The sequence below is a fragment of the Rhinatrema bivittatum genome, chromosome 16 (genome assembly GCF_901001135.1).
Source record: "Rhinatrema bivittatum chromosome 16, aRhiBiv1.1, whole genome shotgun sequence".
In the NCBI taxonomy this organism is placed as follows: domain Eukaryota; kingdom Metazoa; phylum Chordata; class Amphibia; order Gymnophiona; family Rhinatrematidae; genus Rhinatrema; species Rhinatrema bivittatum.
This window is the reverse complement of record NC_042630.1, coordinates 9,803,193-9,863,910: the sequence shown is the minus strand read 5'-3', so window position 1 is coordinate 9,863,910 and position 60,718 is coordinate 9,803,193. Positions and strand designations below refer to the sequence as shown.

The window sequence follows — 60,718 nt, the reverse complement described above, 5'->3', positions numbered from 1 at the left end:
GACTAGAGCCGACATCGCTAAAGGAAGTGCCGTGCTGGAGCTGCCAGTGGGAGGTGGCGCCGTGCTGGAGCTGCCAGTAGGCAAGCAGGAGGTGGGGAGTGCAGGACCCAAGGATTGCCTAGAGCGCCAAATATCTTTGCACCGGCCTTGCTCGAGAGAAAGCAGATGCCCATCTCTGCTACTTAAATAGGTGGGTGACCTATAAGAGGATCGACATTTTCCAGGTAATGCCTGATCTGGATGAGGACTTCTGCTCTGGAGTCCATGGAAAAGAGAAAAACATGGCAGGATGTAGTTTCAGTGCCGCGGATGATATTTTAACAACTTAGCTTGAAGCTCGCCGCTTATTTCGATGGCGGGGCATGATTGGAGAGGAAGGCATGGGTTGTGGTGGGTTTTTTTTGTAGGATGTTCATGTTTGCCTTTATATAAATGTATGTCTGTAACGCACCTAGAACAGGGGATAGTTGTGGGATATACGTTTTTAAAATCAATCCAGAAATTTATTTCACGAACATAGGGGACCGGGCAGGCCCAATTTCACTAGAGATCTTACAGAGTTTGAGAGAATAAAAATTGGTTCTCCCAAAGGTATAGTTTCTAAATTGTTTGGAAAATTAAAAGAGGAATCGGAAGAGTCTTCTCGGACCCAGGAAAAAAGATATTAGGGGAAGAGTTTTCCAAAGGGACTGGGCCTTTGTTCATAGCAGATGGTCTAAATCAGTGGTCCCCAACCCTGTCCTGGGGGCCCACCAGCCAGTCGGGTTTTCAAGATATCCACAATGAATATGCATGAGAGAAAATTTGCATGCACTGCTTCAATAACATGCAAATTTTCTCTCGCATATTCATTGTGGATATCCTGAATTCCTGACTAGCTGGTGGGCCCCCAGGACAGGGTTGGGGACCACTGGTCTAAATGTAACTGAGCGAGACCTCTGTAAGTATCTGTAATGCTGGTATCGTTAATCCTTTTGTTAAAGTCATCTCCAAAATCATGTTCATATTTATTTATTTAACAGCTTTTATATACCGGTATTAGTATGGACATCATACCGGTTCACAATTGAACAGCAGGACTGAAATTACATGATAACAAGGGGGAGTAACTGGGAGGGGGAAAAACTAGAGAAGGAGAGGTTAAAACAACAAGAAGTAACTCTGTAGAAAATAAGGATACAGTGTCTTGGAAAGGCCGAACCTGGAGGCGCAGGGAGTTCAGCTACTATTCAGGGTAGGCACGTTTAAGGGTTAATAGTTGGTGTGATCTTGCCGTATCACAAAAATGTGCTGCTCAGAATGGATGAACTTACCCCAGATAAGGGCTCCTCCTTCATTGCATGGCACTAAGCCGTGGCCAGGGGAACCGTGGGCAGAGTGGCCTAACGTCTTCTGGGAAGTTTATTCCTGGGAAAAGTTGCCCTCATAGATAGAGGTTCGAGTGATGTTCCATTGTAATGCTCTTCTTACTTTTGCTCTGTTATATATTTGTATGTGTTGCCTAATTGTTTTGTAATTAAGGTATAGACTTAACATCAATAAGGGTTAATTTAGAAAGGGGAATCCTGTGTCCATAGACAGCAGGAATAAGTGGTGCAGTTTGCCCAGAGAATCAGCTGAAATATTCGATTCAGAACTGGGGGCCCGAGGAGACTCCTGGTGGCTTGGACGCTCACCGGCAGCAGGGAGCCTCCAGCGTCCTGTTTTTTTTTTGTTTTAGAATGAGGAAGCGAATCTGCTTTATCATTTAATCAGTCAGGTATCCATTACTTTTGGACTTTAGGGAAAAGCAGGATATCAGATGCTCGTAAACAAATAAAACCGTGGAATTCCCTACTGATATGGCTGCAGTCGACCTTTCCAGGAAAAGTGAAGACCCGGTTGTGCTTTTAGCCTGGCACTTTGTGGATTTTATTACCATAACGACGTGTTCTCTTGGGATTGCTGTGATAATGGAAATGACTGGCAATTTCTCGATTTTTGCCAGCTTTTTGTTATTGCTGCACACCGCGGGCAACCAAAATGTGCTCCAATGAAGGTGTGAGACGGAGTGGCAAAGATTGATCTATTTATTTGAAATTCTTTCATTCTGCCTATATCAGCCCATCTGTACCAGGCGAGTTACCAATGAACACGCACAAACAAAATGGACCAATATTAAAAACATACGTGACGTACAATACCCTTAAAATCCCCAAACTCTCTACACAGTAACTCGAGCTCCAAACCCTTCACTTTAAGCCAAAAGACTCCTGAAACAAATAGCCTTCCACCCCCGTGCCAGATCGTCTTGTCAACTGTTCGTTCACAGATCACGAGAGGCTTTATCTGCGTTCTTGCTCCGTACGTACTTCTGATCCAAGCAATGGCCTCAAAGTCAAAACACGTCCTTATTCCAGCAGTAAGTCAATCGGCTATTTCTAGCTCCTGTAGCACAGCGAATGACTACGTTTTCAGTTTCATGCTGAGAGGTTGCAAGGTTAACCTTCGGAACGTAATACATGAATACAGATATGATAGAGAGATAGGAGGGAGATTGCAAGTCAATAGATAAGAAGTAGGTAGGAATAAGGAAGTGGGTGCATTCTATAAATTGCATATGTTTAGTCTTGAGGTTTTGCAAGGTTGGTACACAGCCCCGAGCTCTTAAAGTGCGGAGATTTGCAAGACATTCTAAGGATTTATAAGACGGATGTTTTAAACTCTCAAAGCCACAGGTGTTGGTTGGCCTGCAGAAAGAAAAACCAAAAAAACCCCAAGGGGTTGCATAAGGAAAGCTGATGGGATGTGCACGGAGGACTTGAAGAGGAGCAGGTCTGCCTCATGCGGGCTGTTAAAAAGAAAAGAAAAGCAGAAGAGTGAAAACGGCCTCCCCCTTTCCATCTACCGTCACCTTCCAGGAGCTCTGGGCCTGAACAAAAATGGTGCAACTTACGCAAATGTTGCAAATCTCTTCGGGCTTTCCCCCACATTTGTCTATTTTCGGTATTTTGCAAGATGTGTCAAAAGTGCTAAGAGGCTGGCTTCGGTCTGTCCTGTGTGATGCTGCTGGAAAATCTGCACAGATCGTGTCCAAGCCAGGAGGGGGACAGCGGAAAGTCCGGCGTGGTCCTGTACAGCACTGGAACCCGAGGAGGGTCGGGCCATTTTCAATATCTTTGGAACATGTTTATATTTATTATACGTGATCTGGAAAGGGGTACGAGTGAGGTGATCAAATTTGCGGAAGACAAAATTATGCAGAGTGGTTATGTTTATTTAAACTATTTTTATATACCGTTTTTTTTTTTTTTTACTGGGAGGTAGCCAAAACGGTTTACAAGGTGAACATACATGTTAAAAAGAAGATAAAATACTAAATACAGACAAAGGTATGTAATACAAGAAAATAAATGAAAAGGTTTGAGTTAAATTAAAATCATAAGAACAGGTAACATCGAAGGAGAAAAGAGATTCCAAGTGGATTGTCAAAAACAGACGTGTAGCAGGAATACTGAAGGAGGACTCCGGCCTACTGAGCCTGTCTGGAATGGTGCTGGGTGCCAAGTCGTTATTCCTTACTGGGGAATGCTTTTCCGAAGAGAAGTTTTCAAGTTCTTTTTGAATTCTTTCTTACCGGAGGAGTTTCTATGATTGGGATCGAATTCCAGAGCAGGGGATCCAGCTACCGAAAAAGCTCTCCATGTCTAAACGTGCCGCCTCGATGGTGGGTACTTCTAGAAGGTTTTTATTGGCGGAGTGGAGGCTTCTAACCAGTTTATAAATATGTAGCTGTGAGCTAAGCCATGAGCTGGTGTCGTCATTCAATAGATTATAAATCAACGTAAGTATTTTGTATTTTATTCTAGCGTCTGTTGGTAGCCAGTGCAGGGAGAAGAGAATTGGGGAGATATGATCTCAAGCAGACTGTAATAAGCTGCGGCAGGACCTATTGAAGGAAAACTGAGCATTCAAATGGCAGATGAAATTTAATATGGACAAGTGCAAGGTGATGCATATAGGGAAAAATAACCCTTGCTTTCAGTTACACGATGTTGGGTTCCATATTAGGAGCTACCACCCAAGAAAGAGATCTAGGCATCATAGTGGATAACACATTGAAATCGATCAAAAAAGCTAAAGGAATGTTAGGAATTATTAGGAAGAGAATGGTGAATAAAAAAAACGTAAAGATTTCAAATAAATAAATTAAAAAAATGTCATAACGCCTCTGTATCACTCCATGGTGAGACTGCACCTACTGTGTGCAGTTCTGCTCGCTGCATCTCAAAAAGGATATAGTTGCACTAGGGAAGGTTGCCATTTTGGTTGCCCTACAGAGAAGGGCAACCAAAATGATAAAGGGCATGGAATGGCTCCCCTATGAGGAAAGGCTGAAGAGGTTAGGGCTGTTCAGCTTGGAGAAGAGACGGCTGAGGAGGGATGTGATAGGAGTCTTTAAGATCACAAGAGGTCTTGAACTGGGTTATGTAAGTTGGTTATTTACTCAGATAAAAAAAGGACCAGGGGGCACTCCATGAAGTAAGCAAATTGCACATTTAAAACAAATCAGAGAAATTGCTTTTTCACTCAATGCATAATTAAGCTCTGGATTTCATTGCCAGAGGATATGGTTAGTGCAGTTATTGTAACTGGGTTTAAAAACGGTTTGGATAAGTTCCCAGCGGAGAAGTCCATAAGCTGCTATTAATTAATAAGCAATAGTAGCTTGTGATTTATCTAATGTTTGGGTACTTGCCAGGTACTTGTGACTTGGATTGGTCACTCTTGGAAACAGGATGCTGGGTTTGAAGGACCTTTGGTCTGACCCAGTAGGGCATGTCTCGTGTTCTTATGGGTAATGGCTGACAAGCACTAGGGAATCCAGGCCTGTGCCAGGTTTTCACTTCCTTGGCTTCTTGTCAAATTACAACCCATGGTTCGTTACTCTGGTGCAGGCATGGACTGCCAGCAATCTGCACCCAAAGGCAATCAGGGCCATTGAACCCTAACCACCCACCCGAGGGCAGGGGAGAGTGCTGAGGGCCCTCGGGCACTGCCCTATTGTTGGAATAGTCCGACTGCCCCCCCTGCTCTGATGTGCAAATGTATCCCGTTCAGCCAGCCCTTGCACCGTATCGAGAGACGGGTTCTGGATGGGAAGTGTTAAAAAAAAAAAAAAAGGATCTTTAGATTTAAATATTAAAGGCTTCCGTATCGTTTACGCTTATTGCCCCCAAAACAGTGGCAAGTGCTGGGTGCTGATTGTCCTGGGTCGGCCAGGGATGGGATGGGAGCCCCTCCCCCCCAGTTGTCACTCAGTGCATGCAATGAGTGCCCCCTTGACTGTGACCCAGGGAGGGGGAAATGTGTGTGGAGTTTCGCACCCCCCAATCGTTTAGAAAAGGCTCTTTGCAACCTGAACTTCTTCCTAGTGGCTGGGCTCCTTTCGGTTTAGAGGGTCAGTGGTCGTAGCCCTCCTACTGGTTTAATTGACATCAGTTGTTTCCTCCTCGCTTTTGACCGAACCTATTTCCCTGTTCTGTATTTTAGAAACACTCAGAGGACTGCTCGCTAGGCTGGTGCATTTTCTGGCTTCATGGTTCTTGCTTGGACGAGATCTCCCAGGGGTTACTTCTCTGTAACTGGCTGTTAAATTCGCTGCTCCTCATTTTGTGGCTTTTCTGCGTCCGTGCATTTTTTTTCTTACAGCTGGATTGTATTACTTTGTTGGATTTTGCCACGGGCTGCTTTGGAAAGGCGGGCTACGGCGCCAAGAAATAATTAAAGAAAGAAAGACGCACAAGTGGAAAGCCGTTCACGCAGTGGAGTAGAGCCTGGCCTGTAACTCTGGAGCCGGTTTTCAATCCAAACTGTAATTGTCAAATTTCCTGAAACCTTCCATTTTGTCTTGCCCATGCATTTTCCACTGGATTGTAAGGTCCGTGGGACAGGGGCTGGCTCCTGGGTGTACAGCGCTGCAGGAGTGATCAGTGATTGTGGTGAAAGAGATAAACCTGGATGTAGCCCGACTCCCAGGTGTCCCTAGTTCTGCGGCCTAAATCTCAGCTTCTGACTGGGCTTTCGCAGCCTCTTCAAATCTTAAAGTTGGCGCATGGACCAGGGCCAGGCCTCGGTCATTGGCTGTTGTGCTCGGCGGACCGCAGGTTCATCCCACTGCACGCCACGCTTACCTCAAGCCCGGGTCCGCTCCGAAAGACTCCCCACGGCGCAATCGATCCTTCCAGCCGAGACACGGCCGCCCGCCACGGGGCAGCTAGGCTGACACTGCCGCAGGTCCTGCTTCAGAAGCCTCCCCAGGCGCGTGCGGACCCAACTTGCCAGGATTTAAAGGGCCCATGGCGGGAAATCCACCACGGCGCCCTCTGATGACATCATGGAGCCTCCTGTCTAAAGAGCCTGGCTGGACACCCCTCCAATGCCTCGGCAATTGGTCAACTGCATCGGAGAAGTGCTTTGTCTCTGCATTCCTGGTTCCTGCTTCCGCTGTGTGGCCTGTTCGCGGTTCCTGGGTGTCTGGTTTGTCTCCTGAGTTCCCGTCTTCGTGGTCAGACTTCCCTTCATCTGTCTTCAGCGTCTTGTCTTGCTCCTGTGGTTCTTCGTCCTCCCTCTTCCTCTTTGTTCCTCATCGGATTGGACTTCTGGCCTGACCGTGGATTGGACCTCGATGTTGCTCGACCTCCGCCTGCCTCTGACCACTGCCCGAACTACGACACTGAGTGAACTCCGCCCGCCACTGACCACAACCTGAATCTGTCCCGACCGCTGCTTGTACAGAGTCTACTTCTTCACCGTGCTGGCCTGCAACACCTTTTGCGCGACGGATCTTCACCTCACAGATGCCCGCGCCTAAATCCAGTTGGGCCCCAGCACCCGAGGGCTCAACCTAAGGGGAATGAGGGCTGGTACTGATGAAGCTCCAGTTGGGCATCTGCTCCAGCCAACACCACCTGCCAATGGTGGGGGACCTGCAGGACCCCTCCCTGTGGATTGCGCCAACTTCACCTCGGCCCAAGGGTCCACTTCAGCAACACCGCCCCCCCCCCCCCCAAAGGGTGCTGAACCCTAAGACGTGGCTGCTCAGGCCTTCAGGCGAATTGAGTTTTAATCGCTCTAATCTGGGTTTTGGTACATACCGGAGACCGGCCAGTGGTGGCACCTCAGCAAGGCACTCCCACACCCCTCCACCATCTCCTACCTGCACAGCAGTAGAGGGCAGCTGGGGGACAGTCACAGGGTCTCCTGCAGAGATTTCTCTGGCAGTCTGTACTGTACCTGTTCTGTGATGGGGAAGCGCCTACGTGTCCAAAGCTTACACTGCTGCTGCCTGTGGTTTCTGATTGAAGTTAAAATGTAAATGAAAGCTAACTTGTCTTGAGCAAGACAGAAATCAGTAACGAATGCGGGCAGCGGTGTACACTGAGCTGTGAAGAAGGAACTGCCTGCATTGTGTCATCGTGGGACTGGGGTAGTAAGCACGTCGTTGCGCAGAGAGCTGGGGGCTGCCACCGCCGCAGGTGCCCCAGACCCCGAGGGCAGTCCGTGGAGAGAATTCATTCAGGGAGGGTTACGCGAGCGAAGCAGGATGGCTACGAAGACGACAGCAAGCGCCCAGGATGAGAGCAGGTAGGGACAATCCCCCTTCTCTTTCACAAACCCCCAAACCATCGAACAACCGTGACAGGTGTGTGACCTTCATGCAATACGTGCAAACCGGTATGTAGGAAGTCGAAGCGATAAAAAAAACCAAGGGTGCCTGTTACACAATATTTAAATCAGTGCATTAATACAAAACCTCCGGCATTTATTCATTAAATCCTCGGTATGATCAGAGGCATCTTGTTTTGATTTTTTTTCTTTTGGATGTTTTCTTACAGTGACTCTGCCAGGGTCACAAAGAGTCAGTAACTGAGCCAGGGATTAGAGCTGAGGCACAAGTTGAGCAGATAAGCTTTCAAAATCTGTTTTTGATGGATATGAAATATCTATCCTGTCACATGCTAAGAGTCTGGGTTTTATTCTAGACTCTAAGGTTGTGTATGCAACCTTTACACAAGATCCTCAATTTAACAATCTTAAACCTTTGCTCGAGCCCACAGATTTTCTGGGATAGGCTTTAGTTTTTCGTGGACTGGATTATTGCAACTCTTTGTGTCTGGAGTTGCCTCAAGCTGCTGTCCGAGTCCTCCAAGTTGCACAGCTGGGCGCACTCTGACGGGTACAAGAATCAGGACCCCCTGTCACCCCATGCGCTGCGTCAGTTACGCTGGCTTCCTGTCCATGCCAGAGTGCAATAAAAGGCGTCGCCCATTATTCACGCATTCCTGGATAACGTAGACTATGCATGGATGTATGCTCTCCTGAAGATATACAATCCACAGCGCACCCTGCGCGCCTCTCAGGCCTGAATGCTATTTGTTCCAACTATTAAATAAGCGCATTTATCGGAAACTCGCTAAAGGGCTTTTTTTTTGTGTCCGCTGCAAACCTATGCAATGGTCTTCCTGATCATCTGTGTGCAATTTCATGTTCTAAATCATTTAAGAAAACGAAGACTTTCCCCATTTCATTTAGCTCAGTCCATATTACTTGAACACCTGGTTATGTTAACTGAGTTATGTACGTTTTAATGTTTTTATTATGGATATTTGTTAACTGAGTTATTATGTACGTTTTAATGTTTTTATGATGGATATTTGTTAACTGAGTTATTATGTACGTTTTAATGTTTTTATGATGGATATTTGTTAACTGAGTTATTTATGTTTTGTTTTTATTATGGATGTTTGTAATGCAAACTGCTTTGAACTTTGTCTTTTGCGCTATATTAATTTGTTAAATAGAAAAGTAAATAAAGTGACTCTCTCAGGATCACCCTCACGGAGTTGGGGGCAGAGCCGGGGATTAGTACTGAGGCACAGGTGGATAAAGGGATTCCTCCCAGAGTCCCACGCAGAGAGTCAGTGCCATTGCCATGTGTATGGGAGAGGGGATCTCAGTGCTGGAACAGCAGAGAGGGCCGCGGGACAACGGGCGAAGTGTTTTGGGATGGCGGGAAAGAGCCTGGTGGGCCTTGTGTGTTTCTCCCTCTCTTTGTCAGATTCAAGGACTTTTCCAGGCCCGACGATTTAACACACAAAGTGTCAGAAGGAAATAATTGGGAGGAAAGAAGAGAAATCAACAACTGGTTTAGAAATCGGAAGGAAACCAAAGTCGCTGTGTAGTCCGGGAAATTGTCTCACAGTCTATAGCCAGGATTGGGAAATGGCCTCGTAATCTACAACCAGGAAACCACCGCGGAGGGAGCTTAAGCCGATAGCGTGTAAAAAAAAAACCAAAACGTGCACACACTCACAGAGCAAGGGCGGCAGCTGTGGCTTGCTCAGAGACATCTGCGGGAATTTTCCAACATTTGGGAGGCTCCCTGCAGCATCTGCTTAGTGAAACTTGTTATCATGCTATGACAGCGATTACAACTGAGCCCCTGTGGCCTACTGTAAACTAACAAAATCTTGGTTCCTAACCTTTTCAAGCCTAAGGCACACCTCCATTAACACATGTGTGGCACAGCAGGCTCCAGGGGGGGCAAGCAGTGTGGACAGGGGAGAGTCATTTTTGAAACCCAGGGAGGGAGTGGAGTCGCACATGAGCTCAGCACAGTGCATCAGTCCCCTCTCTCTATACAAGTGCAGGGGAAGGGAGAGGTGGGTGCCCTGTGTTAGCTAACTTGGGTGCCCCATGTGGCTGCTGCCAGAGCTCCTCCACTGCTGCTGCTGCTGCGCCCAGCACTGGGTGGTGAGTCACATCCAGTGCTCAGCGCCCGCTCTCCTCGCCTGGGAATGAGAAGCTGGAAAGGACTCGGCAGAAGGCGGGGCGGGGCTGGGGGAGGAAGAGGTGCTGCGTGCACTGCGTGTGCCGTGCAAAGCGGCCCAGCTCTCCCCACATTCCTGCAGCAGCTCGGGCTCATGCACGCACAGGCTCCCCTCAGGGGGCTGCCGACGTCTGGAAATAAAATATAATGCAAGCCAGGCCCCTGGAAGGGCTGTGAGAGGCAGCCCCCGGTGGAGCAGCATGCACCCCCCCCAGGACACCAGGGGAGATAGTGGAGGGTGCACGCTCCGGTCTGGCGGTCTCCATCAAGGAGAGGCTGCTGTGTAAAGCTGGAAAGTGCCAGCTGCGCTCGCTTACCTTTAGCCCACTGCAGGTGGAGGCGCCCTTATTCTATTTATTTGCGTGGAAGGTTTCCCACTGATTACGCAGCGCTGCCCCTCGCCTCGGAGGGAGCCAGAAGGCCGCAATGAAAGGAGAGAACTGGCTCCGGCCGAGAATCTGCCCTGGCTTGCAGAACCGGAGATTACAATTTAACTACAAAATATCATTCCTTGGCGATTGTTTTCCTTCCATTCCCCTCACTCCCCATTTCCGGGGCTCGGTGAGGCCTTGCCCTTTACCCCCGACCCCCCCCCCCCCCGATCAGAAAGATCCTTGGGATCCCTTGCCCCTCTCCTCGGTGGGGTGCATGCTGGCAGCAGGGCGGTCGCTGGAGCCCTCGGGGCCCATTGGCTGAGGCCCGGCAGGCGTGTGGCCCGCTGCCTTCCCAATTGGATGAGGATTCTCCAATCCCCTCACCCTGAGCAGGGGGCCCGCGTGAATACAGGGGAACAAACACCTCCATTCATAATAAGATCCGTGGGTTGGCGCCTCTGACCGCCAGGTCACCCATCTGGAACCTTTTGGAACCTGCTGCCTTTGCTGCATTGGGGGGAAAGTGGAAGGTGGAGGCTGCCACTGCCACACACACCCGCATCCGGTAAAAATGTTTTGTTTTTTTTAAAGAAAAATAACCACTGGGTGTTAGCATTGCAAACCCCCCCCCCCCACGCAGAGACACACAGTGGCGGAACAGAGAACAGGGAAATATGTTCATCAGCCCAAGAAAGTGGAGGAAGGCAAGAAAAGTTTACAGCCAGGATAAGGCGTGATAGCGTTGGCAGCTGGGATGCATTCTTGGCAACGTAGAGGGGGGATAACTGGGCCGGTTGGATGTTTTTTGTTTTTTTTTTGTGCTGACATCTACTATGTTGCTGTTTCGGTGCAATGTCTGCACGGGGCTCTGATACATTATTATAATATTCATATATATATTTGTTACTAATTCAATACATAAATGTAGGTGCATGCAGACCGTGTTGCACACTTTACCTGCACTGCACCACGAAGCTCCTCCCACCCCGGCGCCGCAAACCTTCTCTCCCCTGACGTAAGGTGGGGGTGTCACCGCCCCGCTTTTCCCTTTAGCCAATCAGCGGCCGGAATCGGGAGCCTCGCCTTCCCCGCTCCCCTTCCCGTCTTTCGCGCAGTGACGTCACGGAGGCCAAGCCGCGCCCCCTCACTGTTAGTTGGGTTTGTTGTTTTGGCTACTGTTTCCCCCTTTTATCCTAACCCCCCTCCCAGGCCCCGCCCCCCCGCTTTACCTACAGAACGCCCTGATGGTCGCAGCATCAGTTTCCCTGCAGCTGGAGTGGCGGCGCGAGCGGCTTAGCGCGTGCTCTGAGCATCCGCGCGCGGGCAAACGACCGGCAAGCACTCTAATAGGCACTTATTATTATTATTTAACTTGTTTTTTCGGTTCTTGAGAATTCGGGGAGGGTTTTTTTTGCTTATTTATTTATCAATTACTGTTATTATTTATTTATTATTATTATTTTGTAGTAACCTGTCGCCCCACCCTGGTCACGTGATTCTCGCACGCGAAAAAATTCCCCGGTGTTTGGCGCGAGACGCGCCCTGGGCTCGTGACACCCTAACAAGAAGCGGGGCAGTTTATTTTGTTTTTTTTTTTTAATTGGTTTGCCGCCTCTTAGCCTTAAAAAAAATACAGTACATTGAACTTTCTTTCCCCTCGTCATGTCCAAGCATTCGAAGACCCCCCAGAAGGAGCAGCAGGAGAAGGAGCAAAAAAGGACGGGGTGAGCGCCGCGGCATTCTGGGACTTGTAGTTCTGATCGGGGAGCCTGGCGGGAGGGGTGGAGTAATGTGTGTTCCCCCATCCCCAACTATCCCTGGGAGGGGGAAGGAAGGTGCCACAGAGAAAAGGAAAGGGAAGGAGGAAATGGTTCCCTCCATCCCATCCCAGGGTCATGGTGATGCATCGGTCCCTATACCAGATCAGTGTTTCCCAATCCTGTCCTGGAGGCCGCCTAGCTAGTCGGGTTTTCAGAATTTCCCCAATGAATATGCATGAGATAGATTTGCATAACTTAGGTCTCCAATGCAAGCAAATTTATTGCATGCATATTTATTGTGGATATCCTGAAAACCCAACTGGTTACCTGTGCCTTCAGGAGAGGGCTGGGAAACGCTGTACCAGAGGCTGGATCTGCTGCAAGGACACCAATAAGCAAGATAGCATGCACTAGTGGAGAGTCCTGTAGCACTTCCTTCTTGGCTTTGAAGTGAGGAAGTCTGCTCCTTGCTGGGATGTTTGATTTATCTGGCTGTGACCTCTCAGAGCTGTTCCCTTCCTCTTTTTTTCCAGTGGCAAGAAATAACTTAACCTTGTATGGATCTGCCTCCAAATAGGGACATGGATGCTTTGTAAGCTCTGATGCTTTTTATTGGTCCTGAGACATGTCCATGCAATGTATTACCATATATAATTCAAAAATCATACAACTAAAATCAACACATCTCTTATTCATAAAACCATGGATAAGTGCAAGGTGATGCATATAGGGAAAAATAACCCATGCTGTAGTTACATGATGTTAGGTTCCATATTAGGAGCTACCACCCAGGAAAGAGATCTAGGGGTCATAGTGGATAACACATTGAAATCGTCGGTACAGTGTGCTGCTGCAGTCAAAAAAGCAAACAGAATGTTGGGAATTATTAGAAAGGGAATGGTGAATAAAACGGAAAATGTCATAATACCTCTGTATCGCTCCATGGTGAGACCGCACCTTGAATACTGTGTACAATTCTGGTCGCCGCATCTCAAAAAAGATATAATTGCGATGGAGAAGGTACAGAGAAGGGCAACCAAAATGATAAGGGGAATGGAACAGCTTCCCTATGAGGAAAGGCTGAAGAGGTTAGGACTTTTCAGCTTGGAGAAGAGACGACTGAGGGGGGATATGATAGATGTCTTTAAAATCATGAGAGGTCTAGAATGGGTAAATGTGAATGGTTACTTTCTCTCTCGGATAATAGGACTAGGGGGCACTCCATGAAGTTAGCAAGTAGCACATTTAAAACTAATCAGAGAAAATTCTTTTTCACTCAACGCACAATTAAGGTCTGGAATTTGTTGCCAGAGGATGTGGTTGGTGCAGTTAGTATAGCTGGGTTTAAAAAAAGGTTTGAAGTCCATTACCTGCTATTAATCAAGTTGACTTAAAGAATGGCCTCTGCTATTACTGGCATCAGTAGCATGGCATCTTCTTAGTGTTTGGGTACTTGCCAGGTACCTGTAGCCTGGATTGGCCACTGTTGGAAACAGGATGCTGGGCTTGATGGACCCTTGGTCTGACCCAGAATGGCAGGTTCTTATGTTCATATCAAATACACTCCATATATCCACACCTTTGTACACACACACATGTATTAATACCATTAACTTCAATAACCAAACTACATTTCCTATTAATTCTGCATGTAAGTTATCTTAACGCTATAAAATATTAACCACCTCTAAATATTTCCTAATTCACACAAATGTTACAGTTGTAAGTTATAATGAACATATATTTTAGGCCCTCATAAAAGATCTTAAAAATCTCTATTTTTTAAACACCACATTTATTTATTTATTTTTTAAAGCATTATGTATTTATGTTTCTATGAAGGTGGCCTGTGCCATGGGAGTCAATAATTGATTTAAAGATGTCTGCTGTTGTACAAAGTTCTCTGTCTTTGGAGAGATAATCCCTTACTGTCTGTTATCCTCTGTAGCTCATGTATGGTTCATGATTCATTTGCACCATAGAGTATAGCAGTGAGTGGCATTTTCTGATGGCCATTGACTCATATAAGTGACTCATTCAGAGGTAGACTAGACGGGATGTTTTCTCTGCTGATTTTTCTCTGCCATCCTGTTTTCCAACTGTGAGATTCGTGCCATCTGTGGTGAAGTTTGTCTTCTGTGCTGTAGTCACCAGGTTAGTCTATTATTCCGGTTACTCCTCAGACTCTCCCTTTTTAACAACAGGCTTTCATTTTGGGATTCTCAGGGGATGCGTGTGTCTGTGCGAGCGTGCGTGTGTGTGTGTGTGGAATTGCTAGAAACAAGCAGAAATGTTGGTAGCTCGTCAGAAGCAAATTAAATAGAACACTTTGCTTAACATTTTCCACTTGAATGATAAAAACAGACGGTGGAGAAGCGAGACTTCCGGATGGGCTACACATGGCTGCTCTGGCATTTCCAACCGAGACCCGCTCAATTTGCCAATCAGATTTTGCCCTCGGTGGAAGCAGATTGGACTTCCTGTAGCTGACCTCGTTGGACACCTGTCTCCTTGTCCGATGTCCTCGGCTGCAGAAAGAACGCGTCCTGCGTTTTCCGAGCCTGGCAGCCGAGTTTGTAAAGAGCACACCTGGCTCTCTGGAGGACTGTAGGTAGCAAGGTATGGTGAGGTCCAGGTTTCGGCTGTTCTCCCCCACCCCGGAGATCCGGAAAGGATGGCATGAGTCGGATGACACAGATCAGCTCTGTGGAAAGTGGGCGCTCTGGTGCTTGGACTGCAATGGGCGTCAGACTCTGACCCTGCAGGGGATGAGGTGCTCCGTGCACACTTTCTCCTGACTTGAGTGGCAACGTATGCCACACAATACATTCGCTTTAGACACCAAGAGAGAAGACGCTTGCAGGGGGCGCATGCGGCAGTTTAGCGGCGCTTGTACAGGAGCAGGGACACGGAGAAGGGACCCTTACGCCTGAGAGCCTTCCCAAAGCAAGAGATGAGCATCTGACTGCAATTAGTTACAGAAAGTCAGATGTTTTAAACTGGGGTGGAGTTAGAGGTGCAGCCTCGCATTACACACACTGCGTTTAGATGCCCCGGATTACTTTTGGGGTAACTCTGGGTACCTGAATCCGCACCAAGTAGCTAAACTTGTGACGTGGTGCTTCGCAAAAACGTCCAATGTAACGGCCTTCAGACAGGAAAGGTTTCAGATATCGGACCCAGTTTTTGTGTACGGAGCCCTGTGTGCTTGGATGCACAGCTGCCACCTTTGAAAATGTTTTGCCTGGTTGTCTAGAAGTGGTGAAGGCAGCTTTCTGGGGTCATAACCGTATTGTGGCCAGGCAAAGGCGCACGCGTGATCTCATAAAATAAGGAATGCGAATGATACGGCCCTCTGGGCTTTGCTTTACCCCCACGTATGACAGCTTGTTTCGTCCTGCCGCATACGCCTTCCTGGGTGCTCGGTGAGAAGGGGAGGGTTGCAAGCACGTCTCCGGTCAGATCATTTCGTGTCCGGCATCCGGAGCTCAGCCTGGGGATCCCTAGCCAGTGTCTGCTGTAAATGTTTCCCCCACCCAGGTCTGTAAAACCAAGGCTCTGCAGCAAAGTTTCAGCCCTCCCCTGGCATGGTTTCCTCTCCTGAGAAGGTCGGTTTCTTGCCGCAGCTTTGCTCCCCAGCTTCTCTGCTGCTGTGCTTCCTGTGCAAGCTGAGAAGAAGGCAGGGGAGAACAGCGAGAAGGATGCCAGTTTGTCTTCTACTTCAGGCGAGGCAAAGAGATTCATTTAACATGTAGAGGCCCCCTTTCTGAGTCTTCGAAACCCTTTCAAGCTGGATTACAGTAAAGAAAACAAGTAACACACTGCAATAGATAACAAACAATCCCTGGCATTTTGTGCAGTTTTATGGGAGTATCTGAAAAACTGCAAATGGCAGACAAGATTTGTTTTCCTCTTCCGGTGTCTCCTGTTTGTCTATGTGTGTTTGCACCACCACCTCTGTGATTTGTCCTGCGGTGACCCTGCTGGCCCTCGCTGCTGGAGAGAGGTCTGCCCTAGCACCGAATCGCTTTGGCTCTGCCCTTGTGCCAGCGGGGACCCACACCCTCTCGGCCACCTTCTTCCGATACCCTCGTTTCATGCACCCGGTCTCACAGGGGATCTGCTTTCTAGTGCTTGTTTTTTTGATGTTGTGGTTTTAATTTGGATAATACGTCACTCTTGTATGGGAGTCTTGATGGCAACTGTTTGATTTATTGTTCTGTACTTTGCATTAGAAACATTAATCTGCCCAGGGCAGTTATGGGTGGACGTAAAATAAATGCAGTAATAAGGAAACGCAGACGCAAAACCCGCTGCTTTTATAGCCAGCCTGATTTTTCTTTGCTCGTTGGGGGTCCTCTTGTTAAGCCTGAACGCTACATGGAACTCCCCTCTCCCTCTGCCCATGTCTCCCTCCCCCCCCCCCCCCAATCCCAAAATGGAGAGTAGGGAAATGATGGGCCTAGTATCAGGTGGAGAGGGGCAAGCCTTGGACTGTGATTCGGGGCAGCGCAGCATGTAAGCAAGGACCTACCACCCAGTGGCGTGAGAGTCGCAATCCTAAACAGAAGGCGAGGGGGGTAACCTGCCTTGAGCGGCAGTTGCAATCCTAAACACCTTGCTGGGCAGACTGGACGAGCCATTTCGGTCTTTATCTGCCTATGTGACTGTGGCCCAATAGCAGCAGCTGTGCTGATTGGCCAGACCTGGCGCGCCTCCTTCTGGGTCGAGCAGCAGAAGGCTCTTATTTTAATCCCTGCTGCAGTTCTCACTAGACTAGCGTGCATATTATCGACTGTGGGGGGTAGGGTTAGCTGTGATGCCTCTGTGTTGGGGGAGCGTTGGTTAAGTTCATGGGTTCACCTACGCGTATCATGGACCAACACAGCCAATGGCAATGCAGATGTTTGTACTCAGAAATGCTTATGCACGGAACCCATGAGAACTGTTAGCAAACACAAGCTTTGAGACGCAGATGTGCTGAGCTGTGATAAGAACAATCAGGCCGATGCAGAGGAACGCGCGGGAGAACCGGCGCGCGCACAGGCCACTCTCCTGGGTGCGCGATTCAGGAGGGTGGCCTATGCAAATTAGGGCCCGCGGTAAAAGGAGGCGCTAGGGACACTAGCGCATCCCTAGTGTCTCCTTTTTGACAGGAGCGGCGGCTGTCAGCGGGTTTGACAGCCGATGCTCAATTTTGCCAGGTGTCGGTTCTCAAACCCGCTGACAGCCACAGGTTCGGAAAACGGACGCCGGCATAATTGAGCATCCATCTTCCGACCCACGGGCCTATTTTAACTTTTGGGGTCTCCGACTTAATATCGCCATGATATTAAGTCGGAGGGTGCACAGAAAAGCAGTTTTTACTGCTTTTCTGTGCACTTCCCCGGCGCCGGCAGACATTAGCGCCTACCTTTGGGTAGGCGCTAATTTCTGAAAGTAAAATGTGCGGCTTGGCTGCACATTTTACTTTCTGTATCGTGCGGGAATGACTAATAGGGCCATCAACGTGCATTTGCATGTTGATGGCCCTATTAGGTTCGGGGGGGGGGGGGGGTTGGATGCGCATTTTCGACACGCTATTACCCCTTACTGAATAAGGGGTAAAGCTAGCGCATCAAACGCGTGTCCAAACCTGGGCTAACAGTGCGCTCCACCGAGGGAGGCCTGTGGGAATACCGGCAGAGCCTGCGTCTGTGTCTGTATGTGAACCGAACATGGGCACAGCTCAATATGGTGGGTGGCATTTGCGTAAGACGATTTGGCTCTGGTACCGCGTGCTGTATTCCTGCTGTGCACACGGAGCGGGGTCCGGATCACACGCAGGTTCCGAGCCCCAGGGAAGGGCGGGTCCTGCTACCAGCACAGCGGAAGACCCGAAAGCTGAAACCTTCCCCAGCTGCTCTGAGGCTCCCCTTGCAAAACTCTCAACATGCAACGGGAAACTTCTGAACTCGTGGCAAAAGTTCACCTTAGAAGCTTTTCCCAGTTGTGGAGGGATGTTTTGCCAGTAAATTACAAGCTCACTTGGATTTCACACATCCCAAATTCTACCAAATTCCCTGTGCATATCTTAAAAAAATGTGTTAATATCCACTCAGAAGCGTGGTCTGCTGGCGCTCCACCTTAGTTTATACATTTGGGGGGTGTTTTGAGGAGGGTGGAAAGAGCATTATTTCCCAGTTGCAGTTGGATAAAATGGCTGGGGTCGTGCCAGGGCGACCGCAGGCCCTGGAAGGAAGGCATTGCTGAGGGTCCCACAGTTGCTGTAGTGACGGTTAAGCGCATGGCTCTTGAAGGCGCGTTGTTTCTGTCGGTGGCGTGGGCTGCGCGCTGAGCAGGCCCTCTCCCGGCTCTGTGCTCCCAATTCAGCTCTCGCCCTGTGCTGCTCTCTCTCTCCCTCAGGTACACCTATGAGGAGTACAAGGAGACGGCCGACTGGCTCCTGGCCAAGACGAAATGCCGTCCTAGCGTGGCTGTTGTGCTGGGGTCCGGCCTGGGGGGCCTGGCTGAGCTGATGGAAGACCGGGAGGCGATTAAGTACAGCGACATTCCCAACTTCCCTCAGAGCACAGGTAAGACCGGGACTTATTTTGGCCTGGGGGGGGTCATGGGGAGAAGAGGAATCGATGCCCGAGGGGGGTCATGGGGAGAAGAGGAATCGATGCCCGAGGGGGGTCATGGGGAGAAGAGGAATCGATGCCCGAGCTGTGGCAGAACCACCAGGGGCAAGCGTTGGGGATTGGATTACAGGAGAGGGCTGGGGACCTTTCTGAGATGCTCACGCGCTCTCTCTCTCTCTCCTTTCTGAGATGCTCACGCGCTCTCTCTCTCTCTCTCTCCTTTCTGAGATGCTCACGCTCTCTCTCTCTCTCTCTCCTTTCTGAGATGCTCACGCGCTCTCTCTCTCTCTCCTTTCTGAGATGCTCACGCGCTCTCTCTCTCTCTCTCTCCTTTCTGAGATGCTCACGCGCTCTCTCTCTCTCTCCTTTCTGAGATGCTCACGCTCTCTCTCTCTCTGTCTCTCCTTTCTGAGATGCTCACGCTCTCTCTCTCTCTCTCTCCTTTCTGAGATGCTCACGCGCTCTCTCTCTCTCTCTCCTTTCTGAGATGCTCACGCGCTCTCTCTCTCTCTCTCTCCTTTCTGAGATGCTCACGCTCTCTCTCTCTCTCTCTCTCCTTTCTGAGATGCTCACGCGCTCTCTCTCTCTCTCCTTTCTGAGATGCTCACGCGCTCTCTCTCTCTCTCCTTTCTGAGATGCTCACGCTCTCTCTCTCTCTCTCCTTTCTGAGATGCTCACGCTCTCTCTCTCTCTCTCCTTTCTGAGATGCTCACGCGCTCTCTCTCTCTCTCTCCTTTCTGAGATGCTCACGCTCTCTCTCTCTCTCTCTCTCCTTTCTGAGATGCTCACGCGCTCTCTCTCTCTCTCTCTCCTTTCTGAGATGCTCACGCGCTCTCTCTCTCTCTCTCTCCTTTCTGAGATGCTCACGCTCTCTCTCTCTCTCTCCTTTCTGAGATGCTCACGCTCTCTCTCTCTCTCCCTCCCCTGTTCTTCACAGTGCACGGCCATGCTGGACATTTGGTATTTGGGAAGCTGAACGGGAAGCCGTGTGTCTGCATGCAGGGCAGGTTCCACATGTACGAGGGCTACCCCCTCTGGAAGGTGAGCGCTCCACCTGATTGATTGAAATTTGATTTCTGTTCCGCCTTTTCAGACACTTCAATAACGGATTACGTTTTCAGGTCCGGCAGGCGTTTCCCCGTCTCCGGAGGGGAATTGCCCAAGGTCACAGGGAGCAGGCAGTGGGATCTGAATCTTTAGAGCTGTGCTTCTCGCACGGTTGGGTCGAGGCTCCCAGTGGGGTGGGTGGGGCTCATAGAACCGGGGGCCGCTTCCCTCCCCTCCCTCCTGTGTTCAGCAGTGGGGGGGTGGGGGAGCACTGACGGGCCCCCCCTCCCTCCCTTCCTCCTGGGCAGGCTTCTTGTTAGAGACTGGAAACCCGTGCCTTAGGTCTGGGGGAGGCTCCGTGAGCGCGCGGTGACTTCTGCTGCTATCGCCATCGCCGCCTTCCTGCCTCGGAGAGGAATTCTGTTTCGTTTTCGTCGCCTGGGGTTGGGTGAATTTTCAGGCGACTGAGTACCGTCTTGGGGTGGCAGTGAGGGGGGGCGGCTCTCTTCCTTGCTTTAAGGAATGGTCTCTGTAAACCTGCACAGCTAACCCGATTTATTTCCCCCCGCCAGGTGACCTTCCCCATACGCGTCTTCCACTTGATGGGCGTGGACACGGTCCTCGTGACTAACGCAGCTGGGGGTCTGAACCAAGACTACAAAGTGGGCGACATTATGGTCATTAAGGACCACATCAACATGCCGGGATTCGCGGGGCAGAACCCCCTGATAGGAAGGAACGACGAGAGGTAAAGACCCTGAACGGCCCCTCGTTCAGCAGGCGGTAGCTTGGCGTTCTTGTAACGTGCAATCGGAGACCCCTGGAGCGTGGCTTAGGCTGGCTTTTTTTTTTGCTCCGCGACTGACCCAGCTGTGCTCTCGGCACTAGGTTTGGTCCACGTTTCCCGGCCGTGTCGGACGCCTACGACAAGAGCCTGAGGAAACTGGCGCTGGCAGTGGGCCAGGAGCTGGGCTGCGCCAGAATCATGCGAGAGGGGGTGTACTGCAGCTTGGGTGGCCCCAACTACGAGACCATCGCTGAGTGCGTCTTCCTGAACCGGCTGGGAGCGGACGCCGTGGGTAAGTCCCATCCATGCAGAAAGTCCTGGTGGTCAGATGGAGGCGGTGCCAGCGGCGTCGAGCTCCGTCTTGTCGGCAGGTGCACAGGGGAGGGGAAGCAGAGGCTGCAGAAAGGACCCCGTGAACGAGGCGTCCCGTTTATTACCTCTTATTAATCAGCACGGCCGTAAAACGGGATCAGCGTATCCGATGGCCTGGACAGTTTCAGGGAGGGTAATCAGGTCTCAGTGTCATTTGTCTTGTAGTGTACGGCGTGCCCTTCCAGCTGAGAGACTGTTCATAATGTGCCATCTCAGTCATAGAGTCCCTTCCCCACAGAGCTTACGTGGATGCTAAAAAAAAGTAGAATTAAATTTTGTGTCCATCACCAGCTTATGAGAAAGTCTTAAGTCATCTGGGGTACTTTACATCTTTATTTTTGAGCATGCTAAGGCCGGGATACTGTTGTTTGATTTCATTTTACAGTTTTTTTTAGTTAATCCCTAGATGGCGTCACAAAATCTGTGCCCAATATACCACTGGAGCACAGAGGCACTTTGCACATCTATTGTACACACCAAAAGCGCAAATAAGACTTTACTTGGTCAGGGCGTAGCATTTAAAGTTCTTTTATTTCAACTCGGTAACTCCTTTCGGTGAAACACGGTGTTTAACAGCAATTCCCCAACACGGACCCTCTGTTTCGCCAGTCCGGCTGCTTCGGGGGGGATAATTTTAATGTCCGTGTTGGGGGACTGTTGTTAAACACCGTGTTTCACCGAAAGCAGTTACCGCGATGAAATAAAAGAACTTGAAATGCTACGCCCTGACCAAGTAAAGTCTTATTTGCGCTTTTGGTGTGTACAGTCACAAACTCTGTGCCCTTCATCCCATTCTATCTTGCCGGTTTGTGACTCTCGGCAGCAGTGGGGAGGAGGGTTTGATGTCCCCCCCCCCCCCCCACCGTGTGTAACTTGCCTTGCCGTGCTCCTCTTTCCAGGCATGAGCACGGTGCCGGAGGTGATCGTGGCCCGACACTGCGGCCTGCGGGTGCTGGGCTTCTCCCTCATCACCAACAAAGCAGTGATGGACTACGACAGCGAGGAAGTCGCCAACCACGAGGAGGTGCTGCAGACCAGCAAGGCCAGCTCCAAGATCATGGAGAAGCTGGTGACCAGGCTGCTGCCCCGCATCGAGCCCAACAACAATGTCGTCTAGAGCGCCCGCGCTTGGGGGGGGGGGGGGCGGGCCTGGCGTAGGGGGCTGAGGAGGGCAGGGGGAGCGGGGCGCGGCTCTGTAGGCAATTCCTCACCTTTCTCTCGGCCACGCTGCGCTTCGTCCGGAGTACAGTAACGAGCGGTCAGCTGCAGCTAAGGACTAGCCGGCCTGCCTGGTTGTCCCCTCTCGCTCTTGTCTTCGCCCTCTCCTACCCTTTTCACATCAGAGTAGGCTAAAGATATCTCCCAGCAGGCAGCCGTGCAAGCTTGACCACCTGCAGGGGATCATTCGTCGTGCAATTCAGTTTTGTTGTTTTTCCCCTCTTTTTTTGGTCGTCCACCATCTGGGGTAAATGAGCCTACAGGTTTCCATACCTAAATCAGTACCCAGGAATGGAAAGGATCCCCCACCAGGATTGTGCGTTATCCCCTCCTCCCCCTCCCCCGCCGAGCAGCTGCCTTCTGTTTCCGTGGGATTTGGGTTCAGTCAGAACCGGCCGGTGTTGGGCAGCGGTGCCATCAGTCCTCAGTCACAGCTGCCTGTTTTTTGTTTTACTATTTTATATTCCCCCTTAGCCCCGTCATTGCAGTGACAGCCACCAGCCACGCCCTGCATCGTGGGCCCTGTGTCTGCCTGCTGGGTGCTACCTTTACACCGTGATTGAGTCTGTGCCTCTCCGGCCGGCTCAGAGAACAGAACCCCAGTCTTCACCCTGGCGCAGCACAGCGCCTACCACCGAGCCCCCCACGCCAGCCGCAAACAGATTGCGCTTTGCCCAGTGAAAACCCTGGGCAGAGAAGAGACCTCGGCACCCGTAAGGTGGGGCTGGGCTACTCGCCATCAAGTCATTTATTCGGTGCCGTTTGTCTCCGAGAGACGTTCTTCTTCATCCGTCTGTCTGGCGTGCGTGCCCTGGGGAACTTGTATGCGCTCTGACAGACAAGGGACCGGTCTCTTATTTTTTTTTTTGTCTTCCAATAAATAATAAACCAGTGCCATTTGAGCTGACGCCAGCATCCTCTGTAACGAGGGTGTCCTCGGCGCAGAGGGTCTGGGCGAGACGGATCCCATTGCAGGTGCTCATGCTCCCTGCTGTTTATGTAACCCTCTCCAGGCCCCCCCCCCCGTGCCAGAGCTGGCTCCACACTCCGCCGTCCTCTCCGTAGGCCTGCTTCTACCTGACACGTTCATAGGAGACTGTAACACAGCTAACAAGAGACCAAAAGGTATCTCAGTGATATGTCTTGGTGTTGGGTGAGTGTAGGTCCCATGCTTTTCCCTCACTCCCTAACGAGGGGTTTGGGGGCCTCTGCATTGGACAGGAGGTGATATTAATAAATTGCTCGCCAGGATTCTGCACGCACAACACATACTTAATAGAACTGCACTGGTGCTTCATGACCTGCAGGCCAGAAGGCCTAGCGGGTAGTGTTAGACTCTGTGTCTGGTACCTCTCAAATGGTACCAGTTGGAACATGGCATTCCAGTAGTTTCTGATCAGTTTTGGGTCCATTTTTAATATTTTTATATAATGAAGAGTTGGGGGTTTTTTTTTTTTCATTCTATTTTCTTTCTTCAATATTTTTTTGCTGATGATTACCGCAGTGTCATATGTACTGTAGGAAAGTGAATAATTTTATTAAATCATTTCAGGCTCTGCAGGATGAAGAACCATATACAGGATTAGGTACTATATAGAGTCCCTGAGAGGGGATTTGAGGGGGGGGGGGGGGATTGTGGCAAGGCAATTTTTTGTATGTGTGTGAGGTCAGATTTCATGTTTTAAAGGCCATGCTTTTAGGAAAATGATATTCGTTTCATTTTGATTGGTTGCTAATTGATGACATATTTAAATTTTTTTTTTTAAATTATTTTAAGATATTAGGGCTGACATCCTTTACGCTGCTCCCTGGGGGCAGGCGCGCCCCAGACTGATTCCGACTCTAAGGTGACAAGTATCATCACATCTGAAGGATAAGCTAAGGTTAGCGAGACGGGAGGAGGCAGGAGACGTAGATTCTGATGATTTGTGTGAATGCAGTGGCGTTAATGCAAGGCCTTTTTTATAAATCGGTTTCCACAAATCTGGGGAGCGGTACGATCCCGTGACCTCTATGTGCAGGGTCAGTAATTGTTTTGTTTCAGCCGAGGGGGTTGAGCATTGCCTGAGAGAATTCTAGAGGTTCACGCAGGAGAAAGGAAGGGAAAGCTTTGCTGCTCGTGTTCCGGAGGAATCTGGAGGCACCGTGGGCATTTATCAGGGACCTCTTCAAGCCTTCTGTGCAGGATCCGCTCACCAGTGGCAAAGCTCATCTACAGGACCGTTGCTATCGAGTGCTTGGACCATGTTTAGTGAGTTGGACTTCCCTGATCCATCGTCGATCGTGCTCCAGTGGAAGGGGAGCGACGCGCCCTGCGGTGGGATCTAACTACGCGGGCTGGACACAGATGGACCCTTTATCTGCCTCAAACAAAAATATGCGCCCCCCCCCCCCTCCTGTGGCCTGTGACCTGCTGCCCAAAACGTTTAACTAGATCCTGTAACGCAGAGAAGCAGGGGGAGAGGAGAGTAAAGCGATCACGCAGACTGGGAAGTAGCATCTGCCTCTGGAGAAGGAAAAAAAAAGGAAGTCCTTGAACACACAAATGCTGTGGGGAGAAGTTAATTGTTCCCTTCAGCGGAGGTCCACATCAACCTCTCCAAGGTCTGCCAAGGAAAGGGGCCCACTGCTTGTGTCCAGTACGTCAAGAGGAGCGCTGGTTAACCGGAAAATCGGACAAGCCATTTTATAAACGGACGACGTAGAAAATGTTTTCCCCTCTTCTCTTAACCATTGATTGCTTGTCTATAGAGCAGAAGGGCCTTAGGAACTATGTTCAGCAATTGGTTGTACCTCTTCAAGGGTAATTACGTGCTGAAGCAGAGGTAGAAATCGCAGGATTATGTAACAGAGTGCACAAAAATACTTTTTATTAGAAAAGCAAGCGGTAAAGCCAGAATAACAATAGACCACGGGGGCTCCTAACAAAGCGAGCGAGCTGATCATCAAAACACGAAGGGCATATTTTGGTAATGCTGAACCCCTGGGGATGGCTTTCAGTGTTTTAACGATTTTTGGCGTGCTCGTTCTTAATTTCCGACCCAGCCTGCCGCAAGGACTTAAACCCGGTTCAGCTGGAATATTTCAGAATTTAGATGAGCTAGGAAAAGGTTAATCGTTGGGTCAGTAAGGTGGCCGTCGGCGGTGATTGGTGAGTAGACTTGGTGATCACAGGCGGTGAGGGAGATGCATGAGTCTCTGTTAAAGCGCCACAGAGCCAGACTTAACGGGAGAGAAGGCGGTTACTGACTGCTGTAACAGCATGAAAGCGTCCCACTGCCTTGTCTGGGAGGAGACTTGCGGCAGGAAAGCTGTGAGCTAGGAAGTATCTATAAGCAGTATCCATTTATCCTCCAACATGCACAGAAAGAGCATTCGCAGTGACAAAACCTGAATGACTGAGCAGAAACTGTAGCTTGTCAGGCAAGGGGAGAGGAAATAAGGAGAAAACAAGGAAATGTGATTTCATGTGATAGGAGGCCAAGGGATAGTCAAACTGGAACCAGCTGGCTGCAGCTTTCCAGAAACCACTTGGCTCGGTGGTTGGCTGGCTACTGTCCAGGAAGGCCACGGGGGCCTAGGAGGCTGGATGTTCAAGCAGCGGCCTCACTAAATCTAGATTATTGCAACACGTCGGGAGTGCTGAAGGAAAAGGGAGACTGGGAACTTTACAGAGGAAGAAAGTCACAACTGACTTGGATAAGAAGCAATTATCCTACAAGCTGGGATGTAAAAGACCAATAATCTGATGACAACTACATCAGTGTCAGGGATAATGTAAACGGAGCAATCAATAAGCAGTGAATGACGTGATATTAAACTGATGTTAACAGAGCAAGCAATAAGTAATGAATGATGTGACGTACATTGTTAGTATGATTAGAACCTGTAGCCCCGTTAGGTCAACCGTGAAAATGCACAAATATAAAGCAGAACAGAAAATGCACGAATAGGAACTATGATTATGAAGGAGAGCACGTATACAATGTGGTGACCAACTAGAAGCTGAATGTAATCGTTGATCATGAATTTGGAGGTGGATCTTGTACACTGTTGTGATCTACTTTTGGACCGACTGTAGGCAAAACGCCTAAATAAATGAAGCAATGCATTCTTAGCAGCTTGGAAAAGAATAGCCGGGAAGAAACTGAAGGAGCCAAATGGTCTTTGTCTGCCATCGGGCTGATTTTATTTTTCACATGGCGCTAAACGTTAGCCAGCAAGCGAGAGAAAAGCGCTTTGTGTACTTTCAGACTGCCCGGGGGTGAGGTGGTGCCTGCGGTGAAGGAGCCTCTCCCAGATGGGAAAACGGATTTTGGCTTTACTCGCAGAATACATTTCAGCATTCAGAGTGAAGCCTGGGAGGCCGAGAAATAAAGCAAGCTCAAGGTGGAATAAGGAAGAGAGGGCATGAAATGCTTTAAAGGATGAATTGCAGCTTCGTGTAGGAAACACTTTAATATTACTAAACACATTCTGAAATCAAGAAGCAATAGGAAACGAATAGGGGTCGAGCTGAAGTATTTTTTGTTGTTTGCTATTACGTCAGCAGTGGGTAAGAATCATGGAAAGAGAAGACGCTTTCTCTCTCAAAGGTTTCCGTATAAATGGAAAATAACCTCTTTTTTTTTTTTTTTGTCTATAAGGCCCTAGGCCCAATTCTAATGGAGCGTCCGGTGTCGCCGGGACAGGAAAGGTTGAAGGAAAGCAGGCGGCCTCAGTGGAGCTGGACCGCTGGGCATTTCAGTATTCAGCCAGGAAGGATCCGCTCTCATGGAGTCGCAGTGCTCGTAGCCGCCCGGGCTGTAATCTCTAACTGCGCTACGGCTGCCTCTATTGTAGAGCTCCTGCATCCCAGGATTAATGGGATAGGAAATAGGTTTATAATCTTACCTCTGACCTGTTAATGAACGGAAGGCCAGGAGCTGTGATTTACCAGTGCACGGTTTAGGGATCGATGGCGCGTAGGATCTGTTCAGGCGCCGGGCGGGTGGCGAGTTCCTTGCAGCGTCAGCCTCCTTCCATACTACTACAGTATTGCACGCTGGGCTTCTCTCTCTCTCTCTCTTTTTTTTTAATACTTCTTTTCTCCTGGTACCGGGCAGTGATAGTTGTAAGGGATGTGACAAGTATTTGGACCTAGGAGCCGATGGCAGAGAAGCCTCTGGGCTTTCCCCTGCCTTGGTGCTGGTCCCGGGCTTTCTCGGGTCCCTGTTACTGGTTTGGCTTCCACGTCCCACAGGAAGCCCTTCTGTGCATTCCCTTGTTACCCTCCTGCTTTCTGCTTAGAGCTGCCTACCAAGCTCTCGCTTCTATGTACTTTAATGCTACTGGGATTTTCTCTTTCATGTTAAGCGCACTTTCACCCTCCGTGCGTTTTTTGGCTGCAGGAGGCCTGTTTCTCTTCACATTGGGTGCTGTCAGGGTATGAGATAACCAAGTGGAAATCCTTCTGAAATAAATTTCAACTGAAATGGAAAACTTGCAGATTTTGCCTTTTTTTTTTTTGCCCGTACTCTTGGGGGGGGGGGGGGGGGGGTCAGACCCTCGCCTAAGCTGAGAATCCCAGTGGTTTGCGGTTACCTGACCCCTGCCTGCTCTCGGAGAGAACAGGAGCCGCTTGCACCTCCTTTCTTCTGGCCGGTGCCTGTGGAATAAGCGAGAGATAACGCTGCATCGCTTGGATTCTCTTTACTTTCTGCTTATAACCACATTACTGTAAAAATAAAGTTTGGGGAAAATGAATGCGCACGACATTTAGAGGAAATGACGATGCCGCTCTGCCGTGGGCTGCTCAGGGGAATCAAATTAAGGGGGGGCTGTTTGTCCAGCCCGTAACTGCACGGAGCGGCAGAGAAACAGGGGCGGCAGACCCTGCCCTGGGAAGCTTGCTGGGCAGCGCGGATAGACCCTGCCATCATTACTGTGTCATGTTATTATGTTACACGTTTATTGCAAAGAAGGAAAAAACCAAAGCTGCTGCAGTAAGAGGGAAACTGTATCTTCTTTCATGCAATGTTACAATATGTGAAGGGGATCAAAGTTTATTTCATGTGGGGGAAGGAGGCAAGGAAAGGGCATTATGAAAGTACAGCTGTACCCAGATCCCTGCCTAGCCTTTTTTTTGGGGGGGGTGGCCGTTGATCAGAGATACAGAAGTCCTGCCTACAGCTGCCTGCATGTCACCCTTCCATGCCGGACGAGCCATGGCGACGGTGGAGAAACGTGCTTGGCAGCATCTGCAGTGATCTGGACGCTGGGGTGTCCTTCCTACTCTCTGTGTGTGTGTGTGTCTATGACCATAGCCTCTTAGAGCTGCGACGGTGGAGGAACGTTCGTGGCACCATCTGCAGTGATCTGTACGCTGGGTGTATGCAGGTGTCTTTCCTACTCTCTCTGTGTGTGTGTGTCTATAACCATAGCCTCTTAGAGCTGGGATGCTGGAGGAGCCACAGGCGCCTCCTGCTTCTGATCCAAGAGGGTCAATTCAAAAAGCTACAGGGCCACTGGGACAGGCCCAGTTCTGCATTTACAATATACTTGACAGGCTGATGGGCCTTTTCTAGCTCTTCTGCCCCTAGAAGCCCTCTCTATCTCTGTACTGCCTGCACCAGGAGGCTGCTGAGCCACACAACACTTTTGTTCACGTTGGCGTACGTTATGCTGGGAAAGTTTGGGAAAAACACTGCATTATTACTACCTTTCAGATACTTGAATGTCTCTGTCATATTTCCCTTGTCTCTTCTCTAGGCCTCAAGTCTCATTTCAGGGATTTTGGTATCTTATCTTGGGACTACCTTCACCTATTTGTAGATAGAGCCTCCAGAACTGGACACAATATTCTGGGTCAGGTCTCACCAAAGGCCCGCATGGAGGCATTACTATCATAAATCTCCATCGGTTCAGTTGTAGGGAACTTCAGGGACAGCCTCCAGTACGTATTGTAAAGCTCTTATCGATCAGCTCCCGAGTGTCTTTGAGCCACATTCAAAAACCCTCATGCTTGCAGCTGGTGGTCCCGTGTCAGCCATCTTGTCTTTGATGATGTCACTCTGATGTGATTGACTGGAGGAAGGGGCGTGGCTGCTCCACTGCTGCATTCCGGTTCCAGAACGCTGCACTATGACTGCTCCATCACCGCATTCTTCTTGCACAATAATTTGCCAGGGTCTGGGGATGTTTAATGTCTGTATCCTCTGGTGGCTTCTGTAAACCTCCCGCTGATAGTTCCCGAGCACCGGCCGCAGAGCTCCATTAATCACCTCTGAAATCCCACCCGGGGGGGGGGGGGGGGGAGGGTTGCGGCAGCCTATCAGCACCTGATGGTGAGAATATACGGCGCGAGCTGCCCAGGAAGCCCCTGGCTGTCTGCGACTCCTCTACCTCCCTTGCCTTCTTTGGATGACAGCACTTCAAGAATGAGGGTCGCCTCCATCCTCCTCTTCCTCTTCCTCCACGTTTCCCTGATCCACCTCAGCCTCCTCTCCCCTTCACCTTCCATGAACGCCTCGCTGGCGTTTGAGAGAAAGCACTTGGACACGAAGGCCGAGAGCGACGACCGTTACTGTAACGAGCAGATGAGGAAGAGGGGCATGACCTCTCCCAACTGCACGCTCATGAACCTCTTCATCCGCACACACATCAAGGAGATAAATCGTGTGTGCAGACACCTGGGCAACATCTATGGCAATGACCTGAAAGTCAGTCAGCACCAGTACCTGGTCACAGAGTGCCGGTACCTGAGGGGGCAGCCGCCGAATGCTTGCAGATACTGGGCTATCAGCAACTGGAGATACCTCATCATCATCTGCGACCAGGAGGGTAACCCAATCTCATTGAACAGCACCATGGTGGGAGCCGTGTAGCATGCCACTGTTTTATATAGGTGGAATACAAGTATTTTAAATAAATAAGCAGTGCTTTTTCGCCTCCCCTCTCTTCCTATCATTGATCTTCCAACATTCAGGTGTCCCCCCCCCAACTAACCAGTTCTTTCTTTGCAGAGGCTTTTCTTCCAGATTCAAAATAATTTGTAGTGTTTGCAGCAGGTCCCCTGCACCTAAGAGTGGTCACCTGGCTGCAGGTCACGAGGATCAGGCCGATCCAGTCCTGGCTTTACCTCAGTGCGTGCACAGGGTGGTAGCTCTGAGCTTCTGGGGGAAAGCGATGGCCCTCGTGAGAGAGGATGGCAGCAGGACTGGGTTAAGCCTGCTGCTTAATGCCTGGAGCCTACGGCAGCATCCAAGTGAAACAAGTCAAAGAGAGGGGGGGGGGGGGGCCTGTGGGGTGTCCCTCTGGATAAAGTGGCTCCTGTCCCCGACGCTGGGGGTCCCCTTGGCCTCTGCACGCGTAGCCCACCACAGCCAGGCGGGCACTGGCCAGGACCCACCTAGGCTTGCGGGTTTTTCCATTTGCCAGCCGTGCCCTGCCAGAAAGGCCCAGCTCTTCCACATCTGTAGGAAGCAGCTGGGCAGCAAGGCTCACACTGCAGCAGGCACAAGCAGACCTCGGCTGCTTTTGAATCGAATGCCATTTGATGATGTTAAGTTAAATATCGCTTGTATTAAATTCATTTTTTACTGCCATTTTGCCATGCACTTGCTTTGAAGTGGCTTGATTTGAGTGGATCACATTCTTTTTTTTTTTTTTTTTCGCTTGCTGGATCCAGGGTTCCTGATATTAAAAAAATGTGCCCTCTCTCCCCTGCCTTCCTTCTCCTCTTGCCTTCCCTCCATTCTCCTGGGCACTCCCTCTTGACGTATTTCCTGGATCTGTGCGTGCCAGGCGGGCTTTTCTGCTCATGAAGCAGGCACACCCAGTCCCAGCTCTTACCCAGCCTGCAGGGAGCTTTCCTCTTTTAGGAAAGATTCCCGGCGGGACCACCCAGCCAGCTGGGTTTTTAGGATACCCACAATGAATGTGCAGGAGGGAGAATGGAGACGGTGCCTGCCAATGTCCTGGCAAGCAGGACTGAGAAGCTCTGGGGAGTGGCAGGCAGAGGGCAGGTTGGCAAACACCTCAAAGTGAGGAAGTTTGCTTACGAAACGACTCCCTTTTTTGTTTCCATTCCAGTTCTGGTTTTACCTCCTCCCTTCCCCTTAGGAAATCAGATCTCCCAGTCCCAGCATGCAGGCAGGGTAAAAGCGAGCCTGGAGTCCGGCTGGGGGGTCCCTGGAAGGAGAGGGGGGAGGTGGCACTGAGCAAAGCATCTCAAGCAGAGAAAAATGATTCACGAAGAGGAAGAGAAGGAGAACCTTTGGGGGAGGGGAGGGGACCCTAACTCAAGTTCCCCTCTCCCGTTCAGGAGGAGCCCGAACCTGGAGCGCTTCCCCTTTTTCCACCTCCTCCAAATGGGTTGATCCAGTCCTCCTTCTGCCCCACTGCATGCAGGGATTTGTAGTTCCTGTTTCTTAGGGAAATCATGGGGGATGGGGGGGGGGGGGGAATCAGAATTACAAACTCGGGCACGGAACGGGGCAAAGCCGGCATCAGATCACTTCTTTGGGTTGAGGCGTCAACCCTAACTATGACTGAACCCAAGGAGCTGGGCTGGGTGGGGGAAACAACTGAGGTAAGTTCAGCCTATGCAAAGGAAATAATTGTAATTCTTCCTGATCTTTTAAGGAAAGAGAAACTGCAGGTTAGAATGGGGAGAAGCAGCCAAGATCAGCAAAAATTTTACTTAAAAAAAAAAAAAAAAAAAAAAAGAAAAAGTTATGAGAAAGGCCCCAGTGAGATTTGAACTCACGACCCCTGGTTTACAAGACCAGTGCTCTAACCCCTGAGCTATGGAGCCTGAGGTGCTGAGCTGTGACTCACATCACCTCCATGTCACTCACAGCGTCCCATGCACTGCACTCACAGAAATGGTTTTACTGTAAGGGGTAGATTTTCAGAGCCCTGCTCGCCTAAATCCGCCCAAAACCGGGCGGATTTAGGCGAGCAGGGCCCTGCGCGCCGGGAAGCCTATTTTACATAGGCCTCCCGGCGCGCGCAGAGCCCCGGGACTCGCGTAAGTCCCGGGGTTCTCGGAGGGGGGCGTGTCGGGGGCGTGTCGGGGGGCGGGCCCGGTCGTCGCGGCGTTCCGGGGGCGTGTCGGCAGCGTTTTGGGGGCGGGTACGGGGCGTGGCCGCGCCCTCCGTACCCGCCCCCAGGTCGCGGCCCGGCGCGCAGCAGGCCCGCTGGCGCGCGGGGATTTACGTCTCCCTCCGGGAGGCGTAAATCCCCCGACAAAGGTAAGGGGGGGGGTGTAGACAGGGCCGGGCGGGTGGGTTAGGTAGGGGAAGGGAGGGGAAGGTGAGGGGAGGGCAAAGGAAAGTTCCCTCCAAGGCCGCTCCGATTTCGGAGCGGCCTTGGAGGGAACGGGGGGAGGTAGCGCGGCTCGGCGCGCGCAGGCTATACAAAATCGATAGCCTTGCGCGCGCCGATCCAGGATTTTAGTGGATACGCGCGGCTCCGCGCGTATCTACTAAAATCCAGCGTACTTTTGTTTGCGCCTGGAGCGCAAACAAAAGTAGGCTGTTCGCGCTCGTCTGAAAATCTACCCCTAAGGGAGGTTCCCAGTCTGTGCGGAAACCAACCTCCTCCTTCCCTGAGAGCTCCCCCCTCCCTGCTCGCCCGAGAACACACGATTTAATCCTCCAAATGCGGCAGTATTGGCCGTAAGAGATGCTGGAAAGACAGAACTGTTCCTCTCCCCTGCTCTGAAGACAGAGGGAGTGGAAAAAGCTGGGCTTCCTGCCCCTGCGGTGCAGAATCAGAAGGAAAGCCATCTTGGGTTGCACGGAGCACCCACCCCAACTCTTCTGAGACAGGCAACAGGGGACTCCGCCTCCGGGTTCTAATCAAGGCCCTGGGGTCAACCCCTCCCAGCAAGGTGGACTGAGAAAAGAATATTTAGGCCACTGTTTTTGCCTCCACTGTCAATGAAGAGGTCACCAATAGTGGAGGCAAAAACAGGAACCGAATTCAAGAACACCTGGGACAAGCCCAGAAGATCCTTAGCTGTAAAGCCCCAAATCAAAGAGATGCTGCAGAACTGCAACAAGAAATGGGGAAATGCTGGGCTTGGTGGTCTTTCTTGACCATCAGGTCCCAGGTTTCTCCTTCTCAGGGTAATGTCTCTCTGCTGGTCCCTTTACAAGTGGGCGCCCGTTTTTTTCAGCGCACATACAGCCCCCTCTACTGGGCGCCCGGTGCAATAGACAAACGAGCCGCTGAGCTTAAAAGGACGCGTTGGAGATAAATTGTGCGTCCCGAGCATCGGGCGCCCAGGAGAAGTGGCTGTGCAGCGAGGTTGGAAAATGGACGCTCGTGTTTTGTTTCCGTAACTTGACCGCCACCGGGATTTTTTTTTCCCCAGGATGCCGCTTCCTGTGGTTCCTCCTACTTAGTTTTGCAACGATGTTAAGTAGGAGGACCCCACAGAACAGCTGGATTGTTTGCTTTTCCGTGGAGCTTTGGGGGCGCTTCAGCCCTTAAGGTCGGCACCGGGGCTGGCGTTAATGTTTGCAGGTTAAAACATGCGCCCCGGGCGCACGGTGATTTTTTTGCATGGGGGAGGGTAATAGCTAAGAGCCTCATCTACATGTGATGAGCGTCATTAGCTATGCGCTGGTTTGGTCGCGCTACTCCCATTATTGCATGGGGGGGTTATTCTAGCGCATCCGAAATGCGCGCAGGGATATGCGCTGGGCTGAGCGCACTGTTTTGCCATTTTGTACAAGTTTCGTTCCCTGTCCCTTAAGTCCAGGATCCGAGAACCTTTCCGGCCCTGACGGTCCACCTGCTGCCGAAGTAACAGCTAAAGTGGTAAAAGGAGAAGGAATTACAAAGCACGGAAGAGAAAACCCCACAGGCGGTTCCCGGGTCCGTGTGCTGGTCCGAATTGCCTCTGCTCAGAACACATTTCTGGCCCGGTGAGAGGGTCCCACAGATTTTGCTGCTCTGGCTACCATTTCTCCTCTTTCCCCCAGGGTTAGATGAGGTTCTTCCTGCTCCTTCTTCTGAGATTTTCTTTTTCAACATTGGGAAATGTAAATCTCCTCTTTCTTTAAATTTTGCTTCTGTCCCTCTTTCCTTATTTCTTTTTCTCGGGCACCGATGCAGTGAGTAGGGAGTGATGAAATGTGCGCCGAGCTTCAGTGTGCATTTTCTTTACTCGTGCGCTAAAATGTAAAACCAAAGGGTCTGATTTTAAAAAGCATTTACATGCGTAAAACTGGGTTTTACGCATGTAAATGCACTTTACTCGAGTAAGTGGGCTTTTGAAAATTGCTACAATATATGCCATTGAATCGTCCATAGGATTTATTCGCATAAGTGCACTTTACGTGAGTAAATGGCTTTTGAAAATTGCTACAATAGTAGCTACATTTATGCGCGTAACTCCTTTGAAAATTACCCCCAAAGAGTCAACTCGCGCTGCGTTGAGCTGATGGTAAACTAAAAGCATCAGGAGTTTAAAATAGGTGCATTCCCCCAAAGCTGTGCACGGAAAACACGTTTTATGCAGAGGACTCCCCCACACCACACGCTCCAGGGTAATCCCCGCAGACTAACGCCAGCCCCGGAAACTTCACTCCACCACTAAGCAGGAGTCAAATTTCCAGGATTAAGAAAACCCCGGTTAAACCTCTGCGCCTCTCTGCACGGGGTGGGGGTGGAGGGTTATAGCTAATGCCTTGATTGACATGGGATTTGCAGGCAGGCCTGCTAATGTGTGCACACATGCTAACGCACGGTTGTGTGCACATTTCTGTTACTTCAGGAATAAAATGTGCCCAGCCTGGCGCACAGGCTTACGCGTGGTTGGACGCACGTTTTGCATGCGCTGGATTAGCACCTGATGCAATAGGTTAGTGCATCCACAACGCGCGCCCAAACAAATGCGTAGCCGATAGCGCCCATCACATATAAATCCCATGGAGATGAGGCTGTTAACCCCCCCCCCCCCCCGTGATGCAGGAGCCTCCTTTCCTGTGATTCTTGCAGACTGAAAGTGAAAGAGGCCGCTCAGAGCTCTCCCTTTTCCTCCCTCGCCAGTGCAAAAGAGGTTTCCGTCAGCAGGCGAGGGCGATGGAGGGGACAGGAGGCGGTTACAGCCTCCGCGCCAGGGTACCGGGGACCCCGGGGGAGGGGGACGTCGCCAAGAACCTGAGGCTTTTCAGAGACAAGGAAGGTAAAGTGGTGGTGAGGGGGGTGAGGACCAGCTCCAAAGACCAGAGAGGTGAGGGGAGTGGTGATGGGGGGGGGGGAGAGGACCAGCTCCAAAGACCAGAGAGGTAAGGGGAATGGTGATGGGGGGGAGAGAGGACCAGCTCCAAAGACAAGAGAGGTAAGGGGAGTGGTGATGGGGGGGGGGGATAGAGGACCAGCTCCAAAGACAAGAGAGGTATGGGGAGTGGTGATGGGGGGGGGGGGGGGGGAGAGGACCAGCTCCAAAGACAAGAGAGGTAAGGGGAGTGGTGATGGGGGGGGGGGGGGGGAGGACCAGCCCCTCCCGTCTTTAAGCAGGATGCAGTCTGAGGAAAGGAAGAGGAGTGGCCTAGTGTTTAGAGGGGACAGCGAAAGATCAGCCCTGCTATCAAACTGTGGCCAGGCACAAGCTGAACATTTCCTGCCACCATCCTGCCCTAAACTTCACAAAATAATAATAATAATAATACTGAAATCAGTGTGCGATGGGTCCAGCCCGGAAAATCTCCTGTGCAACAGACAGCGTCTCTCTCATTCCTGCCCTTCCTCAACTTAACATGCACAGGTTTTCCTTTCTCCCTTGCTGGAGTCCTCGCCAGCTCCTTCAAAGCCTCATCAGCTGGAGGTCCACGAGCCACCCCTCCCCCCTTCCCTGGGCTCTCACTCTCTGCTAGGGCAGCCGGCTTCCCCCCCCCCAGTGAGCCAGTCCTGCCTCTTCCCCATTCTATGCATGCAGTCCTGATTTTCCTAGGAACCTCGTCCGTGGGGGAAATCTCCACCTTTCTGCCCCTCACACCCAGGGCAAACCACTTTCTTTTCACGGGCCGCCTGCCTTTTTTTTTTCTTTCCTGATTCGCAGAACAGTTGGGAATGTCTTAGTGGTCGGGTGGAGCAGGGATATCCACTATGAATACCCATGGCATCTATCTGCATAAAGTGGAGGCAGTGCATGCAAATAACATCTCATGCATATTCATTATGGATATCCTGAAAACCAAACCTCTTTGCGGCACTCCAGGATCAGAGATGTCAAGTTGTCAAGTTGCTTCACCATCCATTGCTTCAGGTACCAACTTAGAATGTAAGCTCTCTGGGCCAGGGAACCATCTACCGTATCTGGCTGTAACCCACCTTGAGCTCACCCCCAGAAAGGTAAATAATTAAATCCTCATTCTTCTCCCCTCCCTTCACCCCTTGCTCCTTACACTCCCCCAACCCATCTGCCTTGGCTGGGGCTTCGAGACTCATCTCAAATAGATTTCATGAAAATCCATGCAGATACCCTAAACTCCAGATCTGGCTCAGACCTTTGTGTTCGGTGACAGAGCCGGGGATTATAACTGAGGCAGAGGGACATAGTGACTCCCCAGGGTCACAGAGAGAGAGAGAGAGAGGCGGTGACAGAGTCGAGGACTAGAGCAGAGGTAGCGGGAGATTGAGCGACGCCCCAGGATCCCACATGGAGTGGCAATGACATGACAGAGCCGGGGATTACAACTGAGGCAGAGGGACATAAAGTGACTCCCCAGGGTCACACACAGAGAGTCAGTGACAGAGCCGGGGATTACAACTGAGGCAGAGGGACATAAAGTGACTCCCCAGGGTCACACACAGAGAGTCAGTGACAGAGCCGGGGATTACAACTGAGGCAGAGGGACATAAAGTGACTCCCCAGGGTCACACACAGAGAGTCAGTGACAGAGCCGGGGATTACAAATGAGGCAGAGGGACATAAAGTGACTCCCCAGGGTCACACACAGAGAGTCAGTGACAGAGCCGGGGATTACAACTGAGGCAGAGGGACATAAAGTGACTCCCCAGGGTCACACACAGAGAGTCAGTGACAGAGCCGGGGATTAGAGCTGAGGCACATGGAGATAAAGTGACTCCCCAGGGTCACACACAGAGAGAGGCAGTGACAGAGTCGAGGACTAGAGCAGAGGTAGCGGGAGATTGAGCGACGCCCCAGAATCACACACGAAGAGGCAATAGACATGACAGAGTTGGGATTAGCACTGAGGCACAAGGTGATAAAGTGACTCCCTCAGGGGGGTCACTCACAGAGTCACTGAAAGAAGAATTTGAACCCTGCTCTCTAACAACCAGGCCGCTCACTCCCTCTCCTACTCCTCATTATAGCTCCCTCCCCTTTTTGCTTCTTCTCCTTCAGACCAGGAAAGGGTCCTAAGCAAGGAATGCCACCAGATGAAGGTGTCCGGCGCCGAAGAGCCAGTTGTAGTCCAGGTGATGCCTATGGCACCCATAGAAGACTCTGCGGGAGCTGATTTGGTCCCGTCCTCTTGTGACAAGCCCAGCATCTCAGCAGGTAACTCGGTGATGAGGTCCCCAAGACATAGGTTTCAATCTTCTCCCATCTTCCATGAAAAGGACCAGCAAAATGGTCCCAGAAGTCCTCACCCAAATCAGCCTAAAACGTACAAAGTAACCACTTTGAAAATTCAGGTGAAATGTGAACGACGCAGACCTTCTTGTCTCTCTCCCCCTGGATCCATTCACTGATGCTTCTCAAAATTAGCCAAAAAGGCGTGCAGAAATAATCCCTCAGGTTCCAGTTTAAATATGGCCGCCACTGCTCTCATGGGATCCTTTCCAGGCTGTAGCCACGCCCCCTTCCACTGCAAATCCTCTCTAAACAAAAGAGCTTTATCCACAGCAGGCCCAAAAGAGTGGAACTCCATACCACCAGAACTAAGACAAGAACAATGCCCAAACACTTTCAAAAAGAGACTAAAAACCTGGCTATTCGAACAAGCATTTGATTAAAGCCAAACAACTACTAGTTTCCTCACTAACATCCATCAGACTTTTTCCCCTCTTATCCTAGTTCACTCCCTTGTTGTAATGTAATTGCATTCTTATATGCTTATTATTGTTTTAATGTAAACCGAAATGATATGTAACTTTGCTACACGAATTGCGGTATATAAAAATGTCAAATAAATAAATAAATAAATACATTATTTATTTTATTTATTTGTTTTTTTTTTTTTATACCAAAGTATTGGTGAAGGCCTTCACTCCGGTTTACATTTTAAACAACGAGATACAGAGAACAATCAAATGATAACTTTAACATATAATATTAAACGAGGGGTATTTACATGTAGTATGTGCGAGAGGGGTTAGACGAGTAAAGACATTTTAATATGAAGAGGCTGTGTTGGAAAATACAGCAGGGGGGGTTGGGGTGGGCTGGGAGGGAACAAGAGGAGGAGAGTGAAGAATATACAAGGTGGAGGGCAGGGTGTGGAAATGGAGGAGAGGACAAGGTGGAGGAGGTAGGGGAAGTGCTGTGGCTGTCGAACATGTTGGCTTATCCAATCCCATCTTTGTATGCTCGTTTGAAGAGCCATGTTTTGAGTAGTTTTGTGAACATAGATGTGGTGTTTTGTGTCCGGAGGTTGGATGGGAGGGAGTTCCAGAGGTGGGGTCCGGCTATTGAGAATGCTCTATTCCTTGTGGGAATATTATGGGACATAAGCCCCTCACTGTGGGGCAAAACCAGGGAAGGAAGTGTGCCAGCCGCCATGCACAATAATAATACAAATAGTCTGCAGGAAAGAAATGCACGAAACGTCCTCTAGGGAGTGAGGAAAGATGATATCAGAACTCTATCAGAATTAGGGGGGGAGGAGGGGGCGATAACAATTGCTGTAACCACCGCCACTGTCCTGAAGGTAAAACCTAAGTAAACCAGGGAGGTGGCGCTGCTGTGCTGATCGTGATCAGAGCCCCAGTAACAGAGTAAATGACATCAGATGAAGACCAGAGGTCCGTCCAGTCTGCCCAGCAAGCTGCTTTGGGTGGTACCTGCCGCTCCGTGCAGCTTTCCGTCGGCAGGACGTCTGCAGGGGGATGCAGGCATCAGACTGATAGGCGTAAAGCCCGGATAGCTGAAGGCTGGTTCGGAGAGGAGGGGGATTTTAGAGCACAGTGAGTGTGGCCCTGGTAAAAATGCACACATAAAATATAAAATATTGGGGCGAAGCTTCACGCCTTTAGCTGGGACCTAGGCAGGCAAGCAAAGAAGTTACTTGTGTGGGAGCCATCTGAATGCACCAGAGCGGATTTCCTGCCACTGAGAAGGAAGTGCGCAGAACCAGAATGTGCACAAATTTGGCCACGTTAAAAAAAAAAAAAAGAGGCATTGGGAGGGAGGGAGGGGGAATGTGCAAAGTGCCTTTCAAGGGTGCAGTATGGATCTGCGTGCATTCCAGACCAATTGCAGGTAATGCAGAGGTTTGGGGTTTTTTTTTTAGGTAAAACCATAACACACGGCGTTGCAATAATCCGGTTGTGAGCCAAATACTGCCCGAGTCAACGGGCCTGATTGATGGAGTATCAAACCACTTTTTGTGGCCTAAAAAAACCCTTTTAGCAGGCTTTTGAGATGGGCAATAGTTCCGCGGTGACCTTTAACCACCCTGCCACCCAGACAAGATTCAAATGCAATTCACGCAGGTCAAAGTCAGGTTCTCCTGTGCCAGCTTAATTGCCCTACTAAAAGCCCGCCCAATAAAATGTATTAAAGGAGAAAGGAACAAGGCCTGCAGAGAGATCTGATGGCGTTTTGAGTTTAGCAAACTTTGTGGCTTTCCTCTGATGTCCTTAATATGTAGACTGTCAGGTTCTTTTGGGAAGGGACAGTGTACTTTTTACATACAAGGCAAAAAAAAAAAGTAATGTGTGGTATTTTCTGGTTTGGTTTTTTTCTGTTTTTTTCCCCATCAGCACCGGTCTCCTTTGAGGCAGAGGGGGTGCCCGAAAGCCCTCGTGCCCAGAGCTGCCCAGCAGTGAAAAGCGAATCCTTCCTGCCCAGCTCTCACATCTTCTGCCTGATAGAGAAACGCCTCAGAGAGAAGCTGGGGCGACTGTGCGCAGGCGTGGCGTGGTCTGTGAACCCCGGCCGCTCCCGCCTGACCTTCGAAGGGACGTCCTGCTGGCCAAAATCGCCCTCGGACAGCTCCTGGAAGCAGTGGTGCAGAAGTCGGTGGAGGTGCCGGGCTGCCAGCTAACGTTCCTGCTCCCGCTGAGCGAAACAAACTTTCTGGGAGAGGCCCTCCAGGACCTGGGGCTGGAGGTGGCCCTGCAGATTGAGAAGACGTCCGCGACCCTGCTGGGGCTGGAGACGAGGTCCTCCGTGACCTGCTTCACCACCAGACCCTGAACGCGGCCGAGGGCTGGAGGGAGCCGAGCGAAGCCGGGGGCGGGCAGGCGCTCCTGGCCGCCTTGCTGCAGAAGCTGAACCGTCCTCGCAAGCGGGTGGACGTCAGGGTCACCCCCGTGGGGGCGGCAGCGGTCATCCTTGTGGTGGGCTGCAGCAGGGGCGTGCGCACGGTGGTCACCGAGCTGGAGGCATTCCTGAGCAGCAGGGACGAGCCGGCCGAGCTCCCCCCGCCGGCATCCACTGTGCCCTCGTGCGACCCGCTGGAGGAAAGGCTCGATGTCCCTCACCCCGGCCTGGCAGCGTCCTTTGAGCGGCTCCTCACGCTGCTGGGCTTGGAGGGCTCCTTGCAGGGCAAAGTGACCTGGAGACCAGCCCCTTCCCCTCCCCCGGCTGTGCTGCTGAGAGGAGGGAAGCAGGACGTGGGACGCGCCAGGGAGGAGGTGACCAGGAGACTCCAGGGCCTGGTCAGCGACAGCCTGGTCCTGGACAAGCCAGGGGCCCTGCACTACTTCCGTGGCGAGGGGAAGGGCTACCTCTCCCTGCTGCTGAAGACCCACAAGTGTCTGGTGTTGCTACAGGACAGAAAGACAGAGCTCAGTGACGTGAGGGAGGTAATGGCATCCAGTTCTCTTCTCCTCCGTGAGGCTGCCCCCTGTGTGAGTGTGGCCTGACCCCAGGTCAGAGAGAGAGCGAGCGAGAGACAGACAGACAGTGGCAGAGCCCTTGCTCTTACGGGTATTAGGTCCAGAAACTAAACGATTGCATTCTGCTTTCTAGGAATTTTGTTGTCCAAAACCTCTGCAGGCTCCAGCAGCAGCAGCTCCAGGAGGTAAGATGCAAGATTACTCAGCCAGCCCTTCCCTTGCTAATCTTAAGTGAACTGGGATGGATGGGGTAGGAGGGCGCTGCCGTACTGATCATCATCATCAGGCACCCCTCCCCCCCCCCCCACATCACAGGAAGAAGAGGAGGAAGCAAAGCCACAGGCGAGCCGAGAGTTTGGGAAATCGAACCCATACCTCAATACCCGGCATCGTGGGGGGTTCCCGAACCACCACCTGATCAGGACTGCTCCTTAAAAGTGCTCGTGTACATATCAGTTATCCTCGCTGCAACTGTGCCAATCCCGGGTGATCCTGGTTCCACACCCCCCTGCCCCTTGACTACGTTTTCCTATGATACAGCGACCCCTTGACCCTGCAGCGGGTTTACTGAGCCTCCCTGTGTGACCTTGCGCAGCCGCCTAACCTCCCCATGCGGCCTGCAGGTCATCACTTGACCTCCCTGGGCCCACGTTTGGATTGGGGAAGGATGGCTCTGCTCCTCCCGCTGCCGGCCTGCTCTGTAGGGTAAGGGCCAGAACCACCTGGAGCTGCCTGCCGTGTCCTTCGACGCCTACCAGGGGGGGGACGCTGTGCCCAGGGGCGGCCGTTTCAAACCTTCCTCCAGGCAAGGGGCTCGGTCGCTTCCCCCTGCATCCTGGGAGGGGCTGGGAGATTGGTGGGAGGGGCTGGTAATGTTGGGTCTCTGCGGTGCCCCTCTCACCTCTGACTTTACGCTTCCCGGCCTTGTCTCTGCAGATTTAAGGTTTCATTCCTTCCAGCAGTCGGGGTGCGCGGCTCGTGTGCACGTTAGAAACGTGGCCATGGAAAGCAGGCCGGGCAAGGTGGAGGCCGAAGAGGCGGACGTGATTATTAATCCCGTGAGCTCAGCCTACGACTGCACGGACTGTGAGTTACCCACCAGAGACGGGGGGGAGGGAGGGAGAGGGCAAGAGAGAAAGAGGAGGGAGAGAGAATGTGACAGACAGACAGACAGATGGGAAGTTCAATATTTTGCCTTTTTGATGGCTTTCTCCCTCCCACCTTGTCGGGGGTCCTCACCTCCACCTCTGTGGATTTCGCAGCTCCTCTCTTCTTTGCCGCTGGAGACTCGGTCCAACAGGAATTCAGGAGGAAAGGTGAGAGCCCGTCCTGTAAACCCACAGTCCTGCCGGCCATGCTCGGCCTGTCCCTCCATCCTGGTTGTGTGTGTGTGTGTGTGGTGGGGGGGGGGGGCAGTCTGAGCCTGGCGTGCCCCCGGCCTATGAGACTATCCCTGCTGTATTTATCTGACGCTCATGCCAGGCCTGGCCACTGACTTCCCCAGGGGTCAGAGGCAGGTCATACAGCCCCCCCAAACCCTGCCCATGAAATCTGCAGGGACAGAAGACGGCCATTTTTTTTTTATCATCATGAAGAGCAAAGAGAAACAAAAGTCTCCCCCAAGCTCCATTTGTGGGGTCCCCCTAACACCCGGTGTATCTCGTGGGAACTTTCATTCACTTTATATAAGTGTCTTGCACCTCCAGGTGCTGTGCCTATGTATTTCTGTCCACGTGTCTCTACATGTGCGTGTGTGTGTGTGTGTGTGGGGTGTCGTGTGGGGTGTGTGCCTGTGTGTGTGTGTGTGTCTGTCTGTGTGGGGTGTGTGTGTGTGTGTCTGTCTGTGTGCGTGCCTGTGTGTGTGTGCGCATCTCTACATGTGTGTCTATGTGTCTCTACATGTGCGTGTGTGTGTGTGTGTGTGGGGTGGGGTGTGTGTGTGTGTGTCTGTCTGTCTGTGTGCGTGCCTGTGTGTGTGTGTGCATCTCTACATGTGTGTTTATGTGTCTCTACATGTGCATGTGTGTGTGTGTGTGCGCATCTCTACATGTGTGTTTATGTGTCTCTACATGTGCATGTGTGTGTGTGTGCGCATCTCTACATGTGTGTCTATGTGTCTCTACATGTGCGTGTGTGTGTGTGGGGTGGGGTGTGTGTGTGTGTGTCTGTCTGTGTGCGTGCCTGTGTGTGTGCATCTCTACATGTGTGTTTATGTGTCTCTACATGTGCATGTGTGTGTGTGTGTGCGCATCTCTACATGTGTGTCTATGTGTCTTGGTTACCCAGAGCGTTACCTTAATATCTACTTCACCTTTTCTGGATTTCCACCTACTTTTCCCCCTCTCAGAAGACAGATACGGGCTGACGTGCACAGGACCCGGCAAGCTGAGGTGTAAAATTATTATCCACGTCAGACAGATCTGCCTGCTGAGCCAGCAAGACACCCTGAAGAAGATCCTCGAAGACTGCGACAGCAAACGGGAATATCGCTCCGTCTGCCTGTTCATCAGCCACACAGGTACGCGCAGCGTTGGACTCCACGCCCCCAGGTCTCCCAGGGTCCTAGATTCCAGTGTCGCAAAGGTGCTCTGGCGGCCATGCTCAAAGCAAGTCAGTCTTGCTATGGCTGAAGGCCCGGCTAGGGCTGGTGAACCCCCACAGGGCTTCAGGACAGACGCAGACTGAGCCGGAGGATCTTCGGCCTATACCAGCCACCTCCTCCGCAGCTTGGGCCCTTGGGGTCTAGTGACCAGCAGGACTTGGACTGTGGCTGGAGTTGAAGTGCAACCTGGAGCTTGGAGTCTGAGGCGAGGCGAGGCTGGAGCCTAAGATAGAGCAGGACTGGAGTCTGGAACAGACAGAACGGGACTGGACTGAACAGAGAACAAGGGACACAAAAGCCAGAAGGAAACAGGCTAGAAAGCAGGCCAGAGAAGGCAAACAAGGTAGAGCAAGGCAAGCTTGGAAGGCCCAGAGGCCACAGAGTGATCCAAGGCAGGACAGGGCCAAGCGAGAGCCAAGGAGACTCAATGACAAGGCCTTGAGCAGAGCCAGAGGCAGGGTTAAATAGGCTGAGCCCTGCTGAGTCATGGGATCATGGAGACTATGCCTGGAGCGAGGCTAGGAGCAGCAACACAGGTGCCTCTGGTGGCTGGGAGGCTGCATTACAGGCAGGATCACAAGAAATCTGAAGCAGCCGCACCGGCGGTTCAGTCTGACATCACCTTAAGCAAAACATCGTTTTGCTGAAAATGCATCAGATAGGTGTGCACGCAACGGAGGCAGAGCATGGCAAATCCGTCTCATGCGTATCCTTCGTGGATTTCCCGAAAATCAGGCCTGCGTGGGGTTCTTGAGGACACCAGAACTGGCAAGCATTCCCTGAACCCATTGCGTTTATTGCGGGGATGGCAAAAGAACAACGGTGTCTGTGTTTGTATCCTTTCTCTCTTAGAGGGCGTCCCCCCCATCGGAGGCTGCTGGGTTCCTGGTGGATGCCCTGGCCGCGGCGGCAGCTCGGCTGACCCGGCTCACGCTGATAAAGATCGTCAGCGATGAGGAAACACTCAGCAACGCCTTCCAGAGCAAGCTGGAGTCCTGCTGCGGGGAAGCTCGTGCCCAAGGAGCACAGACCAGCCTCCCTCTTCGAAGGTGTGGGCGTCAGATCGGAAGGGACACGGAATCCGTTCTTTTACAGTGGATTTGCTATTCCCTGCCACATGTTCTAGGGACAAAAAAATTAGACAGAGCCTGGCAAAAAGATGTTATTTATTTCACGTAAAAGGCATTTGTTTATCGTCTAACAGAATATATCTTCCTAAGCGATTCACAACATAAATTCAAGCATAAATAACAATAAAAATACAAAAATAAAATAAAAAAAAAATACATAAAAACGCAGTCAAACCTACAAACAATTTCCTTTGACGCCTCTACTGGGCAATCTCAGAAAAAGGACATTTCAGGGATGAACTCAAGCCATTGGAATATGAACAGGGATGGCAGCTTTATCTGGATCCTGTCCCAAGAGGAATCTCCTGGCTCTTAAGTTTTTTAGAGCCCTGTGGGAAGTTTCTCAGGGGTTCGTGCAGGAAATCTGCCAATTCTGTTAGGAACTCGGATACATTAGATGGACTCCTAGAAACTGAAAATAGCAGGGGAGACTCTGGCAAAATGCAGAAACCGAGAATCCAGAAAAGACAATCTTTAGCAGCTTAGCGGGTGAAGGGCTGGGGAGATGTTTGTCTGCGGAGCACTATATATAACCTTGTTCCATATCCTTGATCTTGCAGCTGTGATTGACTGGGTCACATCCAACTCTGCCAGTGAAAGCTCCCAGGCCACCGAGGTCAGCTGGCAGCAGCTCAGAGCAAAATCTGCCAGCAAGCCCGCCGAGCTCCAGCTCTTTGCTGAGAAACAAGAGACGCTCAGGAGGGCATCCCAGACCATCGGCACGCACTTCGCCTCGCTGTACTCCCAGCACGTCCTCCAACACCCGGCCCTGCGGCACCTAACCGAGCGCCACCTGCAGGAAATGCACCCCCAGCTGTGCCGCTCGGGCGTGGCAAAGGACTGCCTGAAACTGGAGGGCACGGAGCCAGAGGTGGAGAGGGCCAGGGACCTGGTGGAGCGGGCCCTGCGGGAGCTGAAGGCCCCAGAGGAGGAGGCGGAGCGGAAGTGGCTCCTGGCTGTCGCCCCGGTGGCAGTACGAGGAGCAGAAGGCACTGAAGGACTTCAGCACCCTGGACAGCTGCCAGCTGGAGCCGAGGCTATCAGCTGGGGCTAGCAGAGGTCAACCTGAAGTGCCAGGGCTGGAGGGAGATGATCGTGAATATTCAGGGCATGCAGGCGCTGGTGCCAGAAGAAAACAAGTATTTCCATGTTCGGAGGAAGGAGAAACTAACAGGTCAGGGCCCCTATTACTATTCGCTTTACTAGGCATTCTGTCAGCCTACACGGTGACGATGGGCAAGGAGAGTTGGAGGAAGATCTGCACATGTATGTCTTTTACATTTTCTTCCCTGAGTCCCACTATTTGACTGTCTGTGCTGTATTCATGCTTTACATGTATCAGTGTGACTCCTGCACGGGGCTCTGATGAAGATCTGCTCTTCAGCTGTCCATGCTGTATTCATGCTTTACATGTATCAGTGTGATGCCTGCACAGGGCTCTGATGAAGATCTGCTCTTCAGCTGTCTATGCTGTATTCATGCTTTACTTATATCAGTGTGATGCCTGCATGGGGCTCTGGTGAAGATCTGCTCTTCAGATGTCTGTGCTGTATTCATGCTTTACTTATATCAGTGTGATGCCTGCACGGGGCTCTGATGAAGATCTGCTCTTCAGCTGTCTGTGCTGTATTCATGCTTTACTTATATCAGTGTAATGCCTGCATGGGGCTCTGGTGAAGATCTGCTCTTCAGCTGTCTGTGCTGTATTCATGCTTTACATATATCAGTGTGATGCCTGCACAGGGCTCTGATGAAGATCTGCTCTTCAGCTCTCTGTGCTGTATTCATGCTTTACATGACACCTGCATGGGGCTCTGATGAAGATCTGCTCTTCAGCTCTCTGTGCTGTATTCTTGCTTTACATGACACCTGCATGGGGCTCTGATGAAGATCTGCTCTTCAGCTGTCTGTGCTGTATTCATGCTTTACTTATATCAGTGTGATGCCTGCATGGGGCTCTGGTGAAGATCTGCTCTTCAGCTGTCTGTGCTGTATTCATGCTTTACATATATCAGTGTGATGCCTGCACAGGGCTCTGATGAAGATCTGCTCTTCAGCTCTCTGTGCTGTATTCATGCTTTACATGACACCTGCATGGGGCTCTGATGAAGATCTGCTCTTCAGCTGTCTGTGCTGTGTTCATGCTTTATGTGTATCAGTTCGACGCCTGCAAGGGGCTCTGATGAAGATCTGCTCTTCAGCTGTCTGTGCTGTATTCATGCTTTACATGACACCTGCATGGGGCTCTGATGAAGATCCACTCTTCAGCTATCCATGCCATATTCATGCTCTACGTTTATCATGTTATGTTTCCATGGTGCTCTGATGAAGATCCATACTGTTTTCATGCATTAATAACATTTTTTAGGCGGGATCTGAAAATGAACTGTTACTAGAGTGCTATCAGTATACTGTATTATTATTGTAAGTTGTGCTTTGCTGCATAATTAATTCCTGTCTATTTTTAATTATTGCCTCCTGCAGAGAAGGGGCTTCCAGCTTTCTGGGAGGAAGTTGCTGGCAGTAGGAAAGCCCAGATGGTAATGCTGAGCCGCGACTCACTGGAGTACAAGACGGTGGAGAAACGCTTCAACCTGTCTGCGTCCCACTACCAGATTCAATCTGTGAGTCCCTGCTCAAGTTGGGGAAGATGCCCTGTGGATGCACAATGTATTGGAGGTGTTATGTTATAACCAGAGTGATCAAGGGGAGGAGCCAGCTGTCGTGGTACACGTGGGCACCAACGACATAGGAAAATGTGGGAGGGAGGTTCTGGAAGCCAAATTTAGGCTCTTAGGTAGAAAGCTTAAATCCAGAACCTCCAGGGTAGCTTTCTCTGAAATGCTCCCTGTTCCACGTGCAGGTCACCAGAGGCAGGCAGAGCTCCGGAGTCTCAATGCGTGGATGAGACGATGGGGCAAGGAAGAGGGATTCAGTTTTGTTAGGAACTGGGGAACCTTTTGGGGAAGGGGGAGTCTCTTCCGAAGGGATGGGCTCCACCTTAACCAGGGTGGAACCAGACTGCTGGCGCTAACCTTTAAAAAGGAGATAGAGCAGCTTTTAAACTAGAACAAAGGGGAAAGCCGACAGTCGCTCAGCAGCGCATGGTTCGGAGAGAGGTATCTTCAAAGGATACTAATGATGCATTAGAATTAGGGCATCCCGACAGTGAGGCTCCAATAATTAGAAAAGTAGTCCAAGTGTCTGTAACTAAAAACTCACCTGAGCTAAAAAATTCTAACTTATCCCTATCAATTAAAAAGCAGAATGAAAATACAAACAAAAAACAAACTTTGAAATGTTTGTATGCTAATGCCAGAAGTCTAAGAAGTAAGATGGGAGAATTAGAATGTATAGCAGTGAATGATGACACAGACTTAATTGGGATCTCAGAGACATGGTGGAAAGTGGATAACCAATGGGACAGTGCTATACCGGGGTACAAATTATATCGCAGTGGCAGAGAGAAGCATCCTGGTGACAGGGTGGTGCTTTTTGTCTGGGATGGCATAGAGTACAACAGGATAAAGATCCTGCATGAGACTAAATGCACAATCGAATCTTTATGGGTAGAAATCCCTTATTGTGTTGGGGAAGAGTATAATGATAGGAGTATACTACCGTCCACCTGGCCAAGATGGTGAGGTAAACAGTGAAATGCTAAGATAATTATGGGAAGCTAACCAAATTGGCAGTGTGGTAATAATGGGAGATTTCAATTATCCCAATATTGACTGGGTAAGGACATTAGGACATGCTGGAGAGATAAAGTTCGTAGATGCTTTATGGAGCAATTGGTTCAGGAACTGACAAGAGAGGGAGCAATTTTAGATCTAATTCTCAGCGGAATGCAGGATTTTGTGAAAGAGGTAATATGATCAAATTTGAATTAATGACTGGAAGGGGGGATAGTAAATAAATACACAGCTCTAGCACTACACTTGCAAAAGGCAAACTTTGATAAAATGAGAAAAATAGTTAGAAAAAACTGAAAGATGCAGCTGCAAAGGTTAAGAGTGTGCAACAGGTGTGGACATTGTTAAAAATACCATCCTATCCTAGAAGCACAGTCCAGATATATTCCACACATTAAGAAAGGTGGAAGGAAAGCCAAATGACTACCAGCATGGTTAAAAAGTGAGGTGAGAGGCTATTTTAACATAAATATCATCATTCAAAAATTGGAAGAAGGATCCATCAGAAGACAATAGGATAAAGCACAAGCATTAGCAAGTTAAATGTAAGACACTGATAAGGCAGGCCAAGAGAACATTTGAAATTAAGTTGGCCATAGGGGCAAAAACTCATAATAAAAACTTTTAAAACTATTTCTGAAGCAGAAAACCTGCAAGGAAGTTTGTTGTCTATTAGATGATAAAAGGGTTAAAGGGGCCTTTAGGAAAGATAAGACCATCGTGGAAAGACTAAACAAATTCTTTGTTTACTGAAGAGGATGCTGGGGAGATACCCGTTCTGGACACGGTTTTCAAGGATGATGATTTAGATGAACTTAATCAAATCGTGGTGAACCTAGATGTGGTAGGCCAGATTGTCAAACAAAAGAGTAGAAAATCACCTGGACTGGATGGCATGCACCCCAGGGTTCTGAAAGAACTAAAAACCTATTACAATTAATTTGTAACCTATCATTAAAATCATCCATTGTACCTGAAGACTGGATAGTGGCCAATGTAACCCCGATATTTAAAAAGGGCTCCAGGGGCAATCCAGGAAACTATAGACCGATGAACCTGACTTCAGTGCTGGGAAAAATCGTGGAAACTGTTATAAAGAATTAAATCACAGAACATTTATATAGATATGGTTTAATGGGACACAGCCAGCATGGATTTACCCAAAGGAAGTCTTGCCTCACCAATCGCTATATTTTTTTGAAGGAGTGAATAAACATGTGGATAGAAGTAAACTGGTAGATGTGGTGTATTTGGATTTTCAGAAGGCGTTCAACAAAGTCCCCCATGAGTGACTCTTAAGAAAACTTAAAAGTCATAGGATAGGAGGCAATGTCCTTTTGTGGACAGAAAACTGTTTAAAAAAAACAACAGGAAAAGAGAATAGTATTCACAGTGGAAAAGGGTAAACAGTGGAGTGCCTCAGGGATCTGTACTTGGACCGGTGCTTTTTAAGATATTTATAAATGATCTAGAAAGGCATATGACAAGTGAGGTGATCAAATTTGCATTTGACACAAAATTATGCAGAGAATTTAAATCTCAAGTAGATTGTGAGGAATTGCAGAAGGACTTTGTGAGACTGGAAGATTGGGCTTCCAAATGGCAGATGAAATTTAATGTGGACAAGTGCAAGGTGTTGCATATAGGGAAAAATAACCCTTGCTGTAGTTACACGATGTTAGGTTCCATATTAGGAGCTACCTCCCAGGAAAAAGATCTAGGCGTCATATTAGATAATACATTGAAATCGTCGGCTCAGTGTGCTGCAGCAGTCAAAAAAGCAAATAGAATGTTAGGAATTATTAGGAAGGGAATGGTTAATAGAATGGAAAATATCATAATGCCTCTGTATCGCTCCATGGTGAGACCACACCTTGAATACTGTGTACAATTCTGGTTGCCGAATCTCAAAGAAAATATAATTGTACTGGAGAAAGTACGAAGAAGGATAACCAGAATGATAAAGGGGATGGAACAGCTCCCTTATGAGGAAAGGCTGAAGAGGCTTGGAGAAGAGATGGCTGAGTGGGGATATGATAGAGGTCTATAAAATAATGAGTGATGTGGAACAAGGAAATGTTAATCAGATGTTTACTATTTCGAAAAGTATATAGACCAGGGGACACACAATGAAGTTACTAAGTGATACATTTAAAACTAATAAGAGAAAATATTTTTTTACTCAAGGCATAATTAAGCTCTGGAATTCATTGCCAGAGAATGTGGTGAAAGCTCTTAGTCTAGCTGAGTTTAAAAAAGGTTTGGACAAGTTCCTGGAGGAAATGTCCATTAACAATTATTTAGGGAGAGTTGCAAAAATCCACTGTTTATTCTTGGGTTAAGCAGTTTGGAATCTCTCTACCCCTTGGGATCCTGCCAAGTACTTGTGACCTGGATTGGCCACTGTTGGAAACAGGATACTGGGCTTGATGGACCTTTGGTCTGAACTAGTATGGCAAGTCTTATGTTGTTATGTTCTAAGGACTAGGGGGGGCACTCCATGAAGTTATCAAATAGCTCATTTAAAACAAATCGGAGAAAATTCTTTTTCATGCAGCGCATAATTAAGCTCTGGAACTCATTGCAGGAGGATGTGGTTACAGCAGTTAGTGTAACTGGGTTTAAAAAAGGTTTGGATAATTTCTAGAGATGAAGTCCATAAACTGCTATTAATCAATAAGGAATAGGAGCTTGAGATCTATTTAATGTTTGGGTACTTGTGACTTGGATTGCCACTGTTGGACACAGGATACTGGGCTTGATGGACCCAATATGGCATGATTTATGTTGTTATGTCCTGAAGTTGGTTTTCTGTTCTGTGTTTAGTGTATACACTGCTGTAATAGTTAAATAGATATTTCAAGGCACATATACTATGGATTACACAAGTCACTTGGACACAAGGAAGACCCTACCTCAAAAGGCTTACTGTGTGGAAGAATGCTGGCACCCTGTTTTGTGAATTCAAGGTAAATTACTTCCATATCAAGTGCAATGGCGACACCATGTGGTCACAGAGGATATTGCAGGCCTCATTTAATTTTCTGATAATCTGCACCTATTAGGATCATTTTGCATGTTTCAGGTTGAAAGGATTCAGTGTATCCCCCTCTATGAGGCATATAGTCTTCGGAAGAAGCAGATGGAGGAGAAGAATGGGCAGGAAACCCAGAATGAGAGGATCCTGTTTCATGGCACCTGTTGGGAAACCACTTTGTTGATATGTGAACATGGCTTTAACCGGAGCTTGAACCAGCGATCAGGTGAGTCAGCAGGAAACAGAAACTGGAAGAGTCACTTTATCTTTATCTCCTTGTGTATCATCTCTACTTTCCGGTTCTGTCACTGATTTTGTGAGTGTGAGGAGTCACTTTATCTCCCTGTGCCTCAGCTCTAATTCCTGGCTCTACCACTGCTCTGAAGTCACTTTACCTGAGAGAGAGAGAGTGAGAGGGAGAGAGAGAGAGAGAATACTCAGTCCCAGAAGACCTATATCTAAAGCCACGTCACATAGACATCAAAGAGCAGCCATGTCTGGGGTATATGGATTTATGAACAATATTCTTTGTGTGATTTCTGCAGTGCATGGCCGTGGAGTTTACTTTGCAGTGAATGCTGAAATCTCCACAGGACCCAATTATTCCAAGCCGAACAGCGATGGCCTCCGGGTCATAATCCAGGCACGAGTATTAACCGGGAAGTACACGCACGGGCAGGCTGGCCTGAAGGCTGCACCATCGCGCTCTGCCTCCTCAGGCCGTGACCTCTTTGACAGCGTGGTGGATAAGGTGGAATCGCCTTCCACCTTCGTTATCTTCCATGACTCGCAGGCCTATCCGGAATATCGAATAACCTTCAAATAAAAGCCAGAGAGAGGAGGACCTTGCCAGATGGGGAGTCTGGGCATTAAAGATGGCAGATGAAATTTTACATGGACAAATGCAAAGTGATGCATGCACATAGGGAAAAATAATCCCAACTAGGCGTGCTCAGTGCTGGAGATACCACTTAGGAAAATGATCTTGGAACAACTGTGGACAACTCACTGACATCCTCAGCTCATTGTTTGGCACTAAGAGCTTGCTAGAGTTTAGATATTATCTTGCCGTGAAGTAGGGGTCTAGGTATCTGTTCTAGATCATCTAATGCGCTTGGAATCCACAAATAAAACTTTCCTGATCAGCAGATGCAAGCAATTGTATGTTTTACTTTTGTACTTTATGTTATGTATGCAATCCGCTTAGCACAGGTGGAATATAAATTATATAAAATAAAATAAGTAAATGCAGTGTGTGACAAGATTTCAAGATATTGGTTATTATGGGTCCCACTCCTCAAGCAGAAATCGATCAGGTTGATAATATCCCGGTTCCTTGGCCAGACCATTATATCATAAGGTCTGTCCAGCACTGAATGCCTTGAAGTGATGTTAGAGATTAAAGCTTGAGGAACTGCTTAGCCTGGAATCTCCTTATGGGAAACCGTTCTACTAGTGGGATGGTCACAGCTGGACGTTTGAGCTACGGAGATCTGTAAACAAGCGAGATCCCGTTTGGGCCTCAGTCTCGTTCTGTGACAAAATCCGTCCTATGGGATTCATTAGAGATGAGAGTTTTGGAAAATCGAACTAGAAAATTGGAAAGAGCACGGAGCAAGGCTCCAGGTGAATTAACTGGGGCGTAATTGGAAATGTCGGGTGGCTGTTTTAGAAAAAAGAAAAAAAAAAGCGCGCACTCGAAAATTGTGCCTTTAATTTTTAAAATGATTAATGACCGCAGCGTGGGTTATTTACAGTCGCGCGTTTCTTTTTATCACCCTGCATGGAGTTTATGTTCGTCCCATCGCTTAAGGTCGCACGTGTGAAGATGACGAGCTGTGCTGAGCTCTGACGTTCCCTGCCAATTCCAATGGAATCCTTATCAGACCATGTGCTTTTTTGGTCCCATCCTGTGCTGTTCTGCTCTTTTTTTATCTATTAAATGGTATTTAAGGTATTGCCCATGGTCTTGGTGTGCTCTCCACCTTCCTCCCAATCTTATACTGCTATTATTTTGTTTATAAAAATATACATGGTAGGGATAGGTATTCATTTTATTACTTTATGTGCATATTTTTATGCATGTACATGAGTGTGCATGCACAGAAAAACGCATTCCACATGGGAAACGAAACTAACCAAAACGAAATTTAAAAACACGATGACAAAAAAAGCAAGGAAAACAAATTAATACAATTTTACCTTTGCACACGTCAACTACTTTTACTTGTAAACTTTCCTTACAATGCATCTCACATCTTGCAGCTTTGGAGCATATTAACATTGAATTGCACACCCAGCATTTCAATACTGCTTTCCACAATTACTTTGTTTATTTTTGAGTTTTAAGCTTTGGGGGTTTTTTTTATGAGGTTTGACTCATTTTGAAGCCAATTTTCAAAGGGTTTAGGCTCCTAATTTTTGGAGATAGACTCCTAAATTGACCTATTTGAAAATGTACTAGGTCCGAGTCCCTAAATTTAAGAGGCCTAAAAAGTGGGCAGCTGTGGCAGTGGAGTTAGGGCTGGGGGAAAACGTTAGGTGCTTAGCACTGATTTTCAACACCAGGAGCCTAAATCTCGGAAAATTCATCCCAGACCTAAATTTAGATGAATTTTTGCCAGAAAATGTCGGCTTCTCTGTTTGACTGGATGTCATTCTCTTTGGGTCTACAATTCTAATAGGATCTGACTTGCCAGCTGCCTGCAGTATTTCCAGGGTTTAGCAAGGGAAAGCAAAGACAGATTATAACTGCTAATTCATGATCTCTCCTTCTACCTTTCCTCTGCCAGCCACAGTAATTGGAAAAGGAAACGTTTCTACTTAAGCCTCACCAGGCTGCTCTAACCCCTCCATAACTTGTTCTTTGCTCCTCTCCCTAACCGGTGCATTGCATTAGGATAAGCCTTACACACATAAATAAATACATCAATAACTGCAATAGGGTTTGTCGCTGCTGAAAAACCTGGAAGCTCTGGAGGGAGAGCTGGAAAAAAAAAGGAAGGAAAATGGAAAGAAAACAGGGAAAGGAATGAGGAGAAGCCAGAAGATGAATGGTGAGGAGTAAGGTCAGTATGGTGTGGGGGGAAAAGGGAACGGTAAGAATGCTTTTGGGTTTTTACTTTTCAATTTGAACATCCAGTTATGTGACTGGAAGTTTCTAATTAATTTGAGAACAATTTTCAGAAGCCCTAGGCTGAGGTAAATTGACTGAACCCCCCTGCCCCCTTTCCTTGACTAAAATTATGTGCAGGGATCAATGACGCATGCACCTTTAGGTGGGCGAGAACTAGGCAGGCCCGGGGCTTTGTTAGAGATAAGGGGAGGGGGAAACCGCATGCAGATTCCATTTTCAAATCTACGGCACCGTCGTCAAGAGCAAAGGCGCCTAAAGGCAACGCAGGTGAAAGTCTTGCCGGCTATTTTTCCCTGGACCAGTTCTCCAAAGGAGAGGCCGCTCGTACTTCCGCTTTAAGAAGGGGCGCAAAGTCTGTGGGCGGCAGACACCTACTTTCCATCTAGATGGGCACTGTTGAAAATTGCTCCCGTGCATTTCTTTCTTTTCTTTTGTTATGAATGTGCATTAGAGAGCTCCTCCTCACGGGTGGCGCAAGATCACTCTCCCTCTCCCCACCACCATCTCACTGATTCTTCTCCAGCAAGTCTCTCCTGCCAGCCCCCCTCGCCCCCAGCTCTGGCACCCCCTTAGCTCCTCACTGCCGCCCTGTTCTTTTCCTCACTGCCGCGCTGCTCAGACATGGTTTGGGCCGTGGGCAGCGGCCTATTCACAGTCTCTGCAGTGCCACGGCCCCATCGCCTTCCCAGCCTGAGCACACGTTGAAAGTGAGAGGGGGAAGGGCAGGGCCTCGTGGCAGCTCGCTGTCCCCGAGCTCAGGCACCCGGCCCTCGCCCAGCGCATCTCGCGAGGAGCTCAGCAGACGTGTTAGCGGCAGCGGAGGTCTCGGGGTGGTGGGGGTGGAGCTGGGAAGAGAGGAAGTCACCACTGAAAGGGCTGCCAAAACGTGATGTCGCACAGGGCAGTCAGAAGCCTTGCCCCTGCCCTGGCCGGCGTCTTCTCTCCGACACCGGCGAGCAGCGACCACTCGGAATGGGAAGGTGCGCGATCTGCCTGACCCCTGTCGAGCCCCGCTGGTCGGATCCCAGGGCTGCTTTGGACCCTGGGCGATGCCTCCGTCTGTCGCCTTACACAGCCTGTGATTGATCTGTTTGGATCCCTAAAGGCCAGAGGACGGACATAAGGAAAAGGTTGCATGAGGGTGACCTGCTCGAGCCATGGGATCACTGCCCTTATCCAATAAGCTTTGAAGCTATTGGCGCAGCTGCAACCTCACTCTCCACTTTGACGGCGGGGGTTGGGGGGGGGGTGGATGTGTAAAAAGGGGAACTGGATTTAGACAATAGCCAGCACAGACCCTGGCTTTTTCGGTATGGGGTCCTGATACGCAGGATTGATTGTGATTATTACTAGCCCTTATCACAAGGCTCGGGGGTAACGTGCACGGCGCGGCAGGCACTACCACAGGAAGCTTGCTGGGCAGCGTGGATGGTCCATTTTTGGTCCTTTTCTGCCGTCATTACTATGTTAGTTTGCTTTCCATAAATCCCTCCAAACTCTTTCCGGACCTGGTTCTGCTATTTGCACCGAATGCCAAGGGCTCGGAAGTGAAATAAATAAATAAACAAGTCCCAAAGGTTCGGCGCCGCTGATCTGTGTCCTTCCTCTTGGTTGTGGTAACATTTGCTGGTGATTCCCCGCTTCCTGGGCGTTTGCTGTTTTCGTTGTGCAGAAACTCCCCATGGCGTCAGGAGCCATCACCGAATGGCACACAGCAAGGGGGAGGGGGAGGGGGAAGTATTTGGAGGGGAGCGGAGGTGGTGGTGGTGGAGAAGAGGATAATTTAGTGCCTCTTTTAAATCAACACAGTGATCACCTGAGGTCCGTCTGCCCTCACAGATACTGACAGGGTAACAGGCGGATTTCTTTCCTTCCTCACCAGGTGAAACTGGACCTGGCGTTCCTGCGGTCCTGTTTTGTTTTGTTTTGGTCACCGACGTGGATTAAGCTGGTCCCTCCCTGCGTTAAGCCTTCCCTGTGGGTCGTGGGGTGGATGCAGGCGTAGGCCGGGGGTTCCTCACCAACCTGCTCCTCTGCATTCCCGCGCCTTTGGCAGGGACGCGGGAGGAGAGGAAGCCGCTGGCGTTAAAGAGCAGAACCTGACAAGTGAGCCGAGGATAAGCGGTGCAGGGTCGTGAGCCCTCCGGGTGCCGGGAAGTGCCCGCAGTACCCGAACCTAATCCCCTTCGCAGTGTCGGGGAAGGTGGAACCTCATCACAAAAAGTAAAACTGAAACAATTAGGAGAGCTCCGCCTCGCTGCAAACGAGGTCTGCCACAAGGGCTCGGGAAGAAGAGGAAGGCTTTGGGTGCTCTTGGGTCTGTGCCAGCCCTGCCCAAGTTTCACCCCTTCCTCTGGCTATGGAAAAAGAGAGCAACTCTCCTCCAGGAATCAAAGCTCAGATCTGGTATTATTGGGGGGGGGGGGGGGGGGAGTCGGGGCAAGGGCTGAGGGCGGGTGCCAGGAGGAGAGAGAGGCAGAGGCGATGGGGAAGAGGAAACAGACCCAAAAAGGATACCTGCCAGATGGGCACAGACAGGGGATACAGGCTGGGGGGGAGGGGTGAAGAAGCCCATAAGGCAGCAAACTGAATGCACCACCAAGGAAAAAGGGGCTCGCCCAGCCCGTCGTCAGCTTTTCACCCAGGAAACACGTTCCATCCAGCCACGTGCCCGGCCTCCTGCAATAGCGTAGACCCCACGAGGAGCCACCACGAGGCTTTTCTTGAATTTTGTTACTGCTGGTGCCTGTGGATCCACCCCCTTTCTGTGCAGAAATATTTTCTGATGCTACTCCTGACTCTCACCCTCTTAAGCCTCAGCTGCCCCCTCCTGTTCTAGACTTTCCTGTCCAGCAAAATACGTCCCTTGTGCATTATTTATACCTTTCAGGCACCCGAATGCCTCTGTCATATCCCCCTGAGTCTCCTCTCCTCCAGCCTTTTCATATTTACATCCTCACGGGGCTTTCTGTGCAGACCCTGGCACCATTTTGATCGCCTTTCTGCGGACCTCCTCCAGCCTGACTCTCTATTTTCAGGGTACGGCCTTCAGAACTGAACTTAATACTCCAGTCCTGTACAAAGGAATTCTCACCGTCTCCTTCCCACTTGTTATACCTTTGCCCTAAACAGCCACTGTCTCGTTGGACGGTTTGCCAGTCTTGAGGTGAGACAGTAAGATCCCCCCCCTTCCCCCAGGTTTCTCTCCACAAATCCCCCCTATCCTTCCCCTCCTCCCACAGGGTTTCTGTATCCCTGACTCAGGACTTCTTTTTCACATTAGTCCTGTCGCTATATAACTCTTCATCACCCCTAAGGTTTTTCTAGATCCCCCCTCCCCTCCATTCTTTCTGTGTTCTCTGGACCGTCAGTCAATCGGGAAGCAGGGATGATCCTTCCTTGGATCACAGAAAACTGGAATGACTGGAGCACCAACCCAAGAGAACGTTTCCAAGAAGACGTTCCACTCCTGCTCTTTCAGTGAAATATCTACCCCTCAAACAAAAAAATGAGAACGCCAAATTATAAACCGTGACGGCAGAGCCATGGGGATGCGGTCGACAACACCTCCTCCACCCCAAGATAAGAAATGACCTCAACCCTCAGGAAATTCCCATGGAGACCTTTCCATGCACTCACCCTGTTCCTTTATGCATTAATTTAATTAATTCATTTAAACGTTATTATTTCAATCTGTGAAAAGACAGAAGGAAGGGCAACGACATTGACGAACATCAACAATGACAGCCTTCCTCCCTGCCCCTCCCCTTAAAATACAATCAACAATCGATAAGTCAACAGCATTTAGGCCGAATGTTTGCTATTGTTGAAGAATTACACATTACGCGATTGGTACAATTTGGATTGTTTTCTTAATGTACTCGGTGATTTATGTTGTAAGCTGCTTTGTAGCCTCTGATGGGAGAAGCGGTTAACACATTTGTAAATTCAAATAAAATGAATACAAATTACAGACCCCACCCTCTCCAGAACAGAATAAAAGCCTAAGAAAAATGAACTGACTCCAACCCATATACTGAGAGAAAAAAGAGAGCCAAAAAAAAAGAGTTTTTAGGAAAGACCTAATTCACTTGCATTCAGTTATCCTGAGACTACTGCCCTCTGCCCTTCCACCCTCACCCCTTGCTCTGGGTCATTCTTTCTACCGACACATGCAATCAGTTTTGTAGATCCTCTGCTGCAGGGGCAGGATGTGATGATTTTGGCAGGTATCAGGCAGGAGATGGAGCGGGGAGGGCTCTGTTTGCTATGGGCAGAATCTGCTATAAACTGAGTGGGAGGGGGGGGGGGGGGAAGGAAGTGATTTTAGTTATTAAGTGGGCAGAGGAGACAGGTTTGCATGCATCAAGGTGTTGCGTATTTTTGGCACACACCCTGATCACGCCTATTCCTCCAAGCTGCACAAAATGAAAGCAATTTTGCTCTAAGAAATGAAACTCAGATCTCACCCGACATCAAGAAGAGGAAGCTCAGATTTTCTGATGCAGGCGGTGGCAGAGAGAGCAGTCCGAAGAGAGGGTAAGGGAGAAACGCTCCCCGAGGAGCCAGCGATTGGCACCTGGCGGCAGATCCTGAATCTGAAAAGGCCCAGTGGGCGGGGAGTGGGCAAAAGGCGGCTGAGAGCAGGGGAGCATCCATGTATGTCGCCTTCTCATCACCATCACTGTCCATCGAGTCATCCGTCCCAGGTAACCTCAGGTTTTATTATCAGAAGTCAAAGCAGGAGGGTACATTCACTGTATAACTTCATTCTGACTGATGCTTTTGAACCAGCTGGTCTCAGACTGGTTTCCAGTGCACTGAGTGGTGAGTGGGACTGCCAGCCTGGTTTGTGATGTGAATCTGGGAAAAACCGTGGAAAGGTTTCTGGTCCTTGTCTGGGTGTCCAGGTGGTTGCAGAGTCCCTACCTCCTGAAGATAGTAAAACTAGAGTTTGGTTAGGGGTGAGATTAAGCAAACAATTTATTGAAGGTGGCCCAAGGTGAGTGGGTGGATGGGAGAATGGCACTGATATGTACATTTACATTTATTAAATTTCTTAATCGCTCAACACAAGGCCTGAGCGATGAACAAAAAATACATAATTAATAAAATTAACATAAAATCATGACACAGACAATAAAATTATAATATCATCTAAAATACTTAATTTAAGTTAAATGACACACTGTAAAAACATAAAAATGTAATAAAACTAATACTGAAAATATAAAACAAAGTAATATAAAATCAGAAGGTAAAAACATAACAAATCATTAAAAATAGCATACTTTAAACAAATATGTTTTTACTAATTTTCTAAAACCTTTAGGCGAGTCAGATTGTCTTAAATCGAGTGGGAGAGAGTTCCAAAATGTGGGCCCAGCAATTGAAAATGCATACTCTTGAGTGATGTGAAGCAGCACCACCCTTGGGGAAGGAATCTCAAGAAGACCACGATGAGTGGTTGCTAAAATTTAAGCATCAAATTCGCCCAATGAAACTTATCATCATGTAAAATATTGAATATTAATTTTATATTTAACTCTTTCTTGTATTGATAACCAAAGAAGGATCTATCAGAACCGGTGTAATATGTTCTGATCTTTTCAATCCGGACAGCAATTGAGTGACGGAGTTAAGTAACAACTGTACGGGACGTAATGAAATGTATGGTAAAGCATGACAGAGACTATTACAATAATCAATGATGGGGAAAATAGAGGCCTGAAGAACTGTTCGAAAGTGATTGTCGTGAAGCAATTTTTTTAAACCAGCAAGAACCCATAGTCTATAGAAGCCCTGTGAAATTATTTGTTTGATCTGAGGGCGAAAAGACAAAGTTTCATCCAATATCATTACAAGACCTTTTATATTGTTATTGATTATAAAAGAAGAGTTGTTGATCATGAGGGTATTTTTCATTGGAAGATAAGTATGGACTATGAATTGCAAGGAACGCAGTCTTGGCCATATCTAGAGATAATTTATTATGATGAAACCATTTCTGAAGGGTTGAAAAACAAACATTCAAGAT

The 60,718-nt window shown here is 49.5% G+C and overlaps 4 protein-coding genes and 1 non-coding gene across 7 annotated transcripts; 4 read left to right on the top strand and 1 right to left on the bottom strand.

Moving 5' to 3' along the window:
* Positions 1-7,443: 7,443 nt before the first annotated feature.
* On the top strand, positions 7,444-27,533 carry PNP (purine nucleoside phosphorylase). Of its 3 annotated transcripts, none has more exons than XM_029580540.1 (6): positions 7,444-7,626; positions 18,411-18,580; positions 19,566-19,669; positions 20,248-20,423; positions 20,564-20,754; positions 21,734-27,533. In XM_029580540.1, the coding sequence occupies exons 1-6, from the start codon at positions 7,586-7,588 to the stop codon at positions 21,949-21,951; spliced, it is 900 nt and encodes a 299-aa protein (XP_029436400.1). In that variant the 5' UTR covers positions 7,444-7,585; the 3' UTR covers positions 21,952-27,533. The 3 variants fall into 3 exon arrangements, with proteins under 3 accessions (XP_029436400.1, XP_029436399.1, XP_029436401.1); XM_029580539.1 differs by lacking the exon at positions 7,444-7,626 and adding an exon at positions 11,486-11,969; XM_029580541.1 differs by lacking the exon at positions 7,444-7,626 and adding an exon at positions 15,410-15,545.
* Positions 27,534-29,470: 1,937 nt separating this feature from the next.
* LOC115078580 (angiogenin-like) lies at positions 29,471-29,917 on the top strand. Its single transcript, XM_029581507.1, has one exon. The coding sequence runs from the start codon at positions 29,471-29,473 to the stop codon at positions 29,915-29,917; it is 447 nt and encodes a 148-aa protein (XP_029437367.1).
* A 1,858-nt stretch (positions 29,918-31,775) lies between these two features.
* On the bottom strand, positions 31,776-31,848 carry TRNAT-UGU. Its single transcript has one exon. It is a non-coding gene; the product is annotated as a tRNA-Thr (tRNA).
* An 8,523-nt stretch (positions 31,849-40,371) lies between these two features.
* On the top strand, positions 40,372-45,903 carry LOC115078645. The gene is made up of 6 exons (XM_029581588.1): positions 40,372-41,048; positions 41,215-41,266; positions 42,018-42,167; positions 42,344-42,397; positions 43,429-43,599; positions 45,374-45,903. The coding sequence occupies exons 3-6, from the start codon at positions 42,083-42,085 to the stop codon at positions 45,865-45,867; spliced, it is 804 nt and encodes a 267-aa protein (XP_029437448.1). The 5' UTR covers positions 40,372-41,048; positions 41,215-41,266; positions 42,018-42,082; the 3' UTR covers positions 45,868-45,903.
* On the top strand, positions 45,771-52,695 carry LOC115078646 (protein mono-ADP-ribosyltransferase PARP15-like). The gene is made up of 4 exons (XM_029581589.1): positions 45,771-45,987; positions 47,298-47,437; positions 51,594-51,771; positions 52,091-52,695. Exons 1-4 carry the CDS (start codon positions 45,903-45,905, stop codon positions 52,369-52,371), a joined length of 684 nt encoding a protein of 227 aa, XP_029437449.1. The 5' UTR covers positions 45,771-45,902; the 3' UTR covers positions 52,372-52,695.
* The last annotated feature ends 8,023 nt before the right edge of the window (positions 52,696-60,718 follow it).

Excerpts from the sequence above, each read along its gene's own strand:
- PNP (XM_029580539.1), top strand. The coding sequence starts at position 11,908 with ATGTCCAAGCATTCGAAGACCCCCCAGAAGGAGCAGCAGGAGAAGGAG. Across the intron at positions 19,670-20,247 it reads AGGGCTACCCCCTCTGGAAG|GTGACCTTCCCCATACGCGT; the intron begins GTGAGCGCTCCA and ends TCCCCCCGCCAG. Across the intron at positions 20,424-20,563 it reads ATAGGAAGGAACGACGAGAG|GTTTGGTCCACGTTTCCCGG; the intron begins GTAAAGACCCTG and ends TCTCGGCACTAG.
- LOC115078580 (XM_029581507.1), top strand. The coding sequence starts at position 29,471 with ATGAGGGTCGCCTCCATCCTCCTCTTCCTCTTCCTCCACGTTTCCCTG.
- LOC115078645 (XM_029581588.1), top strand. The coding sequence starts at position 42,083 with ATGGAAAGCAGGCCGGGCAAGGTGGAGGCCGAAGAGGCGGACGTGATT. Across the intron at positions 42,168-42,343 it reads AGCCTACGACTGCACGGACT|CTCCTCTCTTCTTTGCCGCT; the intron begins GTGAGTTACCCA and ends TGGATTTCGCAG. Across the intron at positions 42,398-43,428 it reads ACAGGAATTCAGGAGGAAAG|AAGACAGATACGGGCTGACG; the intron begins GTGAGAGCCCGT and ends TCCCCCTCTCAG.
- LOC115078646 (XM_029581589.1), top strand. The coding sequence starts at position 45,903 with ATGATCGTGAATATTCAGGGCATGCAGGCGCTGGTGCCAGAAGAAAAC. Across the intron at positions 45,988-47,297 it reads GAGGAAGGAGAAACTAACAG|AGAAGGGGCTTCCAGCTTTC; the intron begins GTCAGGGCCCCT and ends TGCCTCCTGCAG. Across the intron at positions 47,438-51,593 it reads CCCACTACCAGATTCAATCT|GTTGAAAGGATTCAGTGTAT; the intron begins GTGAGTCCCTGC and ends TGCATGTTTCAG.